We start from the raw sequence: 72,089 nt of genomic DNA, 5'->3' as shown, positions 1-72,089 counted from the left end.
CATGAGTTTGAGTGAATTCCGGGAGTTGGTGATGGACAGGGAGGCCTGGCGTGCTAAGATTCATGGGGTCGCTAGGAGTTGGACATGACTGAGCGACTGAACTGAACTAAACTGATATGTGATTATACCAAATAACTCAAGATTGAAAATTAAATTTAAACACTTATAACTTGAATTTAAAGCTGAATGCAATAGATATATTCAGTTCGGTTCGGTTCAGTTCAGTTGCTCAGTCGTGTCTGACTCGGCGACCCCGTGAATTGCAGCACACCAGGCCTCCCTGTCCATCACCAACTCCCAGGTTCACTCAAAACTCACGTCCATCGAGTTGGTGATGTCATCCAGCCATCTCATCCTCTGTCGTCCCCTTCTCCTCCTTCCCCCAATCCCTCCCAGCATCAGAGTCTTTTCCAATGAGTCAACTCTTCCCATGAGGTGGCCAAAGTATTGGAGTTTCACCTTTAGCATCGCTCCTTCCAATGAATACCCAGGACTGATCTCCTTTAGAATGGACTGACTGGATCTCCTTGCAGTCCAGGGACTCTCAAGAGTCTTCTCCAGCACCACAGTTCAAAAGCATCAATTCTTCTGTGCTCAGCTTTCTTCACAGTCCAACTCTTGCATCCATACATGACCACTGGAAGAATCATAGCCTTGACTAGACGGACCTTTGTTGGCAAAATAATGTATCTGCTTTTCAATATCCAGGTTGGTCTTAACTTTTCTTCCAAGGAGTAAGTGTCTTTTAATTTCATGGCTGCAATCACCATCTGCAGTGATTTTGGAGCCCAAAAACTAATTCAGTTAGTGAAGGATTTATCTGACACTTTGGTGGACAGAGCACTATGTTAGATGTCTTTAGATATATAGGATGATAGAAATACATGAGCAGTATGAATATTATACACATACAGAAGAAGCAACATGTAGAAAATTTACTAATAACATTGTGCCTTTTCTTTGGTCATGTAGAATTCTTTTAAACAGGGAAGGGAAGGCTTTGCAATTTTCATCTCATCTCTGACCACATAACAATAAAATTTACTTTTGTCTGCAAATCTGTAATAAAAGGAAATAAAAGGGGGAAAGGAACAATTGCAGGAAAATTATAAAAAATAGAATAAGCAATTATTTACACAATTTTGGTAGACACAGGTTTGTGTGTTTAGATTAACATTTACAATTTTATGGTTAAAACTCTTTAGATATAAATAGACACATCAACGTTAGTCATTAAATTCATAGCCAATTCTCCATCGTACTTGTGATATTTTACATTACCTGGAAATAGAGGAAACCGATGAAAGATATTCACAACCAATGTGTGAAGCTGATTTGTAATTTCTGTGAACCTTGATTCTGAATACATTGTAGCCGTGCATCAAAATCATAAGCTGATCTATGATGAAATTTGAGACTTATGTAAATTTACTTATCTTTAGGTTATTAGGAAACTTTCTATATCTTTGTGTGATATCTCAATGAGAATATTTCATTGCTGTATATTTCATCACATCTCGTCAAATTATTTTGCTTGTGGTGCTATTTGTTATTTTTATTTGACATAAACTTTCGCATCATTTTTGCTAACTGAATTTGTTTCACCTCAAGAGCTCAAGAGAAATAAGGCTTATTTCAAATTTTTATTCTGATTTATTAAAGTGTTTCTTATGCGTTCAAAGTTATAATTCTTGGTTTTTCACTTAAAAAGTCATTTTTTCTGAATATTTAAGTAATATTTATACAGTATTTTAAAATCTGACATTTAGCTGGAAACAATCCAGGAAATATTTATATGAATGGAATGCTTCACTAACATATAAATTCAATGTGAATTTGTATATGTTGAATTAAATTCTGATATAGAATTATTTCTACCAATAACAAAAAATAATATAGAGCACTTTTCATGAGGTTTATTATTAGAGTCTGAAGGAATTAATCTTTGCCACAAACTATAATATAACAAAATATAAAATTCATTACATATATTACCCAAACATCATAAAGTGTACAGTTATTTAAAAACAAAGAAAAAAGTTGAGGCAGAAGCATTGAAAAGAAATTTAATTATGGTGACTTACTTGTAATTATAATATTTACTACTGTATACTCATAATTTTCTGTTGATATGGCCAGGATTAATTATGCTAACCGCAGGTGTGATAATTAAGATAGGTTTGATATTATCAATTTATTTACATAGTTGCAAATATAAATCCATACAGTTCAGTTCAGTAGAGTTCAGTCGCTCAGTCATGTCTGACTCTATGTGACCCCATGAATCGCAGCATGCCAGGCCTCCCTGTCCATCACCATCTCCTGGAGTTCACACAGACTCACATCCATCGCGTCGGTGATGCCATCCAGCCATCTCATCCTCTGTCATCCCCTTCTCTTCTTGCCTTCAATCCCTCACAGCATCAGAGTCTTTTCCAATGAGTCAACATTTTACATGAGGTGGCAAAGTACTGGAGTTTCAGCTTTAGCATCATTCTTTCCAAAGAACACCCAGGACTGATCTCCTTTAGCATGAACTGGTTGGATTCCCTTGTAGTCAAAGGTACTCTCAAAAGTCTTCTCCAACACCACAGTTCAAAAGCATCAATTCTTTGGTGCTCAGCTTTCTTCACAGCTTAATTCTCGCATCCATACATGACCACTGGAAAACAGTAGCCTTGACTAGATGGACCTGTGTTGGCAAAATCAAGTCTCTGCTTTTCAATATGCTACCTAGGTTGGTCATAACTTTCCTTCCAAGGAGTAAGCGTCTTTTAATTTCATGGCTGCAATAACCATCTGCAGTGATTTTTGAGCCCCAAAAAACAAAGTCTGACACTGTTTCCACTGTTTCCCATCTATTTCCCATGTAGTGATGGGACAAGATGACATGATCTTCGTTTTCTGAATGTTGAGCTTTAAGCCAAATTTTTCACTCTCCTCCTTCACTTTCATCAAGAGGCTCTTTAGTTCCTCTTCAGTTTCGCCGTAAGGGTGGCATCATCTACATATCTGAGGTTATTGATATTTCTCCCGGCAATCTTGATTCCAGCTTGTGCTTCTTCCAGCCCAGCATTTCTCATGATGTACTCTGCATATAAGTTAAATAAGCAGGGTGACAATATAGAGCCTTGACGTGCTCCTTTTCCTATTTGGAACAAGTCTGTTGTTCCATGTCCAGTTCTAACTGTTGCTTCCTAACCTGCATATAGGTTTCTCAAGAAGCAGGTCAGGTGGTCTGGTATTTCCATCTCTTTCAGAATTTTCCACAGTTTATTGTGATCCACACAGTCAAAGGCTTTGGCATAGTCAATAAGGCAGAAATAGATGTTTTTCTGGAACTCTCTTGCTTTTTCCATGATCCAGCAGATGTTGGCAATTTGATCTCTGGTTCCTCTGCCTTTTCTAAAACCAGCTTGAACATCAGGGAGTTCACGGTTCACGTATTGCTGAGGCCTGGCTTGGAGAATTTTGAGCATTACTTTACTAGCATGAAAGATGAGTGCAATTGTGCGGTAGTTTGAGCATTCTTTGGCAATGCTTTTCTTTGCAATTGGAATGAAAACTGACTTTTTCCAGTCCTGTGGCCACTGCTGAGTTTTCCAAATTTGCTGGCATATTGAGTGCAGCACTTTCACAGTATCATCTTTCAGAATTTGAAATAGCTCAACTGGAATTCCATCATCTCCACTAGCTTTATGCATAGTGATGCTTTCTAAGGCCCACTTGACTTCACATTCCAGGATGTCTGGCTCTAAGTGAGTGATCACACCATCATGACTATCTTGGTCATGAGGATCTTTTTTTGTACAGTTCTTCTGTGTGTTCTTGCCACCTCTTCTTAATATCTTCTACTTCTGTTAGGTCCATACCATTTCTGTCCTTTATCAAGCCCATCTTTTCATGAAATATTCCCTTGGCATCTCTAATTTTCTTGAAGAGATCTCTAGTCTTCCCATTTTGTTGTTATCCTCTATTTCTTTGCATTGATCACTGAGGAAAGCTTTCTTATCTCTTCTTGCTATTCTCTGGAACTCTGCATTCAGATGTTTGCATCTTTCCTTTCCTCCTTTGCTCTTCACCTCTCTTCTTTTCATAGCTATTTGTCAGGTGTCCCCAGACAGCTATTTTGCTTTTTTGCATTTCTTTTCCACGGGGATGGTCTTGATCCCTGTCTCCTGTACAATGTCACGGACCTCCGTCCATAGTTCATCAGGAACTCTATCTATCAGATCTAGTCCCTTAAATCCATTTCTCACTTCCACTGTATTATTGTAAGGGATTTGATTCACTTCATACCTGAATAGTCTTCCATTCAGCGGTTTTCCCTGCTTTCTTCAATTTAAGTCTGAATTTGGCAATAAGGAGTTCATGATCTGAGCCACAGTCATCTCCCGGTCTTGCTTTTGGTAACTCTATAGAGCTTCTCCATCTTTGGCTGCAAAGAATATAATCAATCTGATTTCGGTGTTGACCATCTTGATGTCCATGTGTAGAATCTTCTCTTGTGTTGTTGGAAGAGGGTGTTTGCTATGACCAGTGCGTTCTCTTGGCAAAATTTTATTAGCCTTTGCCATGCTTCTTTCCTTATTCCAAGACCAAATTTGCCTGTTACTCCAGGTGTTTTTTGACCTCCTACTTTTGCATTCCAGTCCCGTATAATAAAAAGGACATCTTTTTTTGGATGTTAGTTCTAAAAGGTCTTGTAGGTCTTCATAGAACCATTCAACTTCAGCTTCTTCAGTGTTAATAAATACATACAAAGGAACATAAAAAAAGTCATGTAAAAATCTGAAATGAAGAATATATGTTATTAAAAGGAAAGTTAATGTCTTGCTAATTTTTGCATAGCTTTTCTCATAGCTCCAGAATATGTCCCTGTATACTACTTAGGAAGTAGAAAAATTACATCTTCAGCCAAGATTGTGGTGTTTCCTCTTGTCCTTTTCTATCATCATGCATAAATTCTTTTGCAATTAAATGCTTTGCATATGAGAGACTGGTCTCATTTCTTTTGCATATGTATGGGAAAAGGGAGGATAATGGTATCCAAATAAGTAGATGTCAATGAAATTAAAACAGGAATATTCTATTTTTATGGGGATGACCATGTTGATAGTAAAATGTTCATATGGGATGCTATGATACATCAGGCCAGTTCTAACCATTAGTCACTCAAACTTACTGACATATTCACCAATGTCAATATCCAGGGAACTAGATCAACAACTTCTTAAAGTCCTTTCTTGAATTATGAATCTATAATTTAATGCATTGTTTGAGTTTACTAGTATACCTTTTTCATTGTCATGAGATTAAAATTCATATATTTCACATATATGTAAACATGCTCTCCTTTTTCATTAAAAGGCCTTTACTGAACAAACATTTCCTTTTAAAAAATCTACTAATTACTGCTTCAAGCTAGAAAGCAGTTACAACCTAGGTAAAATCTCTTCTGTAAACAATTGGAAACTATAAAATTATTAAAAGTTGTTTTGAGAGACCAGAAAGGAGGCAGCTCAGAACTATGATTCCCAAGACAAGAGAAATAAGTGAGGTGAACAATAAAACTACCATAGCTTTCCGCCTACAGGCAATTTCTAGACCAGGAAAACATGCAAGGGGAACCCAAACCAAGCCTAGTGACCTGGTTGATGTAGGAAATAGAGACTGCAATCTGACATATTTATGGAGTCCTAACAGGGTCAAGATTTGGGAATGGCAACCGACTCCAGTGTTCTTGCCTGGAGAATCCCAAGGACAGAGGGGCCTGGTGGGCTACAGTCCACGGGGTTGAAAAGAGTTGGATGCGACTGAGCGACTAACACTAACTTTAAGTTTAAACAATCTCTAGAGTGAGTCTAAAGTGCATACTGAATCACTTCAGTCATGTCTAATGGACTGTAGCCTGCCAAGCTCCTCTGTTCATGGAATTCTCCAGGTAAGAAAATTGGACTCGGTTGTCATGCCTTCCTCCAGGGATCTTCCCCACCCAGAGATGGAACCTGCGTTTCTTAGGTCTCCTGCAATGGCAGGCAGGTTTATACCACTAGCACCACCTAGGAAGCCCAGCTACTCCTTATCTGCCCCCAAAGATCTAAAGAATTGTTTTAAAGGGATCAAAATGATCTCCAATAACTTTTGTTATTGCCCAACCAAACAAAAATAAATGAAACATTCTTTAAAGGAAGAGAACAAAATCCAAACATTCAGCAAGGTAACTAACATGTTTAACATAAAATAAAATTTTAAAAAAAAATTACTACTCATGTCTCAAAGCACAACAATGTAACCTATTACCTGAATAAAAGTAAGCCAATAGAAACAGACCCAGGAATGACACTATCAGAAAAGGGAATTTTAAAAAGCTATTTTTTATATACTTAAGAAGATAGAGAAATAAATAAATATGACAGGAAATAGAAATTATAAAAAATAATCAAATGCAAATTCTAAACATGAAAAATATAACATCTGAAATGCAATTGTCCCTGGATGAGATTAAAAGCAGATTAGACATTGAAAAAGAAAAGATCATTGAACCTGAGGGTTAAACAATGAAGCAGAAAAAAAAGAATATTCATGTCCCCTAGTCTGATATTTTTCATTTCCTATATTTCTTATGTAAGAAAATATAATACACAGAAGAATAAAGGTAAGAATAGAGACCTCTAATTAGAAACTAAGCAAGTCACATATCACAGAATTATATCATTACACGCTAAAATTAAAGAACCTGTCATAGAATTTTATACCTCCACCTCAAAAAACAGTTATTCAAAAAATAGTTTCAGAAAAACAAAAGTTGAGATAATTCTTTGCAATCAGAATAACACCACAAGAAATGCTAATAAAAATTCTTTGGAAGAATAAAAATGGTTACATATGGAAAGTAAGATTTCTACAAAGAAATAAAAAGCACAAGACATTGCAAATGTTAGTAAATGTAAAATATTGCTTTTTTCATTTTAATTGTGTATAAATCAATTTTTAAGTTTATGTGAAATTTATAATATATGTAGAAGTAGAATGTGTTACCAAAAAGTCACCAATTATAGTGAAAGAACAGAAATACGTGGTCTAAGAATCTTACATCTGGGAAGTGGTAGAAGTTTTTGGAGAGCTAGCTAAGATATGTTAAAGTATACTGTGACAAATGAATAAACAAGGAAAATGCTCCAATCCCAAACTCTGTGTGGCCTGGTCACTAAGGTCACATTGCTTATACATACATTTCAAATTATGTTCAGGCTTCTATTTATTTTTATCCTTTCCGTTGTTAGACCAACATCCTGGAACTAGGAAGAGAAATAATATAATCTTGTGTTTAAGGGGTAGGAGATAAAGGTACAAACTACTATATATAAAATAAATAAGCTACAAGAATATATTGTGCAGCCCAGGGAATATAGCCAATATTTTGTAATAACCTTAAATGGAGTATAATCGTTAAAATTTTGAACCACTATTTTATACACCTGACACTAACATAATATTGCAAAATAATTATACTGCAATTTTAAAGACCCCACTTACAACTGCATCAAAAAGAATAAAATACCTAGGAATAAGCCTAACCAATAAGGCTAAAGACTTGTACTGAAAATAATAAGGCATTGATGAAACAAACTGATGACAACACAAATAAGTGGAAAGATATACCATGCTCATGGATTAGAAGCATTAATATTGTTAAATATCAATACTACTAAAGCTGAAACTCCAGTACTTTGGCCACCTCATGTGAAGAGTTGACTCATTGGAAAAGACTCTGATGCTGGGAGGGATTGGGGGCAGGAGGAAAAGGGGACAACAGAGGATGAGATGGCTGAATGGCATCACGGACTCAATGGACATGAGTTTGAGTGAACTCCAGGAGTTGGTGATGGACAGAGAGGCCTGGCGTGTTTCAGTTCATGGGGTCACAAAGAGTCAGACACGACTGAGTGATTGAACTGAACTAAACTGAACTGAACCCAAAGTAACCTACAGATTCAGTGTAATTCCTATCAAGACGCAATGACATTTTTAACAGAACTAGAACAAATAATCCTAAAATTTGTATGGAAACAAAAAGAACCTGAATAGTCAAAACAACCTTGAGAAAGAACAAAGCTGGTGGCATCATACTTCCTGATTTCAAACCATATTATAAAACTGTAGTAATCAAAACACTACTCTGCTGGTGAGGAAAAAAAAAAAAAAAAGACATGTAGATCAATGCAACAGAATATAGAGCCCAGAAATAAACCTATGCATAGACAGTCAATCTAAAATAAAGAAAGCAAGAAAATAAAATGGGAAAAGACTCTCGTCAATAAACAGTGTTGTTTAGGTCTTTTGCCGACTTTGTGATTGGGTTGTTTTTCTGGTATTGAGTTGTATGAGCTGCTTGTATATTTTGCAAAGTAATTATTTGTCAGTTTTTTTTCCTTTGCTATTATTTTCTCTTATTCTGGGGGTTGCCTTTTCACTTTGTCTTTAGTTTCCTTTGCTGTGCAAAATCTTTTAAGTTTAATTAGGTCCCAGTTGTTTATTTTTGTTTCTATTTCCAGTATTCTAGCAGGTGAGTCATAGAGGAGCTTGCTTTGATTTATGTCATCGAGTGTTCTGCCTATGTTTTCCTGTAAGAGTTTATAGTTTTCAGTCTTACATTTAGGTCTTTAATCTATTTTTGGTTTATCTTTGTGTATGGTGTTAAGAAGTGCTCTAATTTCATTCTTTTACATGTAGCTGCCAAATTTTCTTTTTCAATGTCTAGTCTGCTTTTAATCTCATCCAGGGGCAATTTCATTTCAGACATTATATTTTTCATCTTTAGAATTTTCATTTGATTATTTTTTATAATTTCTATTTCCTGTCATATTTATTTATTTCTCACTTATTGAAGAGGCTATCTTTGCCCCATTGCATATTCTTACCTCCTTTGTCAAAAGTAAGATACCCATAGGTGTGTGGGTTTAGCTCTGGGCTTTCTGTCTTGTTCCATTGGTCTATACTTCTGTTTGTGTGTCAGTACCATACTGTCTTGATGACCAGAGCTTTGTAGTATCGTCTGAAGTCAGGAAGGTTGATTCTTTCAGCTCCATTCCTCTTTCTCAAGATTGCTTTTCTCAATATTCTGGGTCTTTTTTGTTTCCATATGAATTGTAAACATGTTTGTTCTAGTTCTGTGAAAAATGCCAGTGGTAACTTGACAGAGATTGCACTGAATCTGTAGACTGCATGTGGTAGTATAGCCATTTGCACAATATTGATTCTCCCAACCTAAGGAACATGGAATATCTCTCCATCTGTTTATATTGTCTTTGGTTTCCTTCATCAGTGTCATATTTTCCTGCATACAGTTATTTTGTCTCCTTAGGTAGGTTTATTCCTAGATATTTTATTCTTTTTGTTGTAGTGATGAATGGGATTGATGCCTTAATCTCTCTTTCTGATTTTTCATTGTTAGTATATACGAATGCAAGTGATTTCTTTATACATTTCCCCAAAGAATACATACAGATGGCTAACAATCACATGAAAAGATGCTCAACATCTCTCATTATGAGAGAAATGCAAATCAAAACTACAATGAAATATCACCTCACACCAGTCAGATTGGCTATTATAAAAACGTCTACAAATAATAAATGCTGGAGAGGGTGTGGAAAAAAAGGGAACCTTCTTGTACTATTGGTGGGAATGCAAATTGATACAGCCACTATGAAAGACTGTATGGAGATTCCTTTAAAATCTAGGAATAAAACCACAATATGACCCAGAAATCTCATGAGTAGGCATATACCCTGAGAAAACCAAAACTGGAAAAGGCACATGTACCTCAATGTTTATTTACACTATTTACAATAGCTAAAAGATGGAAGTAACTTAGATGTCTATTCACAAATGAATGGATAAAGCAGCTGTGATATATACATAAACACACACACAATGGAATGTTACTCAGCCATAAAAATGAACATAGAGCCCATTATACAGAGTGAAGTAAGTCAGAAAGAGAAAAACAAATGTCATACGCTAAAGCATATATATTGAATCTAAAAAGAGGGTACTGATGAAATTATTTGCAGGGCAGCAATGGAGACACAGACATAGGGAACAGACTTACGGACATGAGGAGGGGCAGAGCAGGAGAGAGTGGGATGTATGGAGAGAGTAACATGGAAACTTACAGTACCATGTGTAAAACAGATAGCCAATGGGAATTTGCTGTATAACTCAGGGAACTCAAACTGGGGCTCTGCAACAACCTAGAGGGGTAGAATGGGAAGGGAGATGGGACATATGTATACCTATGACTGATTCATGTTGATGTTTGGCAGAAAGCAACAAAATTCTGTAAAGCAGTTATCCTTCAATTAAAAAAATAAACTTGCAAGACAGCAAAAAAGACACAGATGTGTATAGCGGACTTTTGGACTCAGAGGGAGAGGGAGAGGGTGGGATGATTTGGGAGAATGACGTTGAAACATGTATACTATCATGTAAGAATCAAATCGCCAGTCTATGTCCGATGCAGGATACAGCATGCTTGGGGCTGGTGCATGGGGATGACCCAGAGGGATGTTGTGGGGAGGGAGGTGGGAGGGGGGTTCATGTTTGGGATCACATGTACACCCGTGGTGGATTCATGTCAATGTATGGCAAAACCAATACAGTATTGTAAAGTAAAATAAAGTAAAAATAAAAATTAAAAAATTTTAAAAAATAAAAAATAATAAATGGTGTTCGGAAAACTGGACAGACATATGCAAAATAATGAAACTGGATCACTTTCATATATACAAAAATTAACTCAAAATATATTAAAGGCTTAAATGAAAAACCTGTAACCATAAAAATCTTAGAGGAACCCATAGGAAGTAGACTCTTTAACATTGATCTTAGCAATATCTTTCTGGATCTGTCACCTCAGACAAGGGCAAAAAAGCAAAAATAAACAAATGGGCCTACAGCAAACTAAAATGCTTTACCACAGTAGAGGAAACCATCAACAAAGTGAAAAGGCACATCACTCTTGTGAATAAATGTGTAGAGTGTCACTAGCCTCATAGTCAATTTTGGTTTGTCATGCCATTTGGAGTTGTGTTGATCTGGGTTCAAACACAAGTTAAGACACCTTGGGAAAGTTCTTTAACTTTTCTGAATTTCAATTTCTTATCTCAAGAAAAGTAAAAATGTCTTTACATTTCTCATTGGTAAGGCTTTTATTTGTGAGACTTAATTAAGACAATGAACATAAATCAGGAGCTTAGTACCAGGCACATGAAATGTGTTAGTAAATCATAATTTATTCTGACACTGAAATCACCTGCCTCCTCTAATGAAATTCCCTCCATTGATTTCTTAACTCCTCCAAACCAGTTTTACATGTTCTTAGATACAAGGCTCTGTTTCTCTCTCTCTCTCTCTCTCTCTCTCTCTCTCTCTCTCTCTCTCTCTTTTTTTTTTTTTGTATTCCAGATACCACATAGCAAGCAAATTAAACTTCAGCTGGGACTGAAGAGAATGTTCAATTTCTTAAAAGCCAATCATTCAGTGGTATGTTATTTCCAGCCCCATTTAGGAAGAAAGACCTATGCAATTGAGCATAATATTATAGATATACTTTTGTGGCTTCCAGCAAGGTCTCAAAGTTGTCAATCACGGTCTAGCAGATCAGCCAGATGGCTCTCCGGAGACATTACACAAGGCAAGTCTTTTAATATTTTATCAGCTACTGTTGATAGGAGGCACTTCAGCTTGGTGAGTCTTTTTATTACTTCCTTTCATTTATTCTTGAGACACTTTTATCTCTGTTTATTGATTGCTACCTTTTAAATTTTTATTTAACACCGGTAAGCAGTGATGTGATTAATAAATTTGATTAAATTTTTCAGTAGAAAATTACTTTAAGTGTGCTTTCACAAACCTAATTCAGTGATCTTCTGGTAGATATTTTTGCATGTATTTGTATTTACTCCTTTGTTATGTTGATTCTCTGAAGACTGATACTCAAGTGAAGTAAGAAAGCAGAATTGTAACTAAAGAGAAACTCTGCATAATTCTCAGAACACTCTTTTCAGGCTGCTTCAGACAGCAATACACTAGGGATCACATGCTAAAGATCAATCATAAACCTCAAAAAAAAAAGAAAATAACAGCTACAAATATATACACAGAGAATATTTAATCTCTAAAATGACTGAAACTGGCTTATGCTTCTTCCTCCAAGTATGAAACCCCAAATAACATCCAACTGTCACAAGAGAAATATGCCAAGTAGGCAGAAAAAAATTACTCAAAAGCCTCTTTTAACTTACTCACAGAAACTTGCTGATTTCAATCCTTCCCATTTTAGCAGCTGCAAAACTGAACAAAGTGAGAGACAGCTAGCAGAGCTAACCAAAGTTCATTAGACTCAATATACACCCTCATGAAACTTATTGTGAAGATGCCACGGCTGTTATGGCATATTTCAAAAGACTGCTAGGTTAGCAAGCTTTGCCATGGTTCTCTCCTGAGCCCCATTAATCTTGCACTGGCCAGTTGTGTTTCTTAGACAAGGTAGAATGCAGCTGAAAGACCTGATTTTTATGTTATTGTTGCTTGCTTTAACAAAAATAACTAGGCAATTCTGTCAAATATATTAAATTGGAAATTTGGGGACTGATCCTGACCACAAGGATGACTGCTCACAAACCCTAGGAGAAAGGCAAAAAGGGACCTCAACCAATCAATGTTTGAGTGGAGCTAACTCCCTTGAAATCATTCACTTTCTAGAAATGTTTCTGTACTTATACCCCTTGGGAACTCTTTAAATCGGAATCTGTCTAGTGTGTCAGGGATTAGGGGTCCTAGCTAAATCTCACTCATATTAGGATATTTTCAGTTCAGTTCAGTTCAGTCGCTCAGTCATGTCCGAACTCTTTGCGACCCCACGAATCGCAGCACGCCAGGCCTCCCTGTCCATCACCAATTCCCGGAGTTCACCCAAACTCATGTGCATCGAGTCGGTGATGCCATCCAGCCATCTCATACTCTGCTATCCCCTTCTCCTCCTGCCCCCAATCCCTCCCAGCATCAGGGTCTTTTCCAGTGAGTCAACTCTTCACATGAGGTGGCCAAAATGTTGGAGTTTCAGCTTTAGCATCACTCCTTCCAATGAACACCAAGGACTGATCTCCTTTAGAATGGACTGGTTGGATCTCCTTGCAGTCCAAGGGACTCTCAAGAGTCTTCTCCAACACCACAGTTCAAAAGCATCAATCCTTCAGTGGTCAGCTTTCTTCACAGTCCAACTCTCACATCCATACATGACCACTGTAAAAACTATAGCCTTGACTAGATGAACCTTTGTTGGCAAAGTAATGTCTCTGCTTTTTAATATGTCATCTAAGTTGGTCATAACTTTCCTTCCAAGGAGTAAGTGTCTTTTAATTTAATGGCTGAAATCACCATCTGCAGTGATTTTGAAGCCCAAAATTAAAATCTAACACTTTTTCCACTGTTTTTCCATCTATTTCCCATGAAATGATAACATATGCAAAATAGGTATGCTGGTGGTAAAGAACATGCCTGCCTGTGCAGGAGATATAAGAGGCATGCATTTGATCCCTGGGTCAGAAAGATCCCCTAGAGAAGGGCATGGCAATCCTCTCCAGTATTCTTGCTTGGAGAACCCAATGGACACTGGCAGAATCCAATGGAGCCTGGCAGGCTATGGTCCACAGGGCTCCAAAGAGTCAGACATGACTAAAGTGACTTAGCATGCAGGCACACACAAAATAATGATGTGAGACTGGAAATGTATATAGATTTTTTTTTAATCAAAAAGATTGCCTTTCAGCCTATCAACCCTGGATGCACATGAGAAGCACTTGAGAAAATTTCTAAAAATCATAATGCCCAGGCCAATTAAACCAAAATCTCTTGGGTAAGAGACTCAGAAATTAGCTTTTTTAAGCTCCACCCAGTGAATAAAATGAGAAATAAAAGATGAGAAAGATTGCTCTAACATATATGCTTGCCTTCTGGCTGTATCTCGCTGTATCTGTCTTTAGTCCCCGGAAGTTTATAAACCCATGTATACAAATACACGAATTCCTTAGTGTTGGCAACTATTTACAACTGTGCAGTTAAAAATTATTTGTATACAACACTATATGTGCTACACACACACAAATGCACTTGATCATATGGCCCATTTATTCTACTAGGAAACTTGGGTGGGCTTAGGTTTACTAAACTCCCTCAACAGACATAAACGAAATCTCCCCCATTTATATTTTCTCAGGTTATCTCTTTCTTTTCTAAGTGAGTAATAATCATTCAGCACTTCACTCACCACTAAGCCCTTCCCCCAAGATGATACCTAGAAATATATATAAGGAGATGTTTAAGGTCTTCTGGGCTATTGAGGAACAAAACCTCACAACTGGGAATTCTCTTTTGGGTGTTTCAGAAGTATCTAAGGGAGATTGCTGGATACCTTTAGATCCTGTCTGACCTTACTTCATGCTTCTTATGCTGTAGTAGATGATTTTACCAGCTTCTACTGGGTACTTATGACCATGCTTGTCTATAGTCTATGTAACAAAGTTTAGAACTTAAAATCTATCAGAAGTTCTCCATCTTCTGGCTCCTGACTTTTCATATTCCATGGGTTCTCACAACACTCTTAAACTCTCTAATGATTCATGAAAACTCAACTGCTTCCTAGGAATCATCTCTGTGGGACAGACTCCAACTCCCCTTCTGTGGACCTTCATCAACTACTTGTAAGTGATCTCTGTGTCTTGCTGAACTCAGAACTTAACTGACAAATTTGAGAGTTTCATAATAAATTAGTCAATTAATTTAATCTCTCTAAGAAGACATTTCAGTAGATCCAAATAAGAAGGGGTCAGCTGAATGACGATTTGGAGAAACTGTGTGCATGCTCAGTTGCTCAGTCATGTCTGACTCTTTGCAATCCTGTGGACTTCAGCATACTAGAAAGCAATCCAAATGCCCAGCTTGGGAAACACTTGGCCTGTTGTAAAACAGGAATGACAAGATAGACGGTAGTAATCCAGAGGGTGAAAGTGGCAAAAGATGGCGTGACAGAGATAAATCAAACTAGTAGCGGAGCACTGTAGACCCGGGCAAGAAGGCTACATTTCATTATAAGTGCAATGAAAAAACAAAGATTTCTTGTTGAGAGACAATGTGGTCTAATTCAATTTTTAAAGGTTAGTTGTACCTTCTTTAGAGGAATAGAGTATAGATTACAGAAGAATCGATTATAGAAGCAGGGAAAATAGGCTATTACAATAGTCTACATGAGATGCAAGTATGACTTGGGCTACAGTGGCAGCAATGGAGATCTGATGAGAATCAAGTGATGAGGAAAACATCTGATGAAAACGCCAGCTAGATTTGCTCATATTGATATACTGCATGTGTGTGTGTCAGGAAAACAGATAAATCAAGGACTATTCCTGTATTCTGGCTGAACAGTAGTAGTGGTTTGATTTATTGGAGAAAGAAGAGTGAGGCAAGAAGAATCAAGTCTCTGTTTTTACAACTTATATTTGGATTCACGAGATCCATGCTCAGATGCCAAGTAGGTAGTTATGTGTACCAGCTTAAATGCCTCAGATGCTGATTTGGGTGTTACTGATATGGAGAAAACACTTAAAACTGTGAGACTGGTTGACATCAAGTAGGCAGCAAGGTATAAGCTCCAGGGAACTTGAACCTTTAGAGAGCAGGCAGGAAAAGAAAAATATTGTAAATAAAACAAGGATAGAAGAAATCTAGGAAGAGAGAGATGTGTGTATGTGTGTATGCGAGAGAGAGAGATCAGAGGAAAAGAGGAAGTAGGGTACCATGAGGGTAAGAGAAAGCACACCACAGAATGCAGCAGAACAACCTGTGTGGGAGAACATCCCTATAGAGGAGGGCTGGTGGCCCCACCTTGGTTGCTGAAGCATGAACAGTTATTGTAGCATCTTTGCAGAGGGGTGACATGGTACCACGAATCTGAGCCTGAGCAGGATGAGACGAACATCTACACAGAGGAGGGCAGTGGGGACAACAGGAAGATCACTTATATACAGACGGAATGGCCAACTATGGTACATAGATTGAATCTAGTAGGAGTCACATGTACTCAGAGAAGGGCATATAAAACTAGAGAAAACAAGGAAAAATCCTGAGTGTTGCAGTAGAATTGAAGGCATTGATGATAGCTAAAGAGACAGAGACAGAGGAACAGAGAGAGAAGGAAATATAGATACAATGTATGGTATAGAAATACAGAATTAGTGTAGATGTAAACGTATGTATGTATCCATGTACACATACACTTATTCCTTAGATGTGTCTATTGAGCAGCCCTGGGAATAAGGCACCTTATGAATAAGTGCTACCAGCTCTTGGATTCTGAACATCATTCTTCACTAACAGAACCTCAGGATCTTTAGTAAAATAGCTCACTAAGTCAGAGAAAGTTGAAAATGGGCCTAGAAAAATCTTACTAATGCCAGAAAAAAAGGCTTAAAAGACAATTTGGATATATTTCAAAAGGATACAGAAGCCATATTATAGAGTCCCCCTTCGGCTAAATGTAGAATAATTTGGGCATCACAATAAGTAAACTTACTATTCTAAACGTTCAAGCTACTCCACGTTCAAGGTCAGGAGGGGCAGCTCTGAGGAGATACCCCTCATCCAAGGTAAGGAGCAGCAGCTACGCTTTGCTGGAGCAACTGTGAAGAGATACCCCACATCCAAGGTAAGAGAAACCCAAGTAAGATGGTAGGTGTTGCAAGAGGCATCAGAGGGCAAACATACAAACCATAATCATAGAAAACTAGTCAATCTGATCACACAGACCAAGTTAGCACCCTTGTCTAACTCAGCGAAACTAAGCCATGCCATGTGGGGCCACCCAAGACAGGCGGGTCATGGTGGAGGGGTCTGACAGAATGTGGTCCCCTGGAGAAGGGAATGGCAAACCACTTCAGTATTCTTGCCTTGAGAAGCCCTTGAACAGTATGAAAAGGCAAAATGATAGGATACTGAAAGAGGAACTCCCAAGTCAGTAGGTGCCCAATATGCTACTGGAGATCAGTGGAGAAATAACTCCAGAAAGAATGAAGGGATGGAGCCAAAGCAAAAACAATACCCAGCTGTGGATGTGACTGGTGATAGAAGCAAGGCCCAATGCTGTAAAGAGCAATATTGCATAGGAACCTGGAATGCTAGGTCCATGAATCAAGGCAAATTGGAAGTACTCAAACAGGAGATGGCAAGAGTGAACAGTGACATTCTAGGAATCAGTGAACTAAAATGGACTGGAATGGGTGAATTTAACTCAGATGACCATCATATCTACTACTGTGAGCAGGAATCCCTTAGAAGAAATGGAGTAGCCATAATGGTCCAAAAAAGAGTCCGAAATGCAGCACTTGGATGCAATCTCAAAATGAAGAAATGATCTCTGTTCATTCCCAAGGCAAACCATTCAATATCACAGTTATCCAAGTCTATGCCCCAACCAGTCATGCTGAAGAAGCTGAAGTTGAATGGTTCTATGAAGACCTACAAGACCTTTTAGAACTAACACCCAAAAAAGATGTCCTTTTCATTGTAGGGGACTGGAATGCAAAAGTAAGAAGTCAAGAAACACCCGGGGTAACCAGCAAATTTAACCTTGAAATACTGAATGAAGCAGGGCAAATGCTAATAGAATTTTGCCAAGATAATGCACTGGTCGTAGCAAACACCCTCTTCCAACAACACAAGAGAAGACTCTACACATGGACATCACCAGATGGTCAACACCGAAATCAGATTGATTATGTTCTTTGCAGCGAAAGATAGAGAAGCTCTATACAGTCGGCAAAAACGAGACCAGGAGCTGACTGTGGCTCAGATCATGAACTGCTTATTGTCAAATTCAGACTTAAATTGAAGAAAGTAGGGAAAACCACTAGGCAATTCAAGTATGACCTAAATCAAATCCCTTATGATTATACAGTGGAAGTGAGAAATAGATTTAAGGGACTAGATCTGATAGTTAGAGTTCCTGATGAACTATGGACTGAGGTTCATGACATTGTACAGGAGACAGGGATCAAGATCATCCCCATGGAAAAGAAATGCAAAAAAGCAAAATGGCTATTTGGGGTAGGCCTTACAAATAGCTGCGAAAAGAAGAGAAACAAAAAGCGAAGGAGAAAAGGAAAGATATAAGCATCTGAATGCAGAGTTCCAAATACTAGGAAGGAGGGATAAAATAGCCTTCCTCGGTGATCAATGCAAAGAAATAGAGGAAAATGGGAAAGACTAGAGATATCTTCAAGAAAATTAGAGATACAAAGGGAATATTTCATGCAAAGATGGGCTTGATAAAGGACAGAAATCGTATGGACCTAACAGAAGTAGAAGATATTAAGAAGAGGTGGCAAGAATACAAGGAAGAACCGTACAAAAAAGAGCTTCATGACCGAGATAATCACAACGGTGTGATCACTCACTTAGAGCCAGACATCCTGGAATGTGAAGTCAAGTGGGCCTTAGAAAGCATCGCTATGAACAAAGAAAGTGGAGGTGATAGAATTCCAGTTGAGCTATTTCAAATCCTAAAAGATGATGTGAAAGTGCTGCACTCAGTATGCCAGCAAATGTGGAAAACTCAGCAGTGGCCACAGGACTGGAAAAGGTCAGTTTTCATTCCAATCCCCAAGAAAGGCAATGTCAAAGAACACTCAAACTACCACGCAATTGCACTCATCTCACACACTAGGAAAGAAATGCCCAAAATTCTCCAAGCCGGGTTTCAGCAATGTGTGAATCGTGAACTTCCAGATGTTTAAGCTGGTTTTAGAAAAGGCAGAGGAACCAGAGATCAAATTGCCAACATCCACTGCATTGTGAAAAAAGCGAGAGAGTTCCAGAAAAACATCTATTTCTGCTTTATTGACTATGCCAAAGCCTTTGTGTGGATCACAATAAACTGTGGAAAATTCTGAAAGAGATGGGAATACCACACCACCTGACCTGCTTCTTGAGAAACCTATATGCAGGTCAGGAAGCAACAGTTAGAACTGGACATGGAACAACAGATTGGTTTCAGATAGGAAAAGGAGTATGTCAAGGCTGTATATTGCCACCCTGCTTATTTAACTTATAGGCAGAGTACATCATGAGAAACACTGGCTGGAAGAAGCACAAACTGGAATCAAGATTGCCAGGGGAAATATCAATAACCTCCAATATGCAGATGACACCACCCTTATGGCAGAAAGTGAAGAGGAACTAAAAAGCCTCTTGATAAAAGTGAAAGAGGAGAGTGAAAAAATTGGCTTAAAGCTCAACTTCAGAAAACGAAGATCATGGCACCGGGTCCCATCACTTCATGGGAAATAGATGGGGAAACAGTGGAAACAGTGTCAGACTTTATTTTTTTGAGCTCCAAAATCAACGCAGATTGTGATTGCAGCCATGAAATTAAAAGACGCTTACTCCTTTGAAGAAAAGTTATGCCAACCTAGACAGCATATTCAAAAGCAGAGACATTGTTTTGCTAGCAAAGGTCTGTCTAGTCAAGGCTATGGTTTTTCCTGTGATCATGTATGAATGTGAGAGGCGGACTGTGAAGAAAGCTGAGCACCGAAGAATTGATGCTTTTGAACTGTGGTGTTGGAGAAGACTCTTGAGAGTCCCTTGGACTGCAAGGATATCCAACCAATCCATTCTGAAGGAGATCAGCCCTGGGTGTTCTTTGAAAGGAATGATGCTAAAGCTGAAACTCCAACACTTTGGCCACCTCATGGGAAGAGTTGACTCATTGGGAAAGATTCTGGCGCTGGGAGGTATTGGGGGCAGGTGGAGAAGGGGACGACAGAGGATGAGATGGCTGGATGGCATCACCAATTCGATGGACGTGAGTTTGGGTGAACTCCAGGAGTTGGTCATGGACAGGGAGGCCTGGCGTGCTGCAATTCATGGGGTCACTAAGTGTTGAACACGACTAAGTGACTGAACTGAACTGAACTATTCTAAACAAATAACTGAATGTTTTGAAAGTTTAGTAAAGATGGGAATGTTTACACAGTCTCAAAAATACCCTTTCATAAAGTTCTTAATCATTACAAAAGTAGATGAGTTAATTTTACAGTGGATAAACCTTGCAGACATGATTTAAATACATAGTCAAAGTTAACACTATGAATAATGAGACAAATTAAAATAATATGCCTCCTGACAGGAATATAATCTCATTTCTGTGATATTCTTCCAAAGTGTGCATAACTGGAATCTAACCAATCAGAACCTCAGACAAACCCAAATTCAGAAACATTCTACAAAATAACAGACCTATCATCTTCCAGCCTGGCAAGCTACAGTCCATGGGGTCCCAAGAGTTGGACATGACTTAGCAACTAAACCACCACATCATCTTCCAAAGTGTCAAAGTTGTGACAGTCAAGGAAATCGACACTACTCAGAACTTTCCAGACAATGTATTGATTCAGTCTGAGATAATGAATTTTATTCCTTCCACAAAATGTTGTAGGCTAGAAAATTGTGCCTAAAGTCAAAGCATTAAACAACTTTCAGTTACTTTAGCATAACTCACATTTTTTTCATATTTGCGAGTTAAGAAATTTTAGTTCACAATCAAAGATTTTTACTCATAAATTATATGACCACAACATATTGATCATCAAAGCTAAAGTGAATAACTTGTTTTAGAAACACAGGCAATGCTTATTTTTTTAATTATATTATGTAAAGATAGACAATTATAACCATTTTTACTTCTAAAATCACTTCAGTTATTGTTTTTTCTTAGCTAAAATAATCTAAGCTTAAAAGACAGTAGAATACTTCATTCCATTAACATCTAAACCACAGTTGTATAGTTTTCTTTGAATCTTTAACTGTGTGTGTGCTAAGTCACTTCATTCATGCCCAACTCTTTGTGACCCTATAGGCTGTAGCCTGCCAGGATCCTCTGTCCATGGGATTCTTCAGGCAAGAATAGTAGAGTTGGGTTGCCATGCCCTACTCTAGGGCTCTTCCCAACCCAGGATTGAACCCCCTGTGTCTATCTCCCACATTGGCAGGTGGGTTCTTTACCACTAGTGCCATCTAGGAAGCCCACATCTTTTTTACTGCAGCTTATTTACTTTTTGAGAGAAGGTTCTATAAAATTGATTTTTTGCTCATTTATAATTAGCACCTTGAACTTTTGTCACCTGAAAGTAAGATGGTGTCTGCCTACGAGAGCAGTGTGTTCAGTTTTACCTTACCAGTCATTTGAATTATTTTTGTATGGTTTGATGCTTTTTTAGCCAAAAATAGGATTTATAGGTTTTGTCAGTTCTGTTCCATTGTTCTTATAGTACGTGATTAAAAAGTGAGAACTGTTTTTAAAATGATAAATGATACAAGAGCATGACCAATTATTTGTCATAACACAAGATAAGTTGCTAGTATTCAATATCTTCACTTGGGCTCTGCTGGACCATATATAACCTCTTTGAGTTGTCTTACAGAGCACCTAAAAGCATTTTAGCCCGCTGGTTCAGGCAACCTATATGTCAAGCAGAAAATATAAAACCACCGTTTTCAGGTTTGTGTTTCCCTGGAGGAAGAAAACAGTTGGATGCAATTTGTCAAAAGCCAGAGCGGTACTTTAATGGACAATTTACTTTAAATGGCTGCCATTATTGCAGAACAAAGGCCCATAGCCCAAGATAAAAAATCGTTTCCAATTGGTTTTACCTAGATAGATTTAATTCCTTAAGATTAACTAAGGATAACTACCCTTTCATACTCCTCATCTATCTAAAAGCAATAAAAGTAAAAGTAAAAACTTCTGAGTTCCTTCACCTTAAATATGTGAAAAGCAATCAAACCCCTAATATGGCATTCTGTTCAGATACTTGAGATAAGGGACTCAAGGAAAATGACAAAAACACAACAACAACAAAAAAAACTTCCCAAACTCTAAAGAATTTTTGCAGTTCTTGGTAAAATTTCCAAATAACCTTAAAATTATTATTGACATATTTATATGTAAATATATATGTACATATATAATATAATAATCAAATTCATGAAAAGTTTACATTAGAAACTTAAGAATATTTCTGTTGCTGTTATTGTTTATTTGCTAAGCTGTGTCTGACATTTGTGACCCCATGGGCTGTAGCCCACCAGGCTCCTCTGTCCATGGAATTCTCCAGGCTAAAGAATGGCAAGCCACTTCCTCCTCCAGGGGATCTTCCTGACCCAGGGATCGAAACTGTGTCTCCTGCATTGGCAGTTGGATTCTTCACCACTGTGCCATATTTCTATTTTCTCTTAAATGTATATTTATAAACTAAAATATTTCATAATGGAAAGTTTAAGAAATATCTACTCAAATCTCATGTTCCTTTATATTTTCCTGTCAGCATTAATTATATGTTAATATTTCCAATATTTGAGAGTTGACTGAAAACAGTACCATTATGATTCTGTGTTTATCTCCCTGTTCCAGAGTCCTTCACTAAGATTAACCCTGAGTGGCAGAAGGCAAGAATTGCTGAACGTGGACATGTGTGTTTGCCTGAAGCTGACCAGAGTCACACATATTCAGTTTCTGCGCTGTGAACTGATGCTAGAAAAGTGGCCCAGAGACAGTGAGCAAAAGAAAAACTGAAGGGGTTCAAAATAGTAATCTGATAAACTAGATGAGAGCAATCTGAAATTTCTGTTCCTCTTTCAATGCGCATCTCTTCATGCATAAGTAACCCTTTATGAAGGACTGCACAAGAAAAAAACTCCAAGAGACACAAATCAACATTAATGTTCTCAATCCCAATCCCCATTAATTCACTGTTGACTGTAAGGATCTGCTGAGAGCATGAGTTAGCTAGACTTGATAGGCTAAAGTTAGCTCATATGAATACTGTATATGCTATTTTCAAATAAAATGAATGCATACCTTAATACCCATATATAAAATAATTAAAGTTAGCTTGCGAAGTACTAAAAAGGCAACATTTTATATTTATCATCCACATCTATACTTAACCACACACTCATAACTGATAGCTCATAATTTTCTCTTTCCACACATCCTGCAGAGACATGAAAGCCTGAATAGCATCTACTTCAAAATGTAAACTTTCTTTTCTTTAGATGGAATTCTGCTCCATTTAGGAAGAAACAAATCATTGATACACACAACGACATGGATGAGTCTCAAAATAATTTTGCTGACTGAAAGAAGTCAGACAAAAAGAGCATATATTACATGCTTCTGTTTATATAAAAATCTCAGAAAATGCAAGCTAATCTATTATGACACATTACTGACAGAAAAGGTGATGGTTTGATATAAGTATACATTGTAAAACTATTACCACAACCAAGTTTACTCACACATCCATCATCTTACACAGTTACCATTTTTGCATGTGTGTGTGTGTGTGTGTGTGCACACTTATTTGTGTTTGTGTATGTGTGGTGAAAACTCTTAAAACCTACTCTATTAAAAATTTCCAGTATACAATATGGTACTGTATCTTCTCAAAACTCCACGTTGGCAGCATCTTGGCCTTAAAGAAACATAATGACCTAGCCCTTATTTGACTTCGTATTCAGTTAGTGTTCTTGCCTGGAGAGTCCCAGGGACAGGGGAGCCTGGTGGACTGCCGTCTATGGGGTCGCACAGAGTCGGACACGACTGAAGTGACTTAGCAGCAGCATTCTCTTCTTGAATCTATATCAAAGTAAATTTATAAAGCAGTAAATTTAGTTATATTGTATCTAATTACCAGAATAATACATGTCTTTCCAACACCAGTTCTGTCTATGACCACTGGACACATGCACATACACACATTTCTGGGGTAAGAAATTAAACTAAACCTATGGGTAATGGACGGAGAAGGCAATGGCACCCCACTCCAGTACTCTTGCCTGGACAATCCCATGGACGGAGGAGCCTGGTAGGCTGCAGTCCATGGGGTCGCTAGGAGTCGGACACGACTGAGCGACTTCACTTTCACTTTTCACTTTCATGCACTGGAGAAGGAAATGGCAACCAACTCCAATATTCTTGCCTGGAAAATCCCAGGGAGAGGGGAGCCTGGTGGGCTGCCGTCTATGGGGTCGCACAGAGTCGGACACGACTGAAGTGACTTAGCAGCAGCAGCAGCATGGGTAATGGAGAAGCAGTCTATTTTGCAAAATTATTTTGTAACCCAGCCATTATGTAGAACCTTTCAATCTGTGGATTATCTTTTCAGCCATGGGCTTCACGTTTGGCATATAGCTTACCAGCACTAACCAGATGGATACTCATTGCCAAGCTCCAGGCAGTATGCTGTTCTTGGACACAAGTGAAAGAAGACATACTTTCAGGAGCTTACAGTATATGAAAGGAAGTAAAAAAATTAAAACATTTTAATACCAGAAACAAATAATTTTGAGAGTGTACATTCAGGGTCCTATGGGAGCACATAAGAAAGAGCAAGAGGTTATTTATTATGTAGCATCTACAGTCTATCACCTCACTACCCTAAGTACCAGCATACACACACACACCATGAGCAAACAGCTTCAGCATCACCAGTAAGCTTTCTGAAATTCAGAATCTCAGACCCTACTGCAGACCTACTGACCCAGAATCTGGATTTTTGCAACATTTCCAGATGATTCACATGTACACGAAAATTTGAAAAGCACTGTCCTAAAGCCCCAACTGAAATCTACACACACACACACACACACACACACACACACAAATAGCCAAAGGAATACGATTTAATTAAATTTTAAATGCCATGTGGCAGTTACTTGTTTATCATTTCTAAATGAGAAACTTCAGCTACTTTCTTAGCAATCACATTATTTTTATCTATTAATCAGCCCATTCAGGAAGGTAGTGAGATGCTTAGGCCATCATTAGTGTAAATCTCATAAAATAATTAACAGTTTTTGCCTTTATTATATACTGTGTACCAGGAACTTCTCATATCCCATAATCTCATTTAATCCTCAATTCAGATAACGAAATTAATGTTCCTTCTCAACAGGTAGTAAATTCACGTAAAAGCTGGTTTCAAAATCAGGTTTCCCTGACTTCAAAGTTTAGTCTGACAAATACTCAACATCCCTAATTTTCATATAGAATGAGAAACAAAAGTCTATATACACATTTATTATTTCTGTGTAGTTCACTCATGTGTAGACTAAACTATCACTTTTAATAGAAAATAATGCTCAGAAAAATTCTAATAGATTCACCAATTTATTTTTCAGAAAGTATTTAATATTAGTTTAATTATTTAATTAACTTTTTTGTGTTCTGTATGTCAAAATGGCTTCCCAGATGGCTCAACAGTCAAGAATTCCCCTGCCAAGCAGAAGGCATGAGTTTGATTCCTGAGTCGGAAAGATCCCTTTGAGGAAAAAAAATGGCCGCCTACCTCAGTATTCTTGCCTGAGAAATCCCATAGACAGAAGAGCCTGGTGGGCTACAGTTCATGGGGTCACAAAAGAGTTGGACAAGCTTAATGACTAAACACAAAAACGACATGTCAAAATGGTTAAATTTTTTAATATTTATATACTATTTTACACTTCTGCACCTGGGATACAGCATTTTGTTTTCAATTATGTCTTAGATAATTAAAAAGGTATCTCAAAACAGAGGGAAATAAAGGAAAATAATCAGAAAATTATCTTTCAAATTCGTCTATAGTATGTAATTCTTTGGACATTCTATATCGAACAATATAGAGGCATATTAAAGTGATATGTAAAGAGTCCAAGGTGGGACAAAGCATTCATTCCTTTTAAATGTTATATTTTTTAAATAACTTTAATTTATGACCCACCTGTACAACTCATTTTCCAAATAATACATTCTTAAGTCATTTTTATGGACATTGTTTACATCAAGAATAGCAGCCACATCTTTACAAGCTACAAGTTATCTCAAATACTGGTCTAGTCCTGTTTTCCAGCCAAATAAATGAAAAAGTGCGAATCCTAGTCAGGAAGAATACAATACTGTAAGAAACAAAATTGTTCTTAAAACTGAAGGTAAAAGGCCTTTAACAGAAAAATTGGGGTCAGGTCCTTTAACATGTATCAGCTATACTCAGAATCAGTTTAATATTTTCTGTGGTCTGAGAATAAAAAACAATTGATATCTGATCAATGATAGTGTTAATAGTACAAGGGTTTTCAGGCATTCACAGCAGTAAATCAATATATAATAAAGTTTTCAACTTATTGGGCATAACAAATGGCAACAAACATAATGAAAACCATATGGTAGTGGTTAATGGTACATTTAATGTCAGTGCTAACTCTATTTCTCCACAGATAATGGCTATAAATTTGTGCAGCATGGTTGAGTGACTCATTTAATTCTATGAAGTGATTTTCTATGTAGTAACAAGGCATTTTTCTCTACAGCTTAATTTTTGGAATTGTCATATTAGCTGCGAGGCACAGGACTTAAGTCAGTACTTACAAGACTAAATAAGCCATTCAAGTTACACTGCAACTATATCATGGGAACTCAACATACACAAACAACTTGTCTTGTAAATTGTGTATCTGATTTTTCAAAATAATGTGTATGTCTATTTAAAATACTTTGTGTTACATCAAATGTTATCACTTCTTTAAACATGACATTTATTTTATAGAATTTGAGATTGTAAAAGTAATGTTTATAGAAAACGGGGGGTAAAATATAAAACCTAAAGGGGAAGGGGAGTCATTCCTAAAATGCTCACCTAGTAGTATTTTGGTATTTTCCCTTTCATTATATGCATTAGGTATCTTTCTTTCTACAACAATATTTTTACTTAGAGGAATAAAGTTAAGCCATATGGAAAAGCTTAAAGTAAATAAAAATAACCACTTTTCAGTCTCTCTTCTTTATTATCTCCTATCACACCTCTTCTTAAAAATAATTTATAATTTTTGTCATAATTTTTCTTTTTACCACCAGGCTCATGATATATACTAGTTATAATTTGTAGCTTGTGCTTATGTTTATAATATAAAACAATCCATTTAAACCTCTGTCTCTTGCTCTTTCACCTGCATGGTGATCTGCTGGCTGATCTAGAAAACCAAGTGAAAGTGAAAGTGCTAGTTGCCCAGTTGTGTCTGACTCTTTGAGACTCCATGGCCTGCACCCTGCCAGGCTCCTCTGTCCGTGGAATTCTCCAGGCAAAAATATTGGAGTGGGTTGCCATTCCCTTCTCCAGGGGATCTTCCTGACCTTGGGATCGAACCCAAATCTCCTGCATTGCAGGCAGATTCTTTACCATCTGAGCCAGGAACATACTTTTTACTTCTCATCTTTCAGATTTCTGTCTGTTATACGATTAATTTCTGTTCCCAAACTATCAAATTTCTGTGTGTTGGCAATAGAAAAACTCCATAATTTTAAAGTTGACAAAACAGCCATTATATGGTACACTGTTGGTGGATTGTAAATTGGTGCAGTCACTGTGGAAAATAATATGATGATTCCTCAAAAGAAAATAAAAAATAGAACAAATATATGATCCAGCAATCCCATTTCTTGATATTTATCCAAAGAAAATCAAAGCCCTAATTCAAAAAGCTATAGGCACCCCCATGTACACACCAACATTTACAACAGCCAAGATATGAAAACAACTTGTGTTCATTGAAAAATGAATGGATAAAGATGATGTCGCAAATAGTTGCAAGAGTTGCAAAGAGTAGGACATAACTGAAATGACATATATACATACACACACACACACATATATATATATATACATACATATATATAGATGGAATTCCCTGGTGGCTCAGTGGTAAAGAATCTGCCTGCCAACACAGGAATTGAGGGTTTGATTCCTGGGTCAGGAAGATCCCCTGGAGATGACAATGGCAACACAACTAAGTCCCTAAGTCATGTCCAACACTTATGTGACCCCATGGACTGTAGTCTGCTAGGCTCCTTTGTCCATGAGATTTCCCAGGCAAGAATACTGGTGTAGATTGCCATTGCCTTCTCCAGGGAGTCTTCCTGATCCAAGGATGGAACCTGCATCTCCTGCAGCTTTTGCATTGGCAGGTGAAATTTTTACCACGTGTGTAAATGTATACATATATATATATCTGTGTGGGTATGTGTAAAGAAGCTGTAAGAAAGAATGAGATCTTGCAATTTGCAACATCATTGAAAAAGCGAGAGAGTTCCAGAAAAACACCTATTTATGCTTTATTGACTATGCCAAAACCTTTGACTGTGTAGATCACAATAAACTGTGGAAAATTCTGAAAGAGATGGGATACCAGACCACCTGACCTGCCTCTTGAGAAACCTATATGCAGGTCAGGAAGCAACAGTTAGAACTGCACATGGAACAACAGACTGGTTCCAAATAGGAAAAGGAGTACATCAAGGCTGTATATTGTCACCCTGCTTATTTAACTTATATGCAGAGTACATCATGAGAAATGCTGGGCTGGAAGAAGCACAAGCTGGAATCAAGATTCCTGGGAGAAATATCAATAGCCTCAGATATGCAGATGACACCACCCTTATGGCAGAAAGTGAAGAGGAACTCAAACGCCTCTTGATGAAAGTGAAAGAGGAGAGTGAAAAAGTTGGCTTAAAGCTCAACATTCAGAAAATGAAGATCATAGTATCTGGTCCCATCACTTCATGGGAAATAGATGGGGAAACAGTGGAAATAGTGTCAGACTTTATTTTGGGGGGCTCCAAAATCACTGCAGATTGTCACTGCAGCCATGAAATTAAAAGACACTTACTCCTTTGAAGGAAAGTTATGACCAACCTAGATAGCATATTAAAAAGCAGAGACATTGCTTTGCCAACAAAGGTCCATCTAGTCAAGGCTATAGTTTTTCCAGTGGTCATATATGGATGTGAGAGTTGGACTGTGAAGAAAGCTGAGCACCAAAGAATTGATGCTTTTGAAGTGTGGTGTTGGAGAAGACTCTTGAGAGTCCCCTGGACTGCAAGGAGATCCAACCAGTCCATTCTAAAGGAGATCAGTCCTGGGTGTTCATTGGAAGGACTGATGCTGAAGCTGAAATTCCAATACTTTGGCTACCTCATGTGAAGAGTTGACTCATTGGAAAAGACTCTGATGCTGGGAGGGATTGAGGGCAGGAAGAGAAGGGGACGACAGAGGATGAGATGGCTGGATGGCATCACTGACTCGATGGACACGTGTCTGAGTAAACTCCAGGAGTTGGTGATGGACAGGGAGGCCTGGCGTGCTTCGATTCATGGGGTCGCAAAGAGTCGGACACAACTGAGTGACTGTACTGAACTGAACTGAAGAGAGTAGATCTTAAAAGCCCTCATCACAAGGAAAAAAAAAAAGGTTTTAGTTATATATATATGGATAGATGTTAACTAGACTTAACTTATTGTGGTGATCATTTTACAATATATAAAAATATTATTTCCTTTTATAATATACTATTGTGTCTGATTCTTTGACACCCCAGGGACTGTAGCTGCCAGGCTCCTCAGTCCATGAGATTTTCCTTAAGACTATTGGATGGGGCTGCCATTTCCTCCTCCAGAGGATCTTCCTGACCCAGGGATATATCCAATGTTCCCTGCATCAGCAAGTGGATTCTTTACCATTGAGCCACCTGGAAACCCATATAGGAAATTAATATGTTACATGTTATATATCAATTATACCTCAATTTTTAAAAAGTTTGCTGTACAAATAAAATTGTTATATAATCTTTCTATATTGACTTTTTTCACTCAGAATAATTCCCTTGCGAACCATCCAAATTGTTATGTGTGTCATTTGTGTGCTTCTTTTTACTACTGTGTAACATTATAGTTTGTTAAACTAGTTACTTATTGAAGGACATTTGGGATTTTTTAAGCATTTGCTATTACAGATCTGTTATGAGCATTTGGTATACAAAAAATATAGTTATTATAATTCTGAGGTTATTGTGCACTTTAGAAGTAAATTTAATTGTATTTCACTTAATCCTAAAGTCTTCCTGCTCAAAGACAAGTGCTCTAAGCATCAAAGTTCAGTCGATCCACTTTGATTTATTGTTGACTCCCTCTACTTGTTTCATATTATACTTAGCTGCTCTTCATTATTGTATATCATGTTCTGCTTTTTTTTTTTCTGTAAACAGAATTATAGATCCAAACTCAATTTCCATTAGAACTTGGCACTTTCCAGTCTCCTGTTGTTGATAAGTTATTTGAAGCCATTCTCAGTTGCATTCATTTGGTTGTATTTTTTTTTCCTATATATGCTTAAACCATTTACTTAAATCATCAGTGATGTCATCCAGCCATCTCATCCTCTGTCGTCCTCTTCTCCTCCTGACCCCAATCCCTCCCAGCGTCAGAGTCTTATCCAACGAGTCAACTCTTCGCATGAGGTGGCCAAAGTTATCCTTTAGGTCTCCCCAACTTGACTATGAACTCTTTTGAAAAAACGTGCTGGATGCCTTATTCAATGTTGTATTCTCAAGTAGCCTGAAATATAGTAGGTAATCAATAATCATTTGTTGAACTAAGCTGAATTTAATACATAATGTGAAGGCTTAAGTTTGAAAGGAAAGAAACTGAACCATCATTTAAAAATGATGCCTAATACTTATATTAAGGAACATATTCTTTCCTTGATAGTACAATAGGTAGCCTTTCAACTGACCTCTACAAACTATAGGTTACCACGCAATACTAATAACCATGGCATCCTGCACACTTCTGGTTTGTAGGGCTGTATTATCTAGGACTCCAATGCATGTTTCCTGCCTCAAATTGAGAACATTTTCACAAAATTGTTGAGGTAGGCATGAGATAATCCATTAATAAGATCTACTCTCTTTTGGTTGGTATTTTAATTTGATTAAAGTCACTTATTGAGAAATTTTCAACTAATTCTTGCTTTATGGAATATATGGATGGGGGAATGTTGAAACACTGTATTCTACTGCTTGACAGAGTCAGACAATAAGTTGGGAAAGCAGACAGGAATCTTTGCTTATCGAATCCAAAAGGTGAAAGGAAATGACTGAAGGATTTTCAATTGAAAAGTGAAGTGGTCATAGTTATGTTTTGGAAATCTCTTTCAAGTCTTCAATAGCTTGTGAGATGGTGACTGTTAGAAAATGAATCTGTAAGCTGGAAGACAGAGAGCTATTTTTATTTTATTTTATTTTTTAATATAAATTTATTTAATTGGAGGTTAATTACTTTATAATATTGTATTGGTTTTGCCATACATCAACATGAACCTGCCACAGGTATGCACATGTTCCCCATCCTGAACCCCCCTCCCCCCTCCCTCCCCGTACCATCCCTCTGGGTCATCCCAGTGCATCAGCCCCAAGCATCCAGTATCATGCATCAAACCTGGACTGGCAATTCATTTCATATATGATAGTATACATGTTTCAATGCCATTCTCCCAAATCATCCCACCCTCTCCCTCTCCCACAGAGTCTAAAAGACTGTTCTCGACATCTGTGCCTCTTTTGCTGTCTCACATACAGGGTTATCGTTACCATCTTTCTAAATTCCATATATATGCGTTAGTATACTGTATTGGTGTTTTTCTTTCTAGCTTACTTCACTCTGTATAATAGGCTCCAGTTTCATCCACCTCATTAGAACTGATTCAAATGCATTCTTTTTAATGGCTGAGTAATATTCCATTGTGCATATGTACCACAGCTTTCTTATCCATTCATCTGCTGATGGACATATAGGTTGCTTCCATGTCCTGGCTATTATAAACATGCTGCGATCAACATTGGGGTACATGTGTCTGAAAGGGAGCTATTTTTAAAAGCCCATCAAAAGATGATGATGGAAATAGGCATAAAGTTACAACTGAGCAAGATGAATAAACTCTAGATATCTACTGTACAATATTATAGGTATGGTCAACAATAAATTATTTCAAACTTAAATATTTACAAAGAGAGTAGATCTCACATTAAGTGTTCTTACAACAATAAACTAAATTTTAAAGACGATGGGAGGTTGGAGTGGCATATGAGAGGGTAAGGAATGTGAGGCAACTGTGATATCTCCCACTCCTCCAATCTACTTTCAATCAGCTTAACTGCTGGGCAAACTACGTGATAACTCACTGAGAAAGATAACTAGTTTAGCAAGAAGTTCATATAACTTCCTTTTCAAGGTTGAATGTTCAAACACTGATCAATAAGATGCTTTCCCACAAGAAACAATTTCATGTATATCCAAATGTAAAGGTGATAACTTAACAGCTTAAGAGTAATAAAAACATTAACAGTCCTAACATACTAGATCATGGAGATAGATTGAAACTACTAGATCAAGGAGATAGATTGAAAAGACATGAAGTAATAAATGATTTAACCTCAGTAGGTACAGTAAGGCTGTCTGTAACATTCTTTCTGCCCCTTAAGATTTTAGCATTTTTTGCACTTGGATGTGTGGACACCTGTTTACTCCAAAGATGGAAACTTCTGACTCTCTGTCAAGGTTGTCAGGGCTTTTACTTTCTCTCAATTTAAGGTAAGAAATTTATTCTTAGCAATGAATGTCTCTATTTTTATTTCCTTTAAATAGTCAATGCAAGGTCAAGATCAAGAGGTCAATGGCTTAATATAATTTCACCATGCTTTGTATAAAAAACATAAAACATTTTAAAAATTGTATTCTTTTTTTTTTTTAGGTTATATGGTGCTATCTATATACAAACCCCTAAGTTAGAGGGGAAAAAAAACTAAACATTGTACAGCTCCTATCTTTTTAGACATTTTCACACTGAAACTAATGATGAAAATTTTTCAATGCACATCCTTTAGCTAAAATAAAATTCTTTGCATAAAGTAAAAAATATGCCAATTAAATGGCCTTTCTCACCTTTTTGCAAAACCAGCAAGTTAAAAACAGAGAAATGGAACTGAAGATATCAATTCTCAGTTACAATTTATATTAAGAAACAATATTTCAAGTATTTTTGTTTTAAAAATATTATAAATATATACTACTTATTGCATATTAATAAGGCATTAATATCCCTGATTTTATTGTTTAACCCCAAAAAGCACTATGGCTAAATTATAAAGACCATGCTAATAATAATAATAATGAAAGGAAATACATTTTCTCACCTGAGGCCCTTGTACCTGGAACTTTCTGTCCCTAAGGATGCTTTTTCTCATTTCTTCTTCCTCCTTCTGACCTCTGTAAATCAAACTTCGCATCCTTCATTTTTAATGTTAAATTCTCAGAAAATTTCCTAACTAACCCATCTTCCATCTTCTATTATTTCTTCCCTACTTCATAATTCTCTGAAAAATATCACAACTTAAAATTTTTTGTTTATTTTTCTTCATTTAGGTCAAGCACCTTCTCACTCTTGCTTGCCATCATAAACCTAGTACTTAGAACAACTATGAAAAAGTTTTTAAAGTAATTATTGAAATCAAGTCAAGTTTTTCTCTAACCACAATGGTATGAAATTAGAAATCAAAATGGCAACCCACTCCAGTATTCTCACCTAGAGAATCCCATGGACAGAGGAACTTGGCAGACTACAGTTCATGGGGTTGCATGGAGTCGGGCATGACTTAGGGATTAAAACACTAACCACTACCAACAGGAAGAAAGCTGGAAAATTCACAAACAAGTAGAAATTAAACAACATGCTACTGAACAACCGAGTCAAAGAAGATCAAAAATGAAATTACAAAGTATCTTGAGACAAATAAAAAGGAAAACACACTAAAACAGATGGGATGCAGCAAAAGCCATTCTAAGCGGGAAGTTTATAGAAATAAATACTATATTTAAAAAAAGAGAGAGAGAGCTAAAATAAACAAACTACCTTTACAGCCTCAAATCATTAGAAAAAGAACAAACTATGCCTGTTATATGAGAGAAAAAAAAATAAAGATTAGATCAGAAATAGATGATAGAGACTAGAAAAATAATAGAAAAAAATTAATGAAACTAAGAGTTTATTTTTAGAAAAGGTAAACAAAATTGACCAATCTTTGACTAGATTAACCAAGAGAAAAGAGAGAAGACTCACATAAAATTAAAAATGAAAGAGGATTCATTGTAATTATTACAACAGAAATACAAAAGATATAAGAAGCTACTGTGAACAATTACAAGAACTGTACAAATTAGAAAAAAATTTCTAGAAACATACAACCTACCAGGACTGAATCATGAAGAATTAGAAACTCTAAAGAGATTAATAATGACTAACAAAATTGAAGTAATAATCAAAAACCTCTTTATAAAGACCTATATTTATAAATACCCTCTCCAGAGCTGCCTGTTCTAATGCCCACCCTCCATTGTCTGTGACTCTACTTCGTATAAGAGTACCATTCCTACACATGAAAACACCTTGAGCCTTGCCTAAAAAATGAATTCAAAGAAAAAGATACTTAGGTTTGATTAATCAACTAAACAATGATCCTGTTTACTTTTAATACAACCAGTGCAAATCTCCCCTATCTAATCCTGTGAACACATCTTACTCTACTCACCAGAATTAGACACAGCTGAAGGTTTTTCCAGTAGTCATGTGTGGATGTGAGAGTTGGACTGTAAAGAAGGCTGAGCACCGAAGAATTGATGCTTTTGAACTGTGGTGTTGGAGAAGACTCCTGAGAGTCCCTTGGACTGCAAGGAGATCCAACCAGTCCATTCTGAAGGAGATCAGCCTTGGGATTTCTTTGGAAGGAATGATGCTCAAGCTGAAACTCCAGTACTTTGGCCACCTCATGCGAAGAGTTGACTCATTGGAAAAGACTTTGATGCTGGGAGGGATTGGGGGCAGGAGGAGAAGGAGACGACAGAGGATGAGATGTCTGGATGGCATCACTAACTCGATGGATGTGAATCTGAGTGAACTCCGGGAGTTAGTGATGAACAGGGAGGCCTGGTGTGCTGCGATTCATGGGGTTGCAAAGAGTCAGACACGACAGAGCGACTGAACCGAAACCAAACCAAAGAAGCTTTTCTTGAAACGTTCTCTCTCATTCCTCACCTTCTCCATATCTTCATATCTCAGTGATTATTCTTAATGTTCATAGCAGATTTCTCCTTATTTCCCTATTTTGGATGAAGAGCAAACTTATATGTGCAAAACTTCACTCTTAGTTAAGCCTCTTGTGTCCAGCTCTCTAGACAACATCACCATGTGGATGTCCCAGATTAAAACCAGGATTAACACATTAAAACAAACAAACAAAAAGCATTTCCTGCATTTTCCTCTGTTTTACTCACCTTAGTAAATGGTACCAACATTCTCAGTTGTTTAAGCCGATAAAACATCATTTTTTAAATTTTTCTTGTTCTCACATCTCATACCTTAATCATTATCAAATCAGATCTGCTCTAGCTTCTAAATGTTGGCCAGATCCAACCAATACTCACCATTTCCACATCTATAATTCTAATTCAAGTTACCTTGCAACATCCCTTGCCAGGACTACTGAAACAGCTCCCTAGTTGGCCTAATTTCATTCTGCCATCCTACCTTTATGTCTGTCCCTATAGATTAGAGTACTGTGTACTTTAGTCTTTTTGTTTCAGCTTAAAGAGTTCTTTTCCATTTTTTTTGTAAGGTAGGTCTAGTGGTAGTGAACTCTCTGTTTTGTTTATCTGGGAAAGCCTTAGTTTATCCTTCATATTTGAACGGTAACTTTGCTGGATAGAATGTTCTTGACTGGTAATTTTTATGGTTCAATATTTTGAATATGCCATTCTACTATCTCCTAGCCTGTAGAGTTTCTACCACGAAATTTCTTGATAGCCTAAAGGGGGGTACCTTTATAAGTGATGGTCTTTTTTTCCCTTGTTGGTTTTAAAATTTTTCCTGTATTGTTAACTTTTGATAATTTCAATATAATGTATCTTGAAGATCTTTCTGCATTGAGATAATAAGGTGTTGTATAATTTCATAGACTTGTATACCAAGTTCTTTCCAGGTTTAGGAAGTTCTCAACTATCATTTTTTAAATATACCCTCTGCTCCCTTCTCCCTTTCTTCTGCTTCTAAAAACACATTGTTCTTGTGTTGACTTTTCTAATGGAGTAAGTTCTCACATAGTTTCTTCACTTTTAAAAAACCTTACTTTTCTTTCTTCCTCAAAATTATTTCTATATTTTTTCCCTTGAGCTTGCTAATTCTGTCTTCCGTATGATCTGTTCTATTTCCAAAGCTTTCTAAGGCATTCTTTACCTTATTTATTAAGTACTTCAGCTCCAGAATTTCTACTTGTTTCTTTTTTAGAATTTCAGTCTCTTTAGTAAAGTAATCCTCCATCTGTTAGTTTTTATTTCTGAGGTCATTGAACTTCCCTTCTGAATTTTCTTTAATTTGTTGGATTTCTTCATAACAGTTCCTTGAAATTCCTTATATAGATCATAATGGTCCATGTCTTTGGGTTTGGTTGTTGGAAAACTGCCATTTTATTTTTGTGATACCATAATACTGTGATTTTTCATAGTGTTTGATGAGAAGTGTCTCTGCCACTGCATTTGACATAGTGAACACCTTTCTTACTTAAGCAAGGCTTGGGTCACTTCGATTATAATAGCTCAATAGAGTGATAGTTAGGAGCCTTTTTCTTTTCTTTTTTCCATCTCTCAGAAGCATGTTTTTCGTTAAAAATCACTGGTGCAGGACATCAGATGCTACATCCTTCCCATTTTCCCTGCTCACAGTGTCTCCTCTCTGGGTACCCTGAGCTACTCTCAATGCATTCTCCTCCCGTTTGCTCAAGAGACCAAGAACACACATCACAGCCTTGTCACCTGTAATGGGCTAAGGCCTGGATGAGAAGGTCACTGTTCCAGACATCGTCTGGAGGATTCTATTGTTTCCTGCATCTTTTTTTTTCAGGCTTGCCTGCATTCTTCCCTTTCTTTATTGTAATCTGAAATTTGTACTTCTTTTTAATCCACTGCTGAATCTGTTTACTCTTTGCATCCCAATCATGTTGTCCAACGTTTGAAGAAAAAATCAGTTCCTTTGTCAGGGTGGGTTCCGGCTTGAGTTCAGCCCTCTCCGTCTTTCTGAGCCACAGCTGCACCTGGTGGATCTGTGAGCAGGTGAGGAGCTGATACTGGGCGGGTTCCACACTTAGGTCCCTCTTCACCAGCCGTAGGTCCCGCTCGGCAGCCCTGAGCCTGATCGTATTAGCTCTGTGCATGTGGTCATTGGCCTGCTCCTCCAGCATATGAATGATAACACTTGATTTTTTTTCCCAACGTTACTGACAGACAACTCATCCTTTTTTTTTTTTTTTTTTTCTCCCCTTCCCTCGTCCTGGGTGTCTTCAGTACTAAAAGCTTTTGTGTGAATGAGGCAGGCTGATACTGGGGACCGCTGTACAGGCACGGGCTTCTGTAGGATGTAGTTACCCAAATATCTTCTAATGGAGTTATTCTTTCTGGCTTGTAATGTGACCTTCTTCAGGAAAAGAGCAACCATCCTTTTTAGGAAGAACTGTAATCATGCCCAGTGGATGGCATTTACTGGAGTTCAGTTCAGTTCAGTCGCTCAGCCATGTCCGACTCTTTGTGACCCCACGAATCACAGCATGCCAAGCCTCCCTGTCTATCACCAACACCCGGAGTTCACTCAAACTCATGTCCGTTGAGTCGGTGATGCCATCCAGCCATCTCATCCTCTATCGTCCCCTTCTCCTCCTGCCCCCAATCCCCTCCCCTCAGCATCAGGGTCATTTCCAATGAGCAAACTCTTTGCATGAAGCGGCCAAAGAATTGGAGTTTCAGCTTCCGCATCAGTCCTTCCAATGAACACCAAGGACTGATCACCTTTAGAATGGACTGGTTGGATCTCCTTGCAGTCCAAGGGACTCTTAAGAGTCTTCTCCAACACCATAGTTCAAAAGCATCAATTCTTCAGTGCTCAGCCTTCTTCACAGTCCAACTCTCACATCCATACATGACCACAGGAAAAACCATAGCCTTTACTAGATGCACCTTTGTAGGCAAAATAATATCTCTGCTTTTTAATATCTCTGCTATCTAGGTTGGTCATAACTTTCCTTCCAAGGAGTAAGCTTCTGTTAATTTCATGGCTGCAATCACCATCGGCAGTGATTTTGGAGCCCAAAAAAATAAAGTCTGACAATGTTTCCACTGTTTCCCCATCTATTTCCCATGAAGTGATGGGACCAGATGACATGATCTTCATTTTCTGAATGTTGAGCTGTAAGCCAACTTTTTCACTCTCCTCTTTCACTTTCATCAAGAGGCATTTGAGTTCCTCTTCACTTTCTGCCATAAGGGTGGTGTCATCTGCATATCTGAGGTTATTGATATTTCTCCTGGCAATCTTGATTCCAGCATGTGCTTCTTCCAGCCCAGCGTTTCTCATGATGTACTTTGCATATAAGTTAAATAAGCAGGGTGACAATATACAGCCTTGACATACTCCTTTTGCTATTTGGAACCAGTCTGTTGTTCCATGTGCAGTTCTAACTGTCGCTTCCTGACCTGCATATAGGTTTCTCAAGAGGCATGTCAGGTGGTGTGGTATTCCCATCTGTGTCAGAATTTTCCACAGTTTATTGTGATCCACACAGTCAAAAACTTTGGCATAGTCAATAAAGCAGAAATAGATGGTTTTCTGGAACTCTCTTGCTTTTTTGATGATCCAGTGGATGTTGGCAATTTGATCTCTGGTTCCTCTGCCTTTTCTAAAACCAGCTTGAACATCTAGAAGTTCATGGTTCACATATTGCTGAAGCCTGGCTTGGAGAATTTTGAGCATTACTTTACTAGCTTGTGAAATGAGTGCAATTGTGCAGTAGTTTGAGCATTCTTTGGCATTGCCTTCCTTGGGGATTGGAATGAAAACTGACCCTTTCCTGTCCTGAATGCCAGCTAATACTTGAGACGGAATCACTGAAAAACTCCACATCCTACGAGTACCGGAAGACAGACTGACAGATGTCCCCAGAGCCCATCTCCTGTGGTCATGGTTCCTCTCCTACAGCTCCTGCTTCTGTCCTAACTGCTTTTTCCGGGGCTCTTCAGCAACAACCCTGACTGTCCTATATCAGACCACTGATTGATAAGGTTTGGCAGAAGCAGCCTGCAAACAGGCTCTGGGGTGAAACCCCTTTGCCTTCCATAGTGCGGAGTCTATCTTTTGCTTTCTAGATAGAGAACAAAATTTTAGTTTTTCTTATTGGAGCTGATTTCTGGTAATGTTGGTAGTTATGCATTAAAAAAAGAAAAAGATGGTGCCAGAGAAGGGTGAAGTATGTACTTAACACTGGGGACTTCGGGTGTGCCCACAACTTGGTGGGAAGATCTTTTAGCTGGAGGTCTCAGAAGCCAGTGGACAGTCCTCTTGCCTTTCTAGGCAGACAACAGGAGATGTTTTGCTTCTATTCTCTCTGTCTAGCTATTTCCCTTTCTTTTCCTTCCCTGTAGACAGTGCAGTCTCTCCTCAGGAAGCACCTACTCCCTCCTGCTGTACACACATGGCCAAGTGGGCCCCATTCATTGCCTTCATCCTCCACCCTTCTCTACCAGAAAAAGGGCGCCAGCACACAGCTGGACTAGCAACCAGCTTCTCTTCCATCACTGCCCCTGGCCACTGCTGGCCTCTCTGCAACTCTCCTTGCTCCGTCACCTCCTCCGTGATCCATTCCACCCACTTTTGGGTGCATAGATGAATGAATCTCTCAGGTGCCTGGTACTCTTTGCAGAAGTACTTTTTTTTTTTTTTTTTTTTTTTTGGTTATAGTTGTCTGATTAGTTGTAAATCAAAGGCTAGATTTAAAAAAGCATTGATTCACATCACCATCATGCTGATTTCACTTCAACTGTCCCTTTTACATGGTTAAGAAGGATTGGAATATGGAAAAGACATTGCAATTAGAAATATGCATATGTATTCCAATTGTCCATCTTTAAATATATTAGCATCATTTCTGTGTGACCGTATTTTTTCAAATATAATATGTTGCATAAATCATTTTTCATGATACCTACTCTCATCATTCTACTTCTGCTTTCTATCTCTGAAACTATTGCTGTTAACTCAGGCTCCAGTCGTCTCTAAAGATTGCCTTTTTCTAATGTCCCATATCCAATCAGTGATTTTTCCATTTCAATACCTCTTACAACTTCCCATTTCTTTCCATTTCTGTTCAGGCCCTTATCGCTTCTCACCTGGATTACTTCAATAGAATTATAATTGGTCTCGAGGTTTCAGGCACTTCTCTTCACTCTCCATCTTGCTTACTATTGATAGATTAATCTTCCTAAAAGGCCTACAACACACTTTTCATCATGTCATTTCACTGTTCAAAAATCTTCAGTGAGAACATAGAAAAATGAAAATAGATCATTTGCTTGAGAAGGGATGCAAGGCCAAGTTATTTTTTCTTTTGCTTTTCTTTTTAAATCCTACATTATTTTTGCAGTGTTGCTTTGTGTGATTAGTATAATACAATTAATTACCTAAAAGTTAAAATTCTAGTAACCTCTACCATATACTTCCAACATTCTTTACTACTTCTTATTCCACCATGCCCATTCCCTCTACTTTAAAACTATAAAAATTACAACCTTGAATTTTTTTAACTTAAATCCCAATCATATGTAAATTTCTTAATTATATTAACTGGAAATAATTCCTTTGTATATACACAAACCTAATTTCTTGTGAGAACAAATAATTTGACCCTCATCATTTAAAGTTTTTCATTAGTATTTATGTTTACATCTCAATTTTTCATTTCTCCTCTAAGTGAAAAAAAAAGCACACTCTTAAGAACCAAAACTCTTCCTCTTCTCTAAACCAGAGGCCACAGCAACTTGAAAACACACCATAGGCATTTAATAAATATATATGATTTCATTAAATCAATGATCAAATGCTTCAAAGACAATAGGGTATTTGCTCATGGAGTACCTTTTGATTTTTGTTTTAAAATTAAAACCAGAAGCCAAGAAACAGAAGCCTTTGAGAACTCTCAAAAAAGCCAGCATTATAGAAATTGTTCAATCTAATATCTAAAGACTGAGTATAAATGTGACACACCCAATTGTCACATTTATTGAACAATTCATTTATTGAGTACAAATGAGATGCTCTTCTCTCATCCACTTAAGTTAGAAGGTACCACTCAGCACCTGGCTCTTCAATCTGAACTTAAGATGCAGGGAATATGAGTAGTACTCTAACTGTCCTTTTCTTGGGCTTTGATTTCATGAGTATCCCTCAGAGATCAACACTAACTTGAATTGCTATCATTGTGGAGCTTGGATAGGAGAAATTTACTGGATCTATCATTAATGCCTTTTTAAAGAAATATTTAATTGCTGTGGCACAGAGTGTATGAAGTGTGACAACTTGTGCCTAAGGGGAGGGGAAAACTTCTCTTTTCCCTTCTCTTCCAATGAAACAACTAAGTTAGGTCAAAGAAAACAAATGAATATATAGCTCCTTGTACAGATACACTGATATTTTTACTACACATTTAATCCATGTTTCACTGCAGTAAGCAATACAGGTGAACATCTGATTACTCAATCATCTGATACTTATTACAAAAGCTGGAAATTACACTCATTTTAATCTTATGTTAGCAGGCAGTAAACATAGCTTGAAGCTGGTCAAGTGGCTGCTTGTAAAATTCTGGGAAATTGCCAGAGGATGTAGAATAGCTCTTTTGGCCTCTACTTTCCACCTCAGTTCAGCAAAAGAGAGAGATGGCAATACACCCAATACCTCAGCCACCAGTTTCTGCATCTGTCAGCTTCTACCTTAGAAAAATCTTAACTGAACCATCACTTATTGAACAGATTTCCACATACTAAACCTGAGGAATAGGTTCAGCCCACTGGTGGTATAGCCAGTGATAACCACAGTGACCACTGAATTCTTCTTAAAAATTATTTAAAAAAAAAAAAAAAGCTAGATCAAATCATGTAAGAAAGTATTTCCTTGCTTTAACTGAAATATAATGAGCAACAAGTATGTAAAATACAGAAATTTCTACTTAGTTCTTTCTGTTCATGTGGAGTAGATTTGGAGTAGACTACAAATCCTAAGGGATTTTTTAACTCTATTTCCTACCATTGGGCTTCCCTGGTGGCTCAGATGGTAAAGCGTCTGTCTGCAATGCAGGAGACCCGGTTCAATCCCCAGGTTGGGAAGATCCCCTGGAGAAGGAAATGGTAGTCCACTCCAGTATTCTTGACTGGAAAATCCCATGGATGGCGGAGCCTGGTAAGCTACCTTCCACAGGGTTGCAAAGAGTCAGACATGACTAAGGGACTTCACTTTCACTATCATTTTCCTACCATTGCAACTTTTAAGTATGCAAAACAAACTCAACACATTTTTAAATTCCACCATCATTTTTTGGTACCAAATAAAATGCTACTGCTAGTCAGAGTTATTTGATGCTGTTTGTTGGATGAACAAATGACATCTATCCCAGAGCAATCATATTACCTCTTTATATTGTCAATCTCTATTACCCTTCATCCAAATATATCCATAACCAGGATTATTTCTTTACGTACTACATAAAGTGTCTTGGTTTGTGGCACAAATTGATATCTGCAGAGTCTGGGGATCTTTGGGATGATAACTGGCTGATTTTCTGCTTCTGTTTCCCATTGTTTCCGTTTGCTTCAATTCACTATCCCTCAACACACCCTTCAATAGTGGCATCTTCCACCCCTCTAATAGCTTTGCCATTGTCATCTGTCTGCATTAACAGATTGTACTTTAAACTGATTTTATTCAGTTTAGGAAATACATTTTCAAAAATACATTGTGTGTGTGTGTGTGTGTGTGTAGATAGGTAGATAGGAATATATATCATGATAGGAATATGATAAGAAAAATATTCTTTTGGGACCTGGAGTCTGATCTTAATAAAGGAGAGTTATTTGTTTTTTAAGCTCTGAGGAAACTGTTCTACAGTGGTAGGCTCAGGTCCTATTATCTAACTGATATATTGCAGTGCTTTAAAAAGCTTCAACTGGATTTACAAATGAAACCGTGATTGTAACTGTCATTTTTTTTCTGTTTGTTTAAAATCCTGTGTCTTTCTAAAAATAGATTCTAAGAACAAAGAAAGATAATAACACATTCATTTTCCATTGCTAGATGTTAGCCTCAAATTTATTACTGATATTCTCAGCAGCCAATGCAGAAGATAAAATGAAATTTATAGTGTTCATAAAAAAAAATATATATATATGTATGTACACATATGTATATATTTTTTCTTAAGGGAAACAAGCTATCCCTGTTAGTGTACTAAGCTTATTACTCCCATAGATTCTTATAAACAGATCCTTCAACAAACACTAGTTGAACCTTGCAAATGTAAATTATATATCCAAATGCTTTCCAAAAGTCATGAAGTCTCAATGTAAATTTCAGTTCCACTATTCCTATTAACATTTTTGGTTTTGTACTCTCTCCTCCATTAATTATGACACTATTTTGGCAAGGTGTGTCTATTCTCAGTTTCAGTCCAAACAAGGGCACAGACTTGTGTTCTTTCACTGCCACATCCCAGACACCAAATCAGTACCTGGTATATAGCCAGCTCACTAATATTTGTCAAATGAACAAATGAAATTTGTGACTTGAACAATCATGGAACTTTTTTAAAGAGTTTATCTCCATTTGTTATCTTGATCCAAATATATCTAAGATCCCAGGGTTAGTTTTTCCCAGAAGTCTTTAAATCTTTCTAGTTGTCATATAACCAGAAATAGTGGAATAGTCCAAATTTCTGTTACTCACAACAATAAAATATTCTACAGTGTTTTATTTTATATTTTCTTATATATATATATATATATATATATATGTAAACAAGTCAAACAAATTGGAATCTATGTAATCTGAAAAAATATATAACATCTATGCTATGTTTATAACAATTGGTTTCAAACAATGTAAACAATTTTAAACCAATAACTATAATTCAGATTCTAGATAAGCAGATGGAATTTACTAACACCGTCAGTCTTGCTGAGTATATCAGTAAGACTTCAGCAACCCAGAAGTTGTTCTACATATATACCTTCTGAAATGTAGAGATAATAGTTTTTCAGATGCTAGAATTACCTTGAGATTTAACCCTGTGTCTAGTCAATTAAATATTGTAATACCTGATTTGCCTTCTCTTCCATGAGAAAAGCTCTGTTCAAGCAAGATTTTCCTTCTCAAACTCTAGAGGAACAAAAATCTTTAAATTTCAAGTGCAAATATAGAAATGGGGCTATAATAGAGTTTATGCCATTTATTCAACCATAATGTTTCTTAACCCCTTCAACAAACCCATTTCAAACCCTAATCAATTTTAGATCTGTTCTACAGCAAAAATCTTTTTTCTAACCCTTATCCTCCTTTCTCTCTTATGCCAATTGATTAAACTCACTTCAATTCAGCTGAGGAATATCAATTATTAAGGGATAATGGGTTGAGAGTTTACCAAAGTGGATTTTGCTGGACACAATATTGCTTCCATAGTGACTCTCCCTTAACATTCCTTAGTGTTCCTGCCTCAAAAACTCATTTCTTGCAAAGGCCCAGAAAGAATTCTCATACTCCAGCTCCAGATTTCCTATCTGGATAGCTTTATTGAACTTATTTATCAAAACACCAAAAACAAACATACAAACCAATCTTGGATGGCCAGTTGGCAGCCATACATTGCAAATAGCAACTCAAATGATTACAATTTAATCTATTTTATTATTCATCATTCAACTGTCCTTACTCATCATATTGCATCTTGTAAAATTCTGTGTATGCTTCCTAGAGATGCATTAGAGTAATTATAAGTGAATTAGACATTATTAATCCAAGGCTGTAACTGGCTACTATCTGATGCTGCTTAGTGACTTAATTATGTTAGACAGACTAAATTGTTTCAAATGAACCTTCACAAAGGTCCTTAATAAAATAAAACAGTGATTTTATTTTGTGTTATCTACTTTCTGCCAGAAGGTTCTCTAGGGGCTTCTGTAGTTTTCTTTTCTTTCCTATTAGCTAGAAAGCACAATCTAGTAAGCCTATGAACCTTGCAGGAGCTTACACAGAAAATATTTCTCACCCTTTGACAAGCACTGTGGTAAGATTTGGGGCTGCTGTATAACCAGCAAGATTTAGTGGTTTTGTCTTAAGGGAGCTGGTTCCTGAAGTGACTTAGTATGCTTTAGGAAAGAAAGGAAGAAGTTTCATACTTATAGTGTATGGAGGGGATAACTTTATATAAAATTTTGAGTAGAGTGGATATTTGAAATAGAGTGGAAATTTCCAAAGTAGAATTTAAGGTGTCAGCAGATTCACAGAAGAACTGCCTTACATAGCAGGCTGTGAAAGATTAAATTTTAAAATAAGAGATTACATTGTTTCTTTAGTTTGCTTTGTGCAATAGCAGAAGTTCACGAACGAGGGTAGGCAATGCGTCTATTATTTTCAAGACTGAGCATATCAGCCGTGACTTCACTCAGAAGGCCCCTCACCCGTGAGAGGTGTGATGAGAGGTTGAATGTGCACAAAGTATTTCTCATTCCCACAGCAGTTTTGGCAGGCAGGTCAAATACGTGAAAAAAGATAATGGGATAATAAAGTGACTACACTTCTGAGCAAGATGTGCAGTGTAGCAGTCAAAGTGGGGGTCTTTGTGGGAAAGTTGCAGACAAAAGTGGTTCTCTGTGGGAAAGAACTTCTTGGGACCGTGGAAGCTTCCCAGACTAGTTGTTGCTATTCTTAGTCTTCCCTCAGTGTGAAATCTATGCTCAGCAGAGCCAGACTGTTGTATAGAATTATTTATTTCTCCTTTCCCCCTGCACACTCCCAACAAGAAAACACCACATGCACACCAACTCAGGTATTCAGAAACTCTCCTATTTTTGACATTCCTTACTTACTGAGTACCAAATCACACTGGAATTTTCCAGATGTTTTAGTCCTTTTATTTCTGAGTATCATCCCTCGTGTGTAGAGCACAATGAGGATGACAGCAAAATCTAGAAATGAAAATAAGGATTCCATTTATTGTCAATGAAATTTTCTGTCATCATGATGCATACCTTAACTGCTAACAGGTAGATTTTTATCGAGAATATTTCTGTAGATCTCTTTTGAGCCTTACAAATTTTAATTAGTCAATATTGACAAATATAAAGAGTATGTTAAAACTAAAAATGCACTTAAATATTAGCCAAATAAGTAGCTTCAGTGAAAGCCCAAAATTTTAAGTTTTACTTGAGAAAGAAAAAAAAAAAAAAAACATAAAGATAGCTTATTCCATACAGGTGAAATAGCAAGACACAAATGAGGAAGTAAACAGGTTCTTTCCGAACAGCTGGGAAAAGCATGAACAAGGAGCTCATTGAACTTTAAATACTATTAGTGATCAGAAGAAACCTAGTAGGGATTCATAATTAGGCCCTTGGCGTAAACATAAGAAAGAAATATAAAGTTGAGACAGTGTAAAGAAAAGTCAGTTTTCAGAAACTATATTTAGTCAGAAAGAAGCAAGAACTAGTTTGGTTTTAAAATATGAACTCTCCAGGAGTCAACCTTGATGCTATATCTTTGAACATCCAAATACAACAGACCTTGAAAAAAAAAAACAAAAATCTCTCATCACTTCAAAAACTAGGGCCAACAATCAATTTACAGCAGTAATCTAAAAACAATCGACACCAAGACATAATAAAACTGGACCAGGAAGCTTTCATTATATTATATTTGTCAGAAGCTGAGCAAAGTTGCTAGCCAGAATCAATGTTAGAAGTAAATTTTCTTTGAGTACTTCAATTTTTCCTGGGCAGATAAATGCAAAATCTGTAAGCAATAAAATGGTCACCTCTTTCATTTCTTTCAAGCGACTGGAGAACTGGTCACCCAATTCCTCTATAATTATTCTTGTCTTACATTTCTACATCCATTCTGAGATGGATTCTCCTGGAAAGAATGGTAAGAAGGATATAGAAGGAGAGGATTGGGGGTGGCATAGGCCATTTTGTTAAAGAATAGATCCCAAAACATAAAACTTTTTAAAAGAATGACAAAGGAGTGGAAACTAGGAAGCTCAGTGTCATCAGTACCTTTTAAAAGTGTCATCAGCACCTTTATAGGTTTTCATGTACATTTCCTCATGAAAGTGGCATAAACCAATCGAAAGAGAGATATAATAGCACATGAGTCTAATATAAGTATAGTAGATAAAGGCATTCTTAGGTTGGACTAAGAGCAATATACATTAATGTGTGCTTCTGATTTTTTTTTTTTTTCTAACCAAAGAAGTGGATTCAATTCTGATCCAGGTGAATTAAAAACAGGCATTCTGACTTTTGGCAAACCTTTGGTCTGAGCATTCTTTCTTTCTTTGGCAATAAACTAACAGAAAATAGGAACATTAATAAAAAATAATAATGGTACAACTCTCTTGAATAAACACTGGACAATAAGGTGAATTTTAGTTTTTTCAAAGTTCTGTTTGTGATTATCAAAATGTGTAGATTTGTTAAGCAAAAATAAAGCAAGTGTCAGGTATGAGAAATTCCTCACATAGAACATTTCTAAATGTTCTGTTGGAAAAGAGAAGCAAAAGCAATACAAACAAGTACCAGAAAGTATGTGTTTAGGCCTGACATGTCTCATGAAGCGAAGATATCATTGTACATGTCAATATCAATTAGCCAGAAGATTTTGATTTATTAACTATCTATTCCTAAAGATTTTTAAGAGCCACGTGTAAAGTACAACTCCACTGACTTAATAGATTTTTAAGAAAAAAATAAATCAATGAAAATTACTGTCTTCGCATACTACCTGGATGCCTGCATTCCCTGATACATACATGCACACCCTCCCCTCAAACTTCCCACAAACATACACATACACACTTCCCAAACGTCTATAGTTAAGAAAGAACCAGGAAAGCCTAATCATTCTTAAAGGTGAAAATGCTAAGGAGGTGGAGTGGGGGCTGGGGATCATTTTATAAAATACCATAAACATGATAATGGCCTATATCTTCCAGTGTTGCATTATATTCATTGTATTTAGATGATACTCAGAAAAAAAAAATAACATTCTACTGGTAATATAAGAATTAGGAATATGAGAAACTAAGACAGAGTACGGGACAATTGATTAACAATATATATCCCAAGATAAAGAATAGTCAAACAATGAAAATTCACTCTGATGTTTAAAGGAAGAAAATGAAGATTGAGTGATCTTTGACACTCCTATTTTTTTCACATGTTACTAAATAGCTACATTTCCACAGACATTTCTCTTTCTTTTAAAAGTTCTGAGGTATTTAATCTGACTGATTCATAAAGATAAATGTGGCTGTTCTTAGTCATTGGTCATTTTCACTCTTTTTGACCCTTTGGACTGTAGCCCACAAGGTTCCTTTGTCCATGGGATTTTCCAGGCAAGAATACTGGAGTGGGTTGCCATTTCCTACTCCAGGGGATCTTCCTGACCCAGGAATTGAACTCATGCCTCCTGTGTCTCCTGCATTGGAGGTGGGTTCATTACCCACTGACCCATCAAACTCAAAGATAAATGAGAATAATTGCAGTAAACCCAGGAGACATTTGCCCATGGTTTGCTATGTCTGTTGCAAATAAATTCTTTCATCTATTTTTTACATTTTTAGTTTGTTAAAATTTTAACAACATTAATATTTTTTATTTTAAAATCTGGTGATTTTTCCTTCAAAGATTTCACCTTTATTGCTAAGCTTCAATGATCCTGCCACAGTTAATGATCTTATATTAATTTATCCAGTTATTAAACAATGTGGAGAGCTTCCCTGATGGCTCAGTGGGTAATGAACCACTATTAGCAACCCTTGGAAAATGCTATACAATAGACATATATTGCTGAAAATTGCTAAATAAGGGAAAAATCAAGTATGTATCTGCCTTTTCTGTCTTAATTTTTTAAATTTATGTTGGGGTATATAGTTTATTTACAAGGTTGATTTGGCTTCAGGTGCACAGCAAAGTGGTTTAGTTATACATATACATATACATATACATATACATATACATATACCCATTCTTTTTCTGATTCCCTTCCCACATAGGTCATTACAGAATATTGAGGGCTATACAGTAGGTCCTCGTTGATTAAATATTTTTGGACCTAGAGATTATCACACTAAGTGAAATAAGTTAGAGAAAGAGAAATCTCAAATGATATAACTTACATGTGAACTCTAAAGAGATGATACAAGTAAAATGATTTACAAAACAGAAATATAGTCACGGATTTAGAAAACAAACATGGTTAAACAAAGGGGAAATTTGGGGGAGGGGGAGATAAATTTGGAGTTTGGGGTTAATATATCAGCCTTTTCTATAAAATTCTACCTCAAAGTAACCAAACTACTGATAAGGAAAATTTTCTTTCATGAAATGTTTATGGAATTAGTATATGAACATTTTTGAAAGTCTTAATGAGATAATTGAGTTAGAGTTAGATTCATTGACTTAGACAAGGCTGTGGTCCTAGTGTGATTATATTGACTAGTGTTCTGTGAGTATGGTTTCAGTGTGTCTGCCCTCTGATGCCCTCTTGCAACACCTACCATCTTAGTTGGGTTTCTCTTAACTTGGGTATGGGGTATCTCTTCACGGCTGCTCCAGAAAAGAACAGCCGCTGCTCCTTATCTTGGACGAGGGGTATCTTCTTACGGGTGGGTCATGGTGGAGAGATCTGACAGAATGTGGTCCACTGGAGAAGGGAATGGCAAGCCACTTCAGTATTCTTGCCTTGAGAACCCCATGAACAGTATGAAAAGGCAAAATGATAGGATACCAAAGAGGAACTCCCCAGGTCATTAGGTGCCCAAAATGCTACTGGAGATCAGTGGAGAAATAACTCCAGAAAGAGTGAAGGGATGGAGCCAAAGCAAAAACAGTACCCAGTTGTGGATACGACTGGTGATAGAAGCAAGATCCAATGCTGTAAAGAGCAATATTGCATAGGAACTTGGAATGTCAGGTCCATGAATCAAGGCAAATTGGAAGTGGTCAAACAAGAGATGGCAAGGGTGAATGTCAACATTCTAGGAATCAGTGAACTAAAATTGACTGGAATGGGTGAATTTAACTCAGATGACCATTATATCTACTACTGCGGGCAGGAATCCCTCAGAAGAAACGGAGTAGCAATCGTGGTCAACAAAAGAGTCTGAAATGCAGTACTTGCCTGCAATCTCAAAAACGACTGAATGATCTCTGTTCATCTCCAAGGCAAATCATTCAATATCACAGTTATCCAAGTCTATGCCCCAACCAGTAATGCTGAAGAAACTGAAGTTGAATGGTTTTATGAAGACCTACAAGACCTTTTAGAACTAACACCCAAAAAAGATGTCCTTTTCATTATAGGAGACTGGAGTGCAAAAGTAGGAAGTCAGGAAACACCTGGAGTAACAGGCAAATTTGGCCTTGGAATGTGGAATGAAGCAGGACAAAGACTAATAGAGTTTTGTCAAGAAAATGCACTGGTCATAGCAAACACCATCTTCCAACAACACAAGAGAAGACTCTACACATGGACATCACCAGATGGTCAACACCAAAATCAGATTGATTATATTCTTTGTAGCCAAAGATGAAGAAGCTCTATATAGTCAACAAAAACAAGACCAGGAGCTGACTGTGGCTCAGATCATGAACTCCTTATTACCAAATTCAGACTGAAATTGAAGAAAGTAGGGAAAACCGCTTGACCATTCAGGTATGACCTAAATCAAATCCCTGATGATTATACAGTGGAGGAGAGAAATAGATTTAAGGGCCTAGATCTGATGGATAGAGTGCCTGATGAACTATGGAATGAGGTTCGTGACATTGTACAGGAGACAGGGATCAAGACCATCCCCATGGAAAAGAAATGCAAAAAAGCAAAATGGCTGTCTGGGGAGGCCTTGCAAATAGCTATGAAAAGAAGAGAGGTGAAAAGCAAAGGAGAAAATGAACGATATAAGCATCTGAATGCAGAGTTCCAAAGAATAGCAAGAAGAGATAAGAAAGCCTTCTTCAACCATCAATGCAAAGAAATAGAGGAAAACAACAGCATGGGAAAGACTAGAGATCTCTTCAAGAAAATTAGAGATATCAAGGGAATATTTCATGCAAAGATGGGCTCGATAAAGGAAAGAAATGGTCTGGACCTAACAGAAGCAAAAGATATTAAGAAGAGGTGGCAAGAATACAAGGAAGAACAATACAAAAAAGATCTTCATGACCCAGATAATCATGATGATGTGATCACTAATCTTGAGCCAGACATCTTGGAATGTGAAGTCAAGGGGGCCTTAAAAACCATCACTACAAACAAAGCTAGTGGAAGTGATGGAATTCCAGTTGAGGTGTATCAAATCCTGAAAGATGATGCTGTGAAAGTGCTGCATTCAATATGCCAGTAAATATGGAAAACTCAGCAGTGGCCACAGGGCTTGAAAAGGTCAGTTTTCATTCCGATCTCAAAGACAGGCAATGCCACAGAATGTTCAAACTACCGCACAATTGCACTCATCTCACATGCTAGTAAATTAATGCTCAAAATTCTCCAAGCCAGGCTTCAGCAGTACGTGAACCGTGAACTCCCTGATGTTCAAGCTGGTTTTAAAAAAGGCAGAGGAACCAGAGATCAAATTGCCAACATCTGCTGGATCATGGAAAAAGCAAGAGAGTTCCAGAAAAACATCTATTTCTGCTTTATTGACTATGCCAAAACCTTCGCCTGTGTGGATCACAGTACACTGTGGAAAATTCTGAAAGAGATGGGAATACCAGACCACCTAACCTGCTTCTTAAGAAATCTGTATGCAGCTCAGGAAGCAACAGTTAGAACTGGACATGGAACAACAGACTGGTTCCAAATAGCAAAAGGAGTATGTCAAGGCTGTACATTGTCACCCTGCTTAAACTTCTATGCAGAGTACATCATGAGAAACGCTGGACTGGGAGAAACACAAGCTGGAATCAAGATTGCCAGGAGAAATATCAATCACCTCAGATATGCAGATGACACCACCCTTATGGCAGAAAGTGAAGAGGAGCTTAAATCCTCTTGATGAAAGTGAAAGGGGAGAGTGAAAAAGTTGGCTTAAAGCTCAACATTCAGAAAATGAAGATCATGGCATCCGGTCCCATCACTTCATGGGAAATAGATGGGGAAACAGTGGAAACAGTGTCAGACTTTATTTTGGGGGGCTCCAAAATCACTGCAGATGGTGACTGCTGCCATGAAATTAAAAGACGCTTACTCCTTGGAAGAAAAGTTATGACCAACCTAGATAGCATATTCAAAAGCAGTGACATTACTTTGCTGACTAAGGTCCGTCTACTCAAGGCTATGGTTTTTCCTGTAGTCATGTATGGATGTGAGAGCTGGACTGTGAAGAAGGCTGAGCGCCAAAGTATTGATGCTTTTGAACTGTGGTGTTGGAGAAGACTCTTGAGAGTCCCTTGTATTACAAGGAGATCCAACCAGTCCATTCTGAAGGAGATCAACCCTGGGATTTCTTTGGAAGGAATGCTGCTAAAGCTGAAGCTCCAATACTTTGGCCACCTCATGCGAAGAGTTGACTCATTGGAAAAGACTCTGATGCTGGGAGGGATTGGGGGCAGGAGGAGAAGTGGGCGACAGAGGATGAGATGGCTGGATGGCATCACAGACTCGATGGACATGAGTCTGAGTGAACTCCAGGAGATGGTGATGGACAGGCAGGCCTGGCGTTCTGGGATTCATGGGGTCACAAAGAGTCGGACACAATTGAGCGAATGAACTGAACTGAACTGAAAGTTCAAACCCTGAACTTTAACTTTTATTCATTAAAAACCTTAAAATGAAGGGCACTACTGTACATTTTAGAAGGAAATATTTTGTTTAACAAAGCATTTTTTTTTTAATTTTAAAAACTTTAATTCTTACATGCATTCCCAAACATGAACCCCCCTCCCACCTCCCTCCCCATAACATCCTTCTGGGTCATCCCCATGCACCAGCCCCAAGCATGCTGCATCCTGCGTCAGACATAGACTGGCGATTCAATTCACATGATAGTATACATGTTAGAATGTCATTCTCCCAAATCATCCCACCCTCTCCCTCTCCCTCTGAGTCCAAAAGTCCGTTATACACATCTGTGTCTCTTTCCCTGTCTTGCATACAGGGTCGTCATTGCCATCTTCCTAAATTCCATATATATGTGTTAGTATACTGTATTGGTGTTTTTCTTTCTGGCTTACTTCACTCTGTATAATCGGCTCCAGATTCATCCATCTCATCAGAACTGATTCAAATGAATTCTTTATAACAGCTGAGTAATACTCCATTGTGTATATGTACCACAGCTTTCTTATCCATTCATCTGCTGATGGACATCTAGGTTGTTTCCATGTCCTGGCTATTATAAACAGTGCTGCGATGAACATTGGGGTACATGTGTCTCTTTTAATTCTGGTTTCCTCGGTGTGTATGCCCAGAAGTGGGATTGCTGGGTCATAAGGTAGTTCTATTTGCAATTTTTTAAGGAATCTCCACACTGTTCTCCATAGTGGCTGTACTAGTTTGCATTCCCTCCAACAGTGTAGGAGGGTTCCCTTTTCTCCACACCCTCTCCAGCATTTATTGCTTGCAGATTTTTGGATCGCAGCCATTCTGACTGGTGTGAAGTGGTACCTCATTGTGGTTTTGATTTGCATTTCCCTAATAATGAGTGATGTTGAGCATCTTTTCATGTGTTTGTTAGCCATCCGTATGTCTTCTTTGGAGAAATGTCTATTTAGTTCTTTGACCCATTTTTTGATAGGGTCGTTTATTTTTCTGGAGTTGAGCTGCAGAAGTTGCTTGTATATTTTTGAGATTAGTTGTTTGTCAGTTGCTTCATTTGCTATTATTTTCTCCCATTCAGAAGGCTGTCTTTTCACAGAACTAGAAAAAATAATTTCAAGATTTGTATGGAAATACAAAAAACCTCAAATAGCCAAAGCAATCTTGAGAAAGAAGAATGGAACGGGAGGAATCAATTTGCCTGACTTCAGGCTCTACTACAAAGCCACAGTCATCAAGACAGTATGGTACTGGCACAAAGACAGACATACAGATCAATGGAACAAAATAGAAAGCCCAGAGATAAATCCACACACTTATGGACACCTTATCTTTGACAAAGGAGGCAAGAATATACACTGGAGTAAAGACAATCTCTTTAACAAGTGGTGCTGGGAAAACTGGTCAACCACTTGTAAAAGAATGAAACTAGATCACTTTCTAACACCGCACACAAAAATAAACTCAAAATGGATTAAAGATCTAAATGTAAGATCAGAAACTATAAAACTCCTAGAGGAGAACATAGGCAAAACACTCTCAGACATAAATCACAGCAGGATCCTCTATGATCCACCTCCCAGAATGCTGGAAATAAAAGCAAAAATAAACAAATGGGATCTAATTAAAATTAAAAGCTTCTGCACAACAAAGGAAAATATAACAAAGCATTTTTGAATAAAGATTTGGAAAAGACAATGATTATAAAGGAAAGGACACACTTGACATCATTAAATATAAAAGCTTCTAGACTCTAAAATCAAAATAAATGCACCAAATAAACCATTTAATAGTAAAAAGGTAACCAGATTGGTAAAGGATATTCATAATCAAGGCTGACCTTTGATCAGGATGTACTGGAAAAGTCATAACTTTCTTTAAAATGATCCAGCACTCATTATGATTAATGGTAGCTGCTCTGAGCTCCTGTAAGACTCCTTATTCTGGCCTTCCCAGTCTTTTCAGGAGCTCCCAGCCACCCACCTAATCCAGCAGACTCAGCAGACTCCAGTCACTCTCAGCAAACTTCTGTTAATTATTTTGATTATCATGCTTGCTTGTAAATCATGTGACCAATAGAGGGAAAGGAAAGATAGGATAACTGTATCAGTGATATCACTTCAAAAAACAAAAAACATTGGCATGAAGTCAAAGTCAAAACATGAACATAGAGATATACAGATGTTTACCATGTTTTAGTTTTTATATGTTTGACATATTTAACATTAAAAAGATTTTTAAATGAATGAGAATTATATATTATATATCAAAAATAATATTTCTAGTTTTTGATCCTCTAATCTCATCACCAAGGGTCAACCCCCGAAAAGTAACAAATCAAAATCATTTAGTGTCTATATTTTCCTACAAGTCTACTTCTGGTTCATTGACTACACTAATGACTTTGACTGTGTGGATCACAATAAACTGTGGAAAATTCTTAAAGTGATAGAAATACCAGATTAACTTACCTGTCTCCTGAGAAACCTGTATGCAGGTCAAGAAGCAATAGAACTCAAGATTGCCAGAAGAAATATCAACAACCTCAGATATGCAAATGATAACCATTTTAATGGCAGAAAGTGAAGAGGAAGTAAAGAACCTCTTGATGAGGGTGAAAGAGGAGAGTGAAAAAGCTGGCTTAAAACTCAACATTCAAAAAAGTAAGATCCTGGCACCCAGTCCCATTACTTCATGGCAAATAGATGGAGAAACAATGGAAACAGTTGCAGATTTTATTTCCTTGGGTTCCAAAATCACTGCAGGCAATGACCACAGTCATGAAATTAAAAGCTGCTTGCTTCTTACAAGAGACGCTATGACAAACCTAAACAGCATGTTAAAAAGCAGGGACATCACTTTGCCAACAAAGGTCTGTCTAGTCAAAGCTATAGTCTTTCCAGTAATGTATGGATGTGAGAGTTGGACTATAAAGAAAGTCGAGCACCAAAGAATTCATGCTTTTGAACTGTGGCATTGGAGAAGACTCTTGATAGTCCTTTAGGCTGCAAAGAGATTGAACCAGTCAATCTTAAAGGAAATCAGTCCTGAATATTCACTAGAAGGACTGATGCTGAACCTGAAGTTCCAATATTTTGGCCACCTGGTACAAAGAGCCGACTCATTGGAAAAGACCCTGATGCTGGGAAAGATTGAGGGCAGGAGGAGAAGAGGGCAAGAGGATGAGATGGTTGGATGGCATCACCAACTCAATGGACATGAGTTTGAGCAATCTCTAGGAGACAGTAAAGGACCAGGAAGTCTGGCATGCTGCAGTCCATAGGGTCACAAAGAGTCAGGCATGACTGAACAACTGAACAAACAAAGCCTTGCTATTCCAGGAAAAGACTCCTCCTGTCTTACTTCATCCATTGCCTCAAGGAATATCACCAACTTTCCCCTGCACAAACCCTTTCCCTCCTCAATCCATAAGTGCCTTTATATACCCTTGGTTTTGGGCCTAGTACACATTTTCTGCCAACTCCAATAGATATAATGTTTAGGGCTGTGTGTTACTTCCTGAGACTACCTCACCAATTTCTTGTATTAATATATGCTGGTATCAGCCAACAGAGTGACACCTCCTCTGTTCAGTGTAGACATTAATCCTAATGTCCTGCCTTTTTCTTTGGCCCAAAGTGTGAGGTCAGGTGATTGTTTTTGTCAGTTTTCTACAGCCATTGCCAAAATATAGTGACATAAAAAACAATTATTTTATTTATCTATAACTGTGGGTTACCAATATGTTTTGTGCTTAATTAGGTGGTTTTCTTGGAGAAGGCAATGGCACCCCACTCCAGTACTCTTGCCTGGAAAATCCCATGGATGGAGGAGCCTGGTGGGCTGCAGTCCATGGGGTCACTAAGAGTCAGACACGACTGAGCGACTTCACTTTCCCTTTTCACTTTCCTGCATTGGAGAAGAAAATGGCAACCCACTCCAGTGTTCTTGCCTGGAGAATCCCAGGGACCGGGGAGCCTGGTAGGCTTCCCTCTATGGGGTCGCACAGAGTCGGACACGACTAAAGTGACTTAGCAGTAGCAGCAGGTGGTTTTTCTGCTATCTGTAGCAGGGTCACTCACATAGCTGCACCAATCTGATGGATCTACTGCACCTGGATTTGGATTTTTGTTTTTTTACTTTATTTTAATTTACAATACTGTATTGGTTTTGCCATACATTGACATGAATCTGCCACGGGTGAACATAATTAAATTTATTTATTTTTAATGGAAGGATAATTGCTTTACAGTATTGTGTTGGTTTCTGCCAAAAATCAACATGAATCAGCCATAGGTATACCTGTGGCCCCTCTTTCTTGAACTTCCCTCTCACCTCCCTCACCAGCCCACTCCTCTAGAGCCCCTGGTTTGTGTTCCCTGAGTCACACTGCACCTGGATGGTTTAAAGACCCCCACTCACGTCTGGAGACTTGCTGGCTGTTGGCTGGGCCATGTGTCTCCAGCAGACTAGCCTGGATGTCTGGCAGCTTTTCAAGAAAGCAAGCCCCCATGTGCAAACAGTTTTCAAGCTCCCACTTGCCTCATGTTTACTGATACTCCATTTGCTAAATAAGTCACATGACCAGATTCAATGTGCCATGACCAGATTAGGCATCCTATGTGAAGGGGAAATTAAGCAAGGACATAAACACAGGAAGACAAAAGTCACTAAAGGGAATTTCTTTAATATCGACTACAATTATATTGCCTATACCAATCAGACAATTCAAGCTAAATACAATATGAGAATTGTTTACTAAATTATTAAATGCCCAAAACATAGATTTTGTTTTTAAAATTACATTTTAAACACATGATAGTAGACCTTGGCATAGTATCCTATAAAATTTCAGATTACAGAATTAATTTTTATTTGTATGTTTGTTTTGGTCAAATAGGAGCATTTAAAATTTATACATGTGAGCCAGAGAACTTAATATTTTAAAAGACAGTCAATCATGTTTTTATATAAATTCACTCCTTTCTCTGCTTTATTGTGCTAGATGGTAACATGAAGGATAAATGGGTAAATATAATTAAATATAATTAAATCTTTAATTATATAAATATAATTAAATCTTTGATTTTAGCACGTATAATTTTCCATTTTATGTAAAGTTTAAGCACTGAAAATTTGAATAGATCAGCAAAGTAATCAAACATAACTCACAGCTCTTCAGAAACTCACACTTATTTGCAGATATATCTGAATTAACTTATATGTCAGTGTATCTAAATACATGAAATAGAGTCATATTTTTATCTGTAATTTAGATTGAAGGGCTATTTTCATTTCATTCTTATATAATAAGATTATGAAGTTAAGTATTAAAAATGCATAACCTACAAAAAAATAGTTTCCATTTGGCCCTGCTCTTGTGGTTTTTAAACTAAGCATGTATCAGGTATTTTTTTGTTTCAAATTATTTGGTACTTTTTGGTTTCATTTAATGTTAGAAAACTAACAACTGGCTTTTAGGCATCATGTGTTAAACAGATAAGACGTGACAGTTATATATAAACTTTAAATAATTATGCCACTCTTCATTAAAAATAATTATTTTGATACACTTTTGAAGTCTAAACTGGTTTCTAAAATTTAAATTTGGATTGTTTCCGTGAAGTTTTATCCCAAGCGTTGGCAAATTCTATTTTGGTAACAGACCATAAAACATAGCTTTCAACTCCTCTGAAATCAATATTCACATTCAACTGGAGCAGAAATTGAGTCTTTTTCTTTTTTGGTTTTTGGGTCCTTTAAATTTTTTTACACAGCAGTGCCCTTAACTATTCAACATTCAGTTTTGTGACATAGGCACAGCTTCCTATTTCACCTAACACAAAAAGAAAGTCAACATGTTAAAATCAAACTGCTCAGGACTTTGAAGGGATACAACCAGGTTATTTCTTTCTAGACAAAAAGGAATCTCAGCACAATAGCTGACATTGCTCACTGCCTGCTGATCCACAAGTTATTCATATGTGAGACCAACTGGCCAAGAGAAACTAAAGACACACACTGACTGATATGTTAAACACCAGGTGTCCTGAGAGATTTGTTGCCAGTTATAGCACTTCTTTTGAAACTTGTGATGCTAACGGATGTTATAATTTCTTATATAAATAAGACATTTACAAATGGTAATTTAGGCACTGAAGAAAATAAAAGAGTTGAATTATAAATGTAATAGCCAACTTCCATGTTCCAGTGAAAAAATTAGAGAATGCAATGTCAGATGATTTAAATTAACAGAACATTTAAATATCAATCATATTTAACTTTGAAGTTTATGAATTAATATATTCATATGAAATATCTATGTGGATTAAATGGACATCCATATCCACTGAGAATGCTAATGAAAGCATGATTTTATATTCTGAAAACACATAACCAATGACAGAGGGAAAGGTGGTCCAGACACCATCTGTTCCTTGGCAGGAGGCTGACAACTTGCATCTAAAATTTGCTTCAGAGATAGTTAAAGTTAATCCTATGTATGGGATTTACTATCCCAAACTTAGGTATGTGGAAATAAGAATGCAACCTATTTTAAATGATATATACAGATCTATGCAAAATAGGTTGCACCCTTATATCTATATACCATTTAAAATAGGTTGCAGTCTTATTTCCACATACCTAAGTTTGGTGTAATAAACCCCATACATAGTGTTAACTTTCAATGATCTCTGCAACAAATTTTAGATGCAAGTTATAGATATAGATATAAATAGGCTTCCCTGGTGCTCAGATGGTAAAGAATCTGCCTGTAATGTGGGAGATCCTGGTTCAATCCCTGGGTCAGGAGGATGCCCTGGGGAAGGGAATGGTTACCCACTCTAGTATTCTTGCTTGGAAAATTCCATGGACAGAGGAGCTTGGCAGGCTACAGTGCACGGGGTCACAAAGAATCAGACATGACCGAGCAACTAACATTTCTTTTTCATAGATATCAATATTGATATAGATATAGATGGGTTTCCCTGGTGGCTCAGATGGTAAAGAATCCACCTGCTAATGCATTAGACGTGGGTTCAGTCCCTGGGCAGAGAATATCTCCTGGAGAAGGAAATGGCAACTCACTCCAGTATTTTTGCCTGGAAAATCCCATGGATAGAGGAGCTTGGCGGGCTATAGTCCATGAGGTTGCAAAAGAGTCAGATATAGGTACATATATATATATATGCATATATACATATATATAGAAAGAGAGTGAGAGATTAAAATGTATATATTTACATCCTCATTTGTTTTTTCAGCCTATAGCACATTAGGCACAGATGCCAGAACTGCCGAACAGAGTCCTGGTGATTCAAGCAGGGATGCAGGCATGCTAGAATAAATTCCTACACGTCATCAGGAAGCCCACCAGTTGACCAGGTTCTCTTTGAAATCTCAGAGGATGCTTTAATAAACAATTAGAAACGAGTAAGTGTGGTACTGCATGGATGAGAAGCACAGTTGTCACTGTCCTTTGCAGACGTGGTAGACAGTAGGTGGACAGCGGTGAACTACTATGCTGAAACTGGACTAATTAATATGATTGGTAATGACAGGATTCTGGAATAGCAAGGGTCTTAAGGAGGTGGGTAGCCATCAGAGGCAAGTGGACATAATTACCACAATGGAAGTAAACTCAGAATGATATTCAGTGAGCTGTGACTTATGGATTCTTGGCCAGGGCTCACAGACAATGGCATTCCTACAACTCCCTGCATATGGAATAGGTAGGGTCACGTTATGCAGTAGAAGACAGGCATGAGAATGCCTGGATCCAAGGACAGAGAATGGGATGATATTCGTTGGTTTTACATCTAGTGTTAATGCTAAAGAGACATTTACAGCCCCTGCGACTTGAGAAGAATGGTAGTTTGGATAGTCATTAATGAGTGTCATGTTCACCCAACTTGGAAGTAAATGTAGAAAAATAGAAGTGGTTCATAAGGGTGACTGGAGTCTAGGTCAAGTGGTAAAGAAAGAAGATTATCAACGGTAGCCTTAGTACCAGCTACAGTAGTTTTTCTCCACTAAACTTCTGGTTTTCAGGTTGGTTTTTCATAAAGTGTGAACAAGCATCACCCTGACAAAGCAGTCACAAGATGTAATGAACTTAACGTAAGACATGCATAAATCTGAGTGGCATAAGGAGTGGACTAGAGTAGATGTTCTCAGGGCACCACTCACCTTAGGCCTGACCATAATCAGTGTGTTCTAGACAAATTCCAGCTGAAAGCTTCTGTATCTCTATGAGCAAAGCCCATTTTGAAAGTGCTGGGAGGCTGCCCTGCCTGTTTGCCAGGAAATTTACTACCAGAAGCAACCTCAACAATGACTATCAGAAATTGGTATAAGTGTCTAATCATTCTCACACTCAGAAGATTCTTCTTTAAAAAAAAAAAAAAAAGGTTTTATTTAAATGTAATCATGTACTTGTTTAATATAGAGAGACATAATTTACTGTTTCAAGTGATAATTTAAAATGTACAATTTGATTTTCTTATAGGATGTGTCTACTGGCAACAATTCTTTTCAGTTTTTGTTCATTTCCAAATGCCTCTTGTTTTCACTTTCGAAAGATAGCTTTGCTGAATATAGGATTCATGGTTGACAGCTTTTTTCCTTCCCTCTGAGCACGCTGAAAACGTCATCTTACTGCCTGCTGGCCTCTGTTGATTCTGAGGGGATGAAACTTGTTAATCTAATCTAAAAGGCTGTTCTTGAAAACGACAGCTTTATTTTTTTCCCCCAGCATTTTTACTATGATGTGACTGTCAATGGACTTTCTTTTTGTCTTACTTGGAATTCATTGAGAGTTCTGGATGTGTAGATTATTGTTTTTTTTTTTTTTATATGGTACATCCTTTATTATGCATGGGAATAAAGTAATAGCTTAGCATACTTTCAAGTAGGCAGTAAATACTTTTGGGGCCTTTTTCTTAAAAAAAAAAAAAATTGCCTAAGAAGTCTCTGATTTCTAGAACACACTCTGTAAAGGAAATTCTAATCAAGATATTCTATGGCCTTCAGAAAATGCTAGGCTTAAACTTAAGTATCAATTCAAAATATAGTGGGCAGATTTTCTTTTTCATAAACTCTTCTGCTCATCATTATTCAATTTTTTAAAACATAAATTTATTCTGACATAGAGTTCAGGAGGGGGCAGAAGAGGTGCCCCCTTGTTAGCTTCTAACAAGTAGTTATATCAGTTCAATTCAGTTCAGTTCAGTCGCTCAGTCATGTCCGACTCTTTGCGACCCTGTGAATCAGAGCACACCAGGCCACTCTGTCCATCACCAACTCCCAGAGTTCACTCAGACTCATGTCCACCGAGTCAGTGATGCCATCCAGCCATCTCATCCTCTGTCGTCCCCTTCTCCTCCTGCCCTCAATCCCTCCCAGCATCAGAGTCTTTTCCAATGAGTCAACTCTTCACATGAGGTGGCCAAAGTACTGAGTGTCCATAGAAGCCTCTATAAATCATGTTTAGAATTCCCCAAAGCTATATTTTCCATCTTCTGTGTTTCCTAGGAGAAAAACAGGTTTTACTATCACAAAATGAAAAGTACTTGTTTATTTAAATGTATATGTAATCAATGCATGCATTTATTGTTCTCTATAAAAACATTATTCAAAACCAAATATGATAATTTCCAAACATTCTGTTATTTTCAAACAATGCATTACTAAAACATGTATCTTGGAGGAAAATAAAAGCAAGTTGTAAGAACCAAGAAATTACCTCATTCTTGTGAAAATCCCTCTGTGTATGGACACAAAAACTAAATTATTTTCAAAGAGCCCACTAAAGGAAAGAGGAAAAGATGGGCCATGTTGATATATGGCAGAAACCAACACATTATAAAGCAATTATCCTCCAAGATATGTATTTACTTGGAAATCTTTTCTTTCTTCAAGATTCCTATCACCTGTTTTGTAGCCAGGCATGACTCACCTTGTTTCAGTACTGTCTCAAAATAAATGTTGTAGGTGAGGTGCCTGGTGTAACTCTTTCAGTTGAGGCGTTACTTTTCTCTAATGAGGATTTGCTAATAGGTATATAACTATTTCGTCTAGTCAAGGCTAGGTTTTTCAGTGGTCATGTATGGATGTGAGAGTTGGACTGTGAAGAAGGTTGAGCACTGAAGAATTGATGCTTTTGAACTGTGGTGTTGGAGAAGACTCTTGAGGGTCCCTTGGACTGCAAGGAGATCCAACCAGTATAATTCTGAAGAAGATCAGCCTCGGGATTTCTTTGGAAGGACTGATGCTGAAGCTGAAACTCCAGTACTTTAGATTATTGTTTTTAAATAAATAAATGAATGAATTTAGCCATTATTTCTTTGAAAATGTTCTGCTCCTTTCTCTCTCCTTTCATTCTTGTGCTCTCATTACCTGTGCATTTAATACTATCCCATATTTCTCTGAGGCTCTGTTCATTTTTCATTTTTTTTAATCTCTGTTCTTGAGATGGACATAATCTCTATTAATCTAGCTTCAAGTTCAATAATCTTTTCTTCTGTCAGTTAAAATTTCCTAGTTAGCCTGTCTAGTAACCTTTTAACTTCAATTATGTACTTTTCAATTCTAGAATTCACATTTGGTTCTTTTTTTATCATTTCAATCAATTGTTATTCTCTGTTTAAGCAAACATCGTCATCATATCTTCTTTCATTTTCTTTAATCATGGTCTCCTTTATTTTTCCAATTATCTACATAATGACTACTTTAAAGGCTTTGTCTGTTAAGCATGACATCTGGCCATAGGCAGTTTTAGTTTTCTCAGTTTTCTGGACTATGGATCATTACTTTTCTATTTCATTGCATGTCTCAGGAATTTTGTTGGAAACTGGATATTATAATACAGCAAAAGTGGATGCTGGTCACCCACGCCTCTTTGGGACTTGTTATTGTTATTTATTAATTTGTTTAACGTTTGGATTATTTTAGTGAAGTGTATATTTCCCCCCTAGAGTGTTAAGCTTTTGATGCTGCTACTCAGAAGGTAAGCAGTAAAGAATATGCAGGAGAAACAGGAGACATGGTTCAGTCCCTGGGGTCAGGAAGATTGCCTGGAGAAGGGTATGACAACCTACCCCAATATTTTCGCCTGGAGAATCCCGTGGACAGAGGAGCTTGGTGGGCTATCGTCCACAGGGTCGCAAAGAGTCAGACATGACTGAAACAGCTTAGCACAGCACAGCACTCAGAAGATACAGCTTTGGATATACCCACAGTTACTCTGAGATGATGGTGAGTTTTGCAGGGGTCTCTCTGATTGTCCCTTTCCCTGAGAATATTAAGTTGCTAAATTCCATTAATTTCTAGCTGAGTGCTCTATTGTCTTAAAAATTGCATTGGAGCATATATTGCTCCACAAGTTAAAATGAAAAACTCTGGGCTCCTTTGAAAGGATTGTCTCCTGAGGTCAGTGTTGGAGATTTGTTTTGATACCAAGGGGGCGCCAACCAGATGTCTCTTGGGCAAACTTCTAGTTTAGCCTGTATTTCCAATGAATTTAACACTCTCCTCTAAATCATCTTTTAGAACTACTTCTACTATTTGGGGGAACACACCAAGCCTTAAACACTTCCATCAAGAGTCACAAATGAAGTCACTTCCTTTGAGAAGAGATTAGGAGCTAACAGTTTTTTAACTTGTGTCTCTCCCCAGGAAGATTCTGAACCATGTCTCTGGAGCTGGACATAGGGACAATCACATACATCTGTATGAGTGACACCCTCCACTTTAAGACTAGTCCCTAGTTGGTGTGGATCAGGGTCAGGTGGGAAGGTGCAGGAAGTAGCCTCACATCTTCTCAGATTACCTCTCCCAATGTAGAAATTTATGAGCAAAGACAATTGAGGGCCCAGTATTCTCAATGGCTCCACACCCAAGGAACAGTCTCTGCCCTGCGTGTGGAGTAGACCAAAGAAGGGAGCCCCCCTCTCAGCTAATCCAGAGCTTAGGTACAACAAACAGTACCTGAGGCAGGATAAGATATCCTTTCTTTCTTGGGAGGTGGGGGGAAAGGGAGCACTCTATTCTTGACTGCAACAGTCTAAGAGTTTCCACCTTACTGAACTGGGAAGGAGGAGGGAGAAAATAGGTCTTGGTTCAAATATCGTTTACTCTCCCTATTCTTACTGAACTTTAGTAGCTTTTCCTGAACAAATTTTCATCATTTTCTGCATACCCTTGGAAGCATTTCTAGAGATCTAAAATTTTTTATCATTTTTGTGAGTTTCACTAGAAAGTAAGATCAGAAAATTGCTCACATGATCATGCCAAAGTACTTTCTCTAGGTGGGATACTTCTAAGGCATGTGTTTTACACCATTTCCTGATCACAGTCCGGTTGCACACAGGGGTAGCAGACTTAAATATCATCCTTTGTTGATTGTTTTCCCTATGCTGTATCACTTCTCATCCCTCTACTGGTGGTCCTTGAAAGTCTTCAATAAACTCCTCACTATTGAACCTTTATCTTATGTTCTGCCTTTGGATAATGCTAAACTGAAATTCCAAAGATGAAGCTTACTTTATGGCTTCTGCAATTGAGCACTTAAAGATATAGGGATTGTGGAATAATGAATAGGATACAATGTATGAGAAACTAGAAAGAGGATGGTTTCCAAGGCCTACGTGCAAAGAATTGACTTAGAAGAGATACTTCCTCTATTAAAGCAGGACAGCAAGAGAAAGAAGGGAAGAATGGATGCCAATGTATGTACACGTTTCCATTTGGTGGCAAGAATCACACTACTGAGATGATTTTCCAAAGGGGTGTTTATACTTCTAAAAGTCCTTTACTTCACAGACTGCTTAAACATCTTAGAAATACACTTGCTTGCTAAAATATACAAACACTGATCCTAAGGCTTCCTCTTCAAATTTCCTTTGGATGTCATTACCAAAGTCTGTCTGAGACTTCTTTTTTTTTTAATTTTTTAAAATATAAATTTATTTATTTTAACTGGAGGCTAATTACTTTATAATATTGTATTGGTTTTGCCATACATCAACATGAATCTGCCACAGGTATACACGTGTTCCCCATCCTGAAGGCCCCCTTAATTACTGCATCCAAGTCTGATGTAATACAGTCGTGTAATTCATTCTTTCAATATCAGATTATGACCAACTCTTAGCGCTGGGAACTATTTCTCCTCCTTTGGGAACACTTCTAGCTCTGCACTAAATCTTTCACATGGCTTTTAAAGTTTAATTCTAAGAGTTAATTCACTTATAACTCCTTTGTGCAGTTTCTCACTGTAGATGTTAAGCACTCACTAAAGACTTGATGAAAAAGTCATGTGGTCCTGGAGCAGTTTAGAAAAGGGAGAGCACATTCAGTTAGAGATGGATCAAAAAGACTATAAAAAGATAGATTTGTATTTCAGAATATGCTTTGGATGATGAGCAAAGGAAAAAAAAAGACTTAAAGGAGTGTTTATACATAAATAATGAGGAAAGCATGAAGTAAAAAATATGATCGAAAAATTACAAAAATTCTTACAAGATAGATGTCATAGAGTTTAAAGAGAAAAGTTAGAGAGTTGTTTTGGAACACATTATAGAAGGCCTTGGAAGAGGATGTACTTAATTTGATAGACAATGAAGGATTACAGAAAAAGATAACAATTTAGTAATATGTCTGATTGGAGCTATGCTTTACCAAATGCTATCCAAAATCATTGTTAATAATGTCTACTATATCTGTGGCTACTAACAAGTTAAGCATGAAGTCTTTCATTGTAGTCATCTTGGATCTGTGTATCCTTTTTACTTCATAATATCTGAAAATGAATTATGATACCAGACAGTACATTTTCAGATACTATCATCTATTGTGTATTGTTCCCACATAATGCTTATTCGGTCCTGAAAGCATGACTGCCTACCTTATATGAAGCTCTTTTCTTCTTCTTGCTATTCAGCTGCTGGTTAGGAACTCTGGAATTATTTTTCTGCTTGGATGAGAATCCTTGTAGAGCTTCTGTAGAAAAATACACCTGTACCTAATGGAGAAACTGTATTTTCAAACTTCGTTATCAGAGACATTACCACCAAATTTGACCTGAAATATAGGATGCAGGTGTCCACAAGTGTAACTTTCCAAGTTATAATTAAAATTTTGCTTTTAACTTAACACTGCCTCTCTATGAGAAATTCATTTATGCTACTTTTATACAGTTGATCCTTGCAATATTTTAGTAAAGTAAGCAGAGCAATACATGTGTTACAAATAAGGTATAGCCCTTCACAAGTGCTGTAATTCTGAATGTAAAGTCTGGGAATACATATCCATGTGAAACTGTGGAAAGCACTCTGTACTTAGTCTTCTAGTACCTATCATAGTATCATAGCTTGTAATTCAATACTTATCTTGTTGTTGCTCCAAGGCATATCTCTCCATGATGATATTATACAAGTAAATGAAAAATCTCACCCAGAAGCATTACTGAGTATTGAGAGTGATACTACTGATAGCAAAATTTGTAAAAAGAAATTTGTGGGTTGCAACTATCCCCTTAGAGATTTGCTCAACAATATAATTGCTCTAATCACTTTTCACATTCTTCTTTGACTAGAACAGTCTGAATTCTACCTCCAACTAATGAGCTATCCTTCTCCTAACACCATGGTTATTCTGCTACCTCTTTATTACATATAGAAATTTAGTCTTCAGGCAGAAAAAAACATCTTCTAAGGACAGGCCCTAGAAAAGCTGGGAAACTTCCAAACTCTGCAATGATGTTTAGTTTATAACCTTTTCTACTTACCCAATCCCCATCTTTCTTAGATCTTCTTTACATAAGTAAAATGAATGAATGTTTGACAAAAAGAACTGGCAATGACTTCTTGGTTCAGTGAAAATATGTAAAGAAAGAAGAATGAGAATAATTAAATGAAATATTTGTGCTATTTCATGGTTTTGAAATTCTGTCCTTCCTTTTAGAGGTCTAAGGAGTTATAATTCCAGCATCTTCATTTAACTTTTCATTAGTAGAGAGCTAAGAAGAGCATAACTGTGACATGTTATTTAATTAATTTCTGATTTGATGTGTCATTTTAATTAATTTGGGGTTAAGGTACATTTACTATAAGGTACAATGATAAGGGTTCATATTATCCCTTTAGTTTTCCCATAACTCTCAAGAGAAGACGCAAGAGTACTAAAGCTTTTAATACCAAAGTTTGCAAGCTGATGAAAATGTAAGTTTAGCACAGACTTTGTGCTACTCAAGCAAGACACACTAGCTGAAGAATATTTCAGCATCAAATATAGTCATAGACTTTCTCAGAGACTTTTTTTTCCTTGACAAAATAATACTATTTCTTAAATCCACCAGTACTTATCTTTTATTGAAATATTCTGTTTGAATAAATAAATACTCTCTGACTTAATATCAGAATCAAAACCGGTACTGCTTATACCAAGATTATTAGCAAGATTATCATTATTATTTCTCTTTACCCACTGCCATTTGTTAACACTTTTGGCTCCCCTAGCCAAGTGCCCAGTCATTGTTTAAAATCGCTTGGTATACCAATCCTCAGCAGTCAGCCCCACAAACCATCACCAGCTGGATTTCTTTAGCCCTTTTTCCTCTCTGGATCACTTGGAAATACCTCCCTTTTTCACAAAAGGAGCTACTGCCCAATTGTTTAGGGTCTCAGCTCTTTATTTATGAATTTCTACAAGATACTCATGAATATTTCTCTCCAAAATAGTTTTTTTTATTAATTTCAAGATCCAAAAGATAATGAAGAAAATTTGACTCACATTCATCCTCATTTTATAAAATATATTTATTTTTGCCATGCATCCATAAACTTAGGTAACTACTCTAAACCAGAGGTCAGCAATTTTTTTCTAAAGGAGCCAACTAATAAATATGTTTGTCATTGTGAGCCATATGGTCTCTGTTATAATTACTCAACTCTGCCACTACTTAACTGCCACTGCAGCAAAAGCAGCTACTAAAGACAATCCATAAGTGAATGCTTGTTGCTATATAATAACTATTTTTAAAAATTGGTGGTGTACCAGCTTTGACCCATGGAACACAGTTTGCTAACCCCTGTTCTTATCTAGTAACACGCAAGAAAGTGCACTGGCATGAGGGAAAGAATGTGGTTATTGAAATCAAACCAGCATGCGTTCAAATCCTGTTCTGGCGATATATACAATTTGGGATCAATCATAATACCTTTTTTAGTCTGTTTTATCATTCATCTTTTAAAAGAAGGTTGTATTCCCCACCTTGTGCATGCTCTGTGAATATTAAACAAAATAAATAATGTATGTAAAAACTCTAAAGAGAAGACTTTATAATAATAAATTATAAAAATAACATTTCCATATTTGTAAAAATAATAACAATTACTATTTTCACTTCTATTACACTTGCCTCAGACTCCGTTCCATGCCTGACTTAGGATGTTTGTACGTATATAAACCAGATATCTTTAAGCTATGCTAGTGGGTAAAGCACAATAAACATGAGATTTAACTGTTTGAGCAGTGATCATCAATCAGCAATTTGAACATAAGAAAAGTTTCATTGAATAACCTATTCAGCAGACTTGTGGGTTTTTATAGTTTTCATCTTGGAAACCGATCTTAGTAAGATAAATGATACCTATCTATTATAATTGCTACATTTCTGTGATGTAATTATTCATTGAGATAATCTCCATAGTGAAAGTATTTAAATTATCTGTAAACTATGTTTGATTTACATACATTTATAATAATTTTTAAATCTGCATTTGGTTATTCTGACTAAATATGAATATCACAGTCTTATCATATGGCCATTTCCAAATGTCCACTATAACAGTAACACAAGCTACTGTTAATGAAATCTATCCTGCATATTAACACCTAAGCCAAACAGAATCATCAATAAAAGTTGCTAATAATGTTTCATGCAAAAGTATAATTTACATTACTTTCATTGAATGCTTTTTTTCAGATAAATTATAATAATTATACAGGAATGAAACTGTATACATGCGTAGAAGATAGATATAAGAACACAGGCAAATATTTATAAAGGTTATGTGAGCCAAAAATTTTTTTGCTATCTATTATTTCAAGATACGATTCATGGCTTTTCTACATTTCTAATATCAGCTTTTGCTCCAGACTGTTTTCAAGGACATTTGTACAGCAAACAGCCTTGGAAGACAGAGATAGTGTCTCCCTCCAGGGAAGGGGGTGGATTTATGTCTTGACATTCTAATAAAGACAATGTCTCCTCTGAGACACAGATTTAGCAGGTTTGCTTTATAGTGCCTTATAAAATAGGGAGTGTCCTAAAATGTGGGTGTTCCTCATCTCTGACACAAAACCATTGTGTGTACAGCATCTACCTGGATTCAGTTCTGCAGTTTCTGCTGCACCTCCCAATACCGTTGGGACTTGGCAATGACAAGGGAAACTGTGAACTTAAAGCTCACCGCAGGCTGCCGTGGCATGATCAGTAAAGTCCTTTGTCTCTGATCCAGGAGTGCTGTGTCTTCTACTAACATCTATGAAATTGCAGCAAGCTAATTTGTTAGTCCGAAAACAGGGCAAACTCTGAGAACCTTTCATCTTTGCCATATTGCACACATGACAGTCTTTCCCTTTTGCATTGTTGTTTTTCATCAAATCCTCTGTATACAAGTATATTATTCTTTAGTGCTATACTTTAATATTTCTTTGAAAGCTTTGTATTTGCTTAGTTGTCCAGTAAAGTCACTTGAAATGTGTTGTATCTGGCTATCTTTTAAGTATTTTTAGATTGGTTCTAGAGCAGCTTTTAGCCTAGTACTAATTTGTAATCCACCCCTAATCCCAACTCAACCATCACCAAGGTAATACCCTTTGGGATATTTTACCCAATACACATTAAAAGATCTTTCTTGGCGGGGCTGGTAGCAAATTTACTCCCAGTCCTGTCTGAACTCTGGCAATTGTTCAAACTACTGCTTACAACTGGTTTTTTCATCTGGCCTCTGCAGTTTCCTCTAAATAATGTTCAGACTATACTAATAGTATAGAGAAAAAGACTAAAGTGGGTCCCTCCACATATCTTCAGAAACTTCACATCCCCAAATTTCATTCTGTCTCTTCAACACAAGGAGATCACCAGGCTGTTTTGCTCCCTACTCTGTGACCTGGAAATTGCTTGCAGGTAATGTGAAATTAAGACAACTCAGAATTCAGTGTTCGAAAGAATAGCAAAGAGAAGTAAGAAAGCCTTCCTAAGTGATCAATGCAAAGACATGGAGGAAAACAATAGACAGGGAAAGACTAGAGGTCTCTCCAAGAAAATTAGACACACCAAGGGAACATTTCATACAAAGATGGGCACAATAAAGGACAGAAATACTATGGACCTAACAGAAACAGAAGATATTAAGAAAAGATGACAAGAATACACGGAAGAACTTTAAAAAAAAGTACTTAATGACCCAGATAATCACAATGGTGTGATTGTTCACCAAGAGCCACACATCCTGGAGTCCAAAGTCAAGTGGGCCTTAGGAAGCATTGCTACACACAAAGCTAGTGGAGGTGATGGAATTCCAGTTGAGCTATTTCAAGTCCTAAAAGATGATGCTGTGAAAGTGCTGCACTCAATATGCCAGCAAATTTGGAAAACTCAGCAGTGGCCACAGGATTGGAAAAGGTCAGATTTCATTCCAATCCAAAAGAAAGGCAATGCCAAAGAATGTTCAAACTACTGCACGATTGCTCTCATATCACATGCTGGCAAAGTGATGTTCAAAATTCTCCAAGCAAGGCTTCAACAGTACATGAACCAAGAACTTCCAGATGTCCAAGCTGGATTTAGAAAAGGCAGAGGAACCAGATCTCAAATTTCCACATTCCTCTGGATCATAGAAAAAGCAAGAGAGTTCCAGAAAAACACCTAATTCTGCTTTATTGACTATGCCGAAGCCTTTGACTGTGTGGATCACAACAAACTGCAGAAATTCTTTAAAAGGTGGGAACACCAGACCACCTTACCTGCCTCCTGGGAAATCTGTATGCAAGACAAGAAGCAACTTATAGAACTGGACATGGAACAATGGACTGGTTCCAAATTGGGAAAGGAGTACATCAAGGCTGTATATTCTTGCCCTGCTTATT

General features: G+C 37.2%; 1 pseudogene; it reads right to left on the bottom strand.

The window, feature by feature from the left end:
- Window positions 1-36,701: 36,701 nt before the first annotated feature.
- On the bottom strand, window positions 36,702-37,523 carry LOC101120641 (translation initiation factor IF-3, mitochondrial-like; annotated as a pseudogene).
- Between the last annotated feature and the right edge of the window lie 34,566 nt (window positions 37,524-72,089).

Source organism: Ovis aries, chromosome 2 (assembly GCF_016772045.2).
Source record: "Ovis aries strain OAR_USU_Benz2616 breed Rambouillet chromosome 2, ARS-UI_Ramb_v3.0, whole genome shotgun sequence".
Taxonomy (NCBI): domain Eukaryota; kingdom Metazoa; phylum Chordata; class Mammalia; order Artiodactyla; family Bovidae; genus Ovis; species Ovis aries.
Note: the sequence above shows the minus strand (reverse complement) of the source record. Positions and strands in the feature narration are given on the sequence as shown.